The 72,089-nt window shown below is 37.8% G+C and overlaps 5 protein-coding genes, 1 long non-coding RNA gene and 1 pseudogene across 6 annotated transcripts; 4 read left to right on the top strand and 3 right to left on the bottom strand.

Annotated features, from left to right (window-relative positions):
- Positions 1-22,593: 22,593 nt before the first annotated feature.
- Positions 22,594-35,927, bottom strand: LOC119979812 (annotated as a pseudogene).
- Positions 35,928-41,271: 5,344 nt separating this feature from the next.
- LOC120016607 (disease resistance protein RPP13-like) lies at positions 41,272-53,358 on the bottom strand. The gene is given in 5 exon segments (XM_038869454.1): positions 41,272-41,711; positions 48,561-50,475; positions 50,478-51,817; positions 52,246-52,348; positions 52,443-53,358. Coding segments are annotated over 2 exon segments (3,009 nt in total). The 5' UTR covers positions 51,588-51,817; positions 52,246-52,348; positions 52,443-53,358; the 3' UTR covers positions 41,272-41,711; positions 48,561-48,576.
- Positions 42,223-47,669, top strand: LOC120016606. The gene has a single exon (XM_038869453.1). It carries the CDS (start codon positions 42,653-42,655, stop codon positions 47,294-47,296), a length of 4,644 nt encoding a protein of 1,547 aa, XP_038725381.1. The 5' UTR covers positions 42,223-42,652; the 3' UTR covers positions 47,297-47,669.
- A 4,488-nt stretch (positions 53,359-57,846) lies between the features above and the next one.
- Positions 57,847-59,037, bottom strand: LOC119979811. Its single transcript, XM_038822442.1, has 5 exons — positions 58,902-59,037; positions 58,313-58,776; positions 58,176-58,235; positions 58,002-58,016; positions 57,847-57,891 (listed from the first exon to the last, which is right to left on the bottom strand). The coding sequence occupies exons 1-5, from the start codon at positions 59,035-59,037 to the stop codon at positions 57,847-57,849; spliced, it is 720 nt and encodes a 239-aa protein (XP_038678370.1).
- A 611-nt stretch (positions 59,038-59,648) lies between these two features.
- Positions 59,649-61,439, top strand: LOC120015920. Its single transcript, XR_005471853.1, has 4 exons — positions 59,649-59,754; positions 59,868-59,942; positions 60,146-60,206; positions 61,037-61,439. It is a non-coding gene; the product is annotated as an uncharacterized LOC120015920 (long non-coding RNA).
- Positions 61,440-64,186: 2,747 nt separating this feature from the next.
- On the top strand, positions 64,187-65,645 carry LOC119979810. Its single transcript, XM_038822441.1, has 3 exons — positions 64,187-64,577; positions 64,636-65,276; positions 65,436-65,645. Exons 1-3 carry the CDS (start codon positions 64,187-64,189, stop codon positions 65,643-65,645), a joined length of 1,242 nt encoding a protein of 413 aa, XP_038678369.1.
- Positions 65,646-65,999: 354 nt separating this feature from the next.
- LOC119979809 lies at positions 66,000-68,865 on the top strand. The gene is made up of 8 exons (XM_038822439.1): positions 66,000-66,188; positions 66,301-66,354; positions 66,443-66,634; positions 66,703-67,647; positions 67,962-68,042; positions 68,171-68,377; positions 68,419-68,513; positions 68,586-68,865. The coding sequence occupies exons 1-8, from the start codon at positions 66,000-66,002 to the stop codon at positions 68,863-68,865; spliced, it is 2,043 nt and encodes a 680-aa protein (XP_038678367.1).
- The last annotated feature ends 3,224 nt before the right edge of the window (positions 68,866-72,089 follow it).

Below are 72,089 nucleotides of genomic sequence, written 5' to 3'. Positions count from 1 at the left end.
AAGCATATTATATTCAAATTTTATGGCTTATATTAAATGCTTAATAATTACTTGCATGAGAGGGCAGTTATATCTATTTGTCATGCAAGTTGTTGCAGAAGCTATTGAATTGAGTCTTTTCTTTATTCTTAATATATGAGTTTTATTTTCTTGTTATGTTTCTTGAGGTGAATCATCATGTCTGTATCTTGTAACTTGTGATAATTTGTTATACTACAAGCTCTTTTATTCCAAAAAAAATAAAAAAATACCAACCTTACTATGACACAATCTCTACAGAGCATTGCACTACATTAAGAGCTATTTTTTTATCCCTTCATCGCTGCATTCGAAATTTTTTTTGGGTTATTTATATGAATAAATTATTACATCTTTATTTATCACAATTGTAAAATAGGATTCTTGAGGATAATTGCTACTTCAACCACTTTCAATTTTTTTTCTAGGCATTTTCTTTTGAAACCTTCCTTTTATAACTTTGTGACTGTGAGTTGGGCTCTAGGCTGGGCTATAAATTAATAACAAGTCAATGCTATATTAAAGTCTTTGTCGCAAACTTACAAAAAACTAATGAAGTCATCACCAATTGTTTTGGAGGTGCAATTAGTCACCTATTAAAATACGATTTGCCATTTTGAGAGTTGAGCGTAAGGAAGGTATTAGCACCTTACAACACTTGTTTGTGAGGTTCTCAACACTTGAACAAGGGCTAATGAAAGTATTTTTGTGAATTTCAAAAAAATAGATTTTTTGAAAGAGTTCCGTCTACATGGGGACATAATCCCTCGAAGAAAGAGTACGCAAACTTGCGATAAAATATTTTTGATTCTTTGAAAATGAGTGATTTTTATCCTTCTACACGGAGACATAAATCCTCGAAGAAGTAGTACGCATGCTTGCGTAATTTATTGAAAAATGAATCTTTTTTGGGAAAGAATCAAAAATAATATTTACAAAAGAATAAATGAATTAAATGTTCTACTTTTGAATTTAACGATAACCATTTTAAGGTTAAAGTCATTTTTTGTAAGTGGATGGTTAAGACTGTATTTTATCTCAAGACGACAACTATCTCGATTTTAGAAATAAAAAAAAATGTTAAATCAAGTGTTGGGTCAAAAAATGATAAATGAACTGTTGACTCAAAATAAAAGAAAGGCCCAAAAATCAAAAGTGGTGGGAAATTTCATTTTTTGCAAGCCCGACTCTAAATAAAAACTTTTCCTGCATTGGGACAAAATCCCATGAAAGATGAGAACATATGAGCTTGGACACAAGCAGCTTCCACCTACACGAGGACATAATCCCTCGAATGATGAGAACCCCCATGTCTCATAGCGACAGAGTCGGAATCAACCCAACAAGCAAGACATCGAAAAGCAGCCGAGGACCCAAATTTCTCATCCAAACACATATAAAACAAACCAATAGAACAGAGCAAGCAAGAAGCCCAAACTCAACACGTACGTATCCTTGATCAAGGAAGGCTAATGGGACAGGGACAAACTCAATATGTGATAGACCAAGAATAAGGGGTGTGAAGTACAAAAGAATAAAACCAGTGAAAATATAGGCCACACAAACGAAGTGTATAGCAAAATGTTAACTGAGTTTTTATGGTGTGCTCCATAAAAAGTAAGGTTCTCCTTCAGATAAAAAACACCAATATTTTCCACTTGCAATTTTCTCTACTGTGTTGCCGCCTCTCCTCCTCTCTTCTTTTGTCTTACCCGAGCAGCCCCTCCTCTCTCTCTCTTCTTTCCTCTCTGCCAAAACCAGCCTTCACTCTCCCCTTTCCTCTTTTTCTCGCAACAACAGCCCCCTTTTCTCTTCTCCTTCCAACTCACCTCAGAAACCCAACTCTATCTTTCACCTTTCTCTTCCTTTCCCACTCTCCCTTTTCCTCTTCTTTTGTCTCTCACGAAAACCTCTTTTCTCTTCTTTTTCTTCCTGCCAAAACCAAACCACTCTCCCATTTTTGGCTTCTCTTGCCGTGCTCCTCCCCACTTTAGACCAGCCCTCTTTCTTCACTATCCCCTGTTCTTTTTTTCTTTATTCCTAGCTCCCCTTCCTCTCCTCTTTATACGAACAGCCCCCACCTTTGATCCCCTTTTTTCTTCTCTTTCTTTTTTCTTCTTTCTCCCTCTCTCACGTTTTTCTCTCTTCTTTCCTACTGTAGCTGCCACCTCTCCATTTTTTTTCCCCCTTTTAACCAGCCAACCCGCTCTCCTTTTGTATTCAAAATTTTTAGGGTTTATTTGATTTTTGGGACTTAAGTTATGGGCATTGGGTTTTGACTTGAGCTTGTGGGTTTTATTTGTTGATTTGTGATAAGTTTGAGAATTCCAGACCATCAGTACTTAATTATTGACTTTTGGACAACTAGGTCAAGCAAAAAAACAGTTGAACATTTAAATACCTGCAGGATAGTCAATGACTTCCCTCTTGATTTCTTTTTCTTCTTTCCCTCTCTGAAGCGAGAGGAACACAAAACAACCTTTGCACTTTGCAGCCTTTTCTTCTCCAAAACCGCTCTTCGTCGCTGAAACTCTCTCATTAAAATGGTGTTGTGTTGAAACTACTGAAAGGCTCGATCAAGTCACTAGTTCGCTTCGTTGCTGAAACTCTGTCTAATTGGAACGAGGCCGTGTTGAAGCTACGGAATGACTAGATCAAGTCACCAGTTCGGTTTTTGTGTGTTTTCTTTTGGGCTTGAAAGCCTTGGTAGTGTGAAAGAAATCGGAAGGGGAAACCGCTTTTGCAGAAAGAGAAAGAGAGATGGGGAAGGCCAAGATCGAGGGAATATGGAATTTATCTAATCTATCTTTTTTTTTATCTTTTTTTATTTTTTATCTAATTTATTTATTTTTTTGATACAAGGAATTTTATAAGTTTATAATCACTTATAAAATTCTCATCTTGCAAACATGGAGGAGGGAAAAATCGGAAGGGTGTAGTACCTGGTTTTCGTCCGGCCAAACCAAACAAAACAAAAAAGAAGAATAATAATAATACAGAAATTCAAAATTCAAGAACCCGTTTCATAGGCCCACATGCTTATAAAAAATTCAAAACTTGTTTCTTGGACCCATAAGCATACAAAAATCCTAAGGCCCACCTCTTGGACCGTAAGCCCATAAAAATTCAAACCTAAACCCAAAAGAACTAAACCCTATAAAATATCTAAAAAATAGGACAATTAAATAAATAATAAACAAAAGAAAATCCTTAAGAGAGAAAGGTGGTTCCTTTATTAGGGTTTGACAAAAATAAGGAAAAGACAAAAATGTAAGTCTTGAGGGTTTTAGAGAAGGAGAGAAAAATAGGGTTTTTGGGGGCATTTTGGGATTTTTTATGAAATAGAAGATACGTTAAAAAGAGAGGGGAGGAGCCGCACAAGAAAAAAAAATCGTGCAGGATTTTTTGAGAGAAAAAAGGGAGAGCCGCCGGTGAGAGAGAAGAGGGGAAAAAGGGAAAAAGAGAGAAAAGAAGAAGAAAAGGGAGAAGAGAGCAGCGGGCAGAAAAAAAAAAGAGAAGGGGGATCTTCGTTGAGAAAGAAAGAGGAGGAGAGAGCAGAATCGGGAGAAAAATCAGTTTGAGAGAAGAAATCGTCGGCGGAAGGACAAGACAAAGAGAGGAAAGGATTTCGAAAGCAAAACAGAGAAAGCTGAGAGATAGGAACCGAGATAGCTGCACCAGATTCAAAGAAGGTAATATACTGCAGTCAACCTAAATAGATTTGTTTGTTCTGGTTTGAGAATTGTTTTGGATGATGTGTGAGATTCAGCTTGTTTTATGGAGTTATTGATTGTGACATGAAAATGGTTGAGAAAACCTTAGCTGATGATGAACGACAGAATTTCATTTGATGTTTGTTCGGTTCATAATCTATCTGGGTCTGCTTACTCTGTAATGTCCAATTTTGATATCTGATGACTTTTCCTGGTTTGGATACCCGATTGCTTATGCTATCATATTTGAATCTAGATCTGGCTTTGATACTCCTAATCATTCACTGTGTTAAATTACGATGTCGATACTTGGCTTTGATTTTTCTGGTGTGAATCTTGTTCGCTCACGGTGCTGATGTTTAGTTACTAATATCTGGTTAATCTGTGGTATCAATGCACTGTATATACCTGGTCAATATGTTAATGCCTAGTTCCGATGTTCGGCAATGATGTATTGTTTTGATGTTTGGTTCTTGATGCCTGGTGTGGTATTTAGTCTTGAAATTTGGTTTGATTGAAACTACATTGATTATTGAGTTGATTCCCTCGTGGAAGAAATGCTCAAGAGTTGTTGCCGATCCATCGTTTGGGCCTTTGTGTGGGTACAAATCTTGTATTCATTTGGTTTAAATTGGATTTTTCTTATATTTCCAATTGTACATGTATTGATACGGTGTATTTTTTTTAAAAAAAATGGTGTTTTAAGGTGGTTTTTGATTTGATTTAAATGGTATTTTAACCTTTTCTCTTGTTGATTTTTGAATATGGACCGGGCTCGACTTTATTTGGGCCGGACTTGACTTCATTTGGGCCGAAGCACATATTTGGAGATCGGATTGGGCTGGACCGGGCTCCGTGGCCATATTTGTATTTGTATTCTTTATTATTTGTTATTCTGTATATAGTTTTATATTGTTTTTATTTGAATATGTCTATCCTTGTAAATATAAGTCATGTAATAGGGTAGTGGAAATAATGAAAAGTAGTGTAGTGTCGCAGAAATAATGAAAAGTAGATTAGTGTAGTTTTGTTTTATTTATGTTTAACGTAATTAGTATGTATGTTTAGAAGTTTAGTTTTACCAATCCGTCAATTCAATAATCACGTTCTTACCAACTCTTCATAAAAATAAATTAATGGATACTACATTAAAGTCAACTAGGAGGAAGACTTGATGACATTCAGCTCTTGCCTAGACTTTAATTGTGCTATCCTTATTTAAACAAAATGTAAATGGTAATTTAATTTATTAGATACCTAAATTAAAGTTCATTAGGAGGAGGACTTGATGACATTCAGCTCCTGCCTAGGCTTTAATTATGTTATCTTTTCAAATTAAAGTGTCATTTGTATTTCTAAACATAATGATAAATTAATTTACTAGATACCTAAATTAAAGTTCATTAGGAGGAGGACTTGATGACATTCAGCTCCTGCCTAGGCTTTAATTATGTTATCTTTTCCAATTAAAGTGTCATTTGTATTTCTAGACACAACGATAAATTAATTTACTAGATACCTAAATTAAAGTTCATTAGGAGGAGGACTTGCTGACATTCAGCTCTTGCCTAGGCTTTAATTATGTTATCTCTTCAAATTAAGGTATCATTTGTACTTGAAAAAATAATGGTAACTAAATTAAAGTTAATCAGGAGGAGGACTTGATGACATTCAGCTCCTGCTTATGTTTTAATTGTGTTATCTTTTCAAATCAAAATATCATTTATATTGGACAATCAACTTTTCAAGAAAAAGTACATAGATCAATCTAGGTAACCTTTTAGGGAGTTGTGGGGTGCCTAACACCTTTCCCACACTCAATAGACCCCCTTACCTATTCTCTGGTTCGTAGACCATTTTTTAGTGTCCAATTGCACTTAAATCAATTGGTGGCGACTCTAAACATTTTTTCATCCTTTCATCGCCAGTCCGCGTCGTGACCCCGGTTGCGACAACTGGCGACTCTACTGGGGACATTGGTTTTTATACCAAAGGGGTTGAGCCTGTGTGATTGATTTTTGTGCTTTTCTTGTATAGTTTTTATGTTAGTTCCTATTTGAATTTGTATATTAAATTTGAAGAATTTGATGGATTTGTTCAATGTTGTAGATTTCTTCATCAGATATGGGCCTTGTGAGATTTAAATGTTAGGGATATTGGTTTGTATGCTCCCGCACACACATTCACTTATCACTTCAAACACATAACCCTATACCCGGGTTACATAGTGATTAGTGAAGGTTGACCCACCACTTTCATGGGATTCACTTCCCTGTATGGGTGGGGGAAGACACCTTCCTAGATTGACGTCCTCTTATAACATTAAGGGATGGGCTTTTGTGATCCAATGGAGCAAAAGCCACCTGATCCAGAGACCTCGCGATTAGTTAGTTAAACCACCCTGTGTACCATAGATAAACCGTAGCCATGGTTCTAAACCTCCAGACATTTTTAGGCGGTATTACCCATTTTAGGAACAAAGGGGGGCATTCCTATCCCTAACTATTTATTTCACTTGCTTATATTATGTTATGTTGTTGTACATTTATATACCATGTATCTTTATCCCTTATTTACATATTCATATGTACCTTAATGCATTAGTTAGATTACACTTGTATATACACATTTACTGAACCACACATGTTTATACATTTGTCATGTTTACGTTAGCCTAGGTTGTACCCCTGTGTATGTTTATTAATTATCCATACATGTCCATATATGCTTGCACACTTGTTAATCATCCATACATGTACATATATACTTTTCATATACATAACTATTGCACATATAATAGATCAATTTTTTTAAATCATCTTGTTAATTGTAAGGAGTACTTAGGATTTGCACAAATAATAACCACATGCATGCATGTTCTTAAAATAAAATAAATGAGGACTAATGTCATTGTTTTCAAAATGCACAGAAAATCATAAATAATCATAGCGTCCAAGAAGCACCATCGACACCCCTATCAGACTCGCCTACAATCAAGAATTATTGAGAATATGGAGCAGGAAATGGGTGAGCATAGTCAGAATCAAGATATAGCTGAACTGAAAGAGCAGATGGCCTTATTGATGAAGAATATGACGTTGCTAATGAAGGGAAAATGAGTAGTTGGAAATTCTGAAACACCAGAGGTTCCTGAGGATCATTTGCACCAAGAAATACCAGTTTACCCACCCGGGTTCACTCCTGCGCGTAACCAATCTTTGCTTGGTTTGCACCAGCATCAGTATGTTTCTCAACAAGCAACGACTCAGAACCCAACGTACATTCATCAAGTTGATCCTCATGGGCATGAGAATCCCTTCCCAGTCGGTGCTGATATTGCAGGAGCTGTCACTGGTGGAGTAGTGACTGAGGGAGTTCAGTATGAAGAAAATAGTTCAATGGATGCTATCAAGAAGTTGGAGAAGAGATTAAGAGCCATGGAGGGTTTCAATACTGCAGGGATGCTGAACCCAGCCAATTTATGCTTAGTGAAGAATTTGAATGTTCCACACGACTTTGTACTACCAAAATTCAGTTTGTTTGATGGCACTGGAGTTCCTTTGGATCATTTAACGATGTATTGTCGGCGCACGCAGCCATATGCAAGCGATGAGAAAGTGTTGATGCATTATTTCCAAGATAGTCTGACTGGGGCAGCTCAAAGGTGGTTCAATACCCTTAATCCTTCATCAGTAGCCTCGTGGGAGGATTTGGCTTAAATGTTTATGAAGCAGTATAAGCATAATGAAGAGAAGATCCCTACCATTTACGATCTGCAGAACACAACAATGAAGAGTGGGGAAAGCTTTAGGGAATTTGCCCATCGATGGAGGGATTTGGCAGCCTAGATAATTCCACCCCTTTCAGAAAAGGATTTGTTGAACGCTTTCATTGATGCTCTCCAGGAGCCTTATACTTCCAATTTGGCGGGAGGTGGCCATAATAACTTAGCTGATATGATACAGGCAGGAGAACGAGTTGAACGATGCATGAAGAGAGGTACTCTGCATTATCCCACCCTTGATAAATCAGACCCAGCTAAAGCAAGTAAAGGCAAGAAGGCTGAAGTGCATTCTGTGAATTTTGATTCAAATCCAGCTGTTTATGGTGTGCCTTCTTCAGATTATCGCCATAGAAGCAATGCCCCAAGGATGTCAAGCCCAGGAGCCTACTATAATCATACCCACACCCAAAATCCTTATCCACCCCGATTCAATGCACCATCACCCAATCAATACTCGCAAAACCCAAACACTTACCAAAACTTCCAAAACCCAAACACTTACCAAAATTTTCAAAACCCAAACACTTACCAAAACCCTCGTCCAAATTTCCAAAACCAAAGACCCAGAAGGCCTGTTGAGCATTTCGATCCTTTGCCCATAACCTATGTTGAATGCCTCACGAAACTTCAAGCACAAGGAGCAGTGGCTCCTGTTCCGGGACGGGTCCACCAACCTCTATATCCCCATTGGTATGACCCTAACGCTACATGTTTATATCATGGAGGTACACCCGGGCACTCAACTGAATGATGTTTACAATTCAAAAGGATAGTCCAGGGGATGATTGAAGCGAAATGGCTGGATGTTAGTGCAATCAATAAACCAAATGTCAACAACAATCCATTGCCTAATCATGAGAAGGAGGGGGTGAATGCCATTGAAGAATTTTGTGCTACAAAAAGATGGGTATCAGAGATTGCAATGCCGTTGGGCCAGTTGTTTATGGTGTTGAGGAAAGAAGGATTAGTTGAGGAAGTGGCAGTGGATATGCCCATTCAATGTGGACTTTTTGATGACATGAAGACTTGTGAGTTCCATAAAGGACAAAGGGGACATGCTATTGAGAATTGTTGTGGCTTTCAGGAGAAGGTACAAGAGTTGATGGATTTGAAGATAATAAAGTTTGAGGTGAAATTCCAATCAAATGAAGTCAGTGTCATAGGAGGATATTATCATGGGCCTAGGCCGAATCACGCTCCGCAATTTGTCTTGCAGTATTATGTGGAAGATACGCCACCAGTTGGGCCACTCAAACCAAAGATAGATCCTTTGTACAAGAATGACAATGCTGTGCCATGGAATTATGAGGTTGAAGTTAGAGGAAAGCAAGGAGAAATGGTAGATAATATTTCTGGTGTCAGTGGAGTTACCCGAAGTGGGAGATGTTACACAATAAATGAGCCAAAATGGAATCCGGTAGTGGATCTTTAAGCTGAACGTAAAAGAAAAGGGAAAGCAATACCTGAAGTTGAAGGATCAGGTTCTATTCTAGAAGAAGGTCTTTTTGTACGCCCAGAGGAGAAAAAGAAAGTTGTAACTGATGTGGAAGTCCAGGAGTTCTTGAAAATTATTCGGCAGAGTGAGTACATGATAGTGGATCAATTGAAGAAAACCCCTGCAAAGATTTCGATCTTGGAGTTGATAATGAGTTCTGAACCGCATCGACAAGTCTTGATGAGAATGTTAAATCAGGCGTATGTATCAGACAAGATTCCTACAGACTCTTTTAATGGCATTATGGGAAATGTGTTGGCGTCCCATTTGTTGTCCTTTACTGATGATGATATTCCACCTGAAGGGATGGGGCACAACAAAGCTTTGCATATTTCAGCCATGTGTCGTGGAAAGGAATTAGCAAGTATCTTGGTGGATAATGGGTCATCCCTCAATATTTTACCAAAGGAAACTTTTGAAAAGCTGTTGATTGACAGATCTTATTTAAAGCAAGTGTCGATGGTGGTGAGGGCATTCGACGGAACACGTAGAGAGATTATGGAAGAAATTGAAATACCTTTACAGGTTGCAAGCGTAACTTTCAATGTACCATTTGTGGTAATGGATATCTCACCAACCAACAGTTGCCTATTGGGACGACCTTGGATTCACACTGCAGGAGCCGTTCCCTTATCATTGCATTGGATGCTCAAGTTTGTTCATGATGGAAGGGTTTATATAGTAAAGGGCCAGTCAGAATGGATGGTTGCTAGTTTGTCTAATAATTCTCCTATTGATGCTTCAACAGAAGGGATTGAGAGTTCATTCCAATCTTTTGAAATTGCTAGTGCTAGCTATGTGAAGGAAGGATTTTCTCCCCTAATGCTACAAGTATCCAAGGTTACGAAGAATGTGGCAAGATTTATGCTGAAAAAGGGGTTTCGCCCAGGAGAAGTACTTGGTAAGAATCGACAGGGAATTAAGAAGCCAGTAGAAATGGTGAAACATCCAGAACGTTGGGGTTTGGGTTATAAGCCAACTAGAGCTGACAGGAACCATGCACAAGCAGAAAAACAGGCGAAAAGGTTTGCTCGTTTGGAAGGAAAGGAGCTGGAAGTTGAAAAGAAACCGATTCCCTGGCTTTATGACAATTTTGTGTATGGCGGGATGCAGAACAAGATAAGTTTGGCTGATACTGGGGCAGTTTTTGGAAAACTGCTATTTGAAAACTTGATTGATATAACTGGGGCAATGCTCGCTAATATATGTGATCAGTTTGGAGAGTTTCAAGTTGCTATGGTGGAAGAGGAAGAGAGATCAACTACTAGACCTTGCTTTGTCATCTCACGTCCTTCAAATTTCAAATTAGGCAACTGGACCAGTCTGGAGCTCCCAGTACCTCTCAAGAACATGCAAGAGTAATCCCGAGTGCACTACCATCGTGGGCCCAGCTCACGGCCTTCGTTTGGATCTTTTGTAATGAGCATGCTTTACTTTGCTTTCAATTAATCTTATAGTATGGCGATTGCATGTTCAATCTTTGTACATATTCCCTTTTCCATGAAATAAAAGTCTTTTGACAGTCATCCATATTCATGTTTCTCCATTTCCATTTAAGTTTTGTTCTCCATTCTCAAAACCATTTTTATTCATTTCTTTCACAGGATTGAAAATGATGATAACGAAGATGACGAACTTAATGAACCAGATTTTGATGCACCCATTAGCAATGTTGAATCTGACTATGAAATAGAGGAATAAATTGAGATTTTACCTGAAATGTTAAGAAAAGTCAATCAGGAAGAGAAACTAATAAAGCCGCACCAAGAGATAACTGAAGTTGTTAATTTGGGAACTGAAACGGAGAAAAAGTAGGTTAAGGTAGGAGCTGCCTTCGAAGGAGAGAATAAGAAGAAATTGATAGATTTGTTGCATAGTTACCAGGATGTCTTTGCATGGTCTTATAAGGACATGCCCGGTCTTGATACAAGTATTGTTGTTCACAAGTTGCTATTGATTCCAGAATGTACCCCAGTGAAACAAAAGCTAAGGAGATTGAAAGTAGATATGCTTTTGAAGATAAGAGATGAAGTGAAGAAGCAGTTCGATGCTGGTTTTTTAGCAGTGGCTAGATACCCTGAATGGGTGGTAAATATTGTACCTGTTCCCAAAAAGGATGGAAAAGTGCGAATGTGTGTCGATTATAGAGATCTCAATCGTGCAAGCTCGAAGGATAATTTTCCACTTCCCCATATTGATGTTTTAGTGGATAATACAGCTAGACATTCAACTTTCTCTTTCATGGATGGATTTTCGGGTTACAATCAGATCAAGATGGCACCAGAGGATCGTGAGAAAACGACTTTTATTACCTTCTGGGGAACCTTTTGCTATAAAGTCATGCCGTTTGGTCTGAAGAATGCCGGTGCTACTTATCAACAAGCCATGGTCACTTTGTTTCATGACATGATGCGTAGAGAAGTTGAAGTATATGTCGATGATATGATAGCAAAATCCAAAGAAGGTGAAGATCATATTGTGAATCTCCAGAAGTTGTTTGATCGATTAAGGAGGCATCAATTAAAGTTGAATCCAGCTAAGTGCACATTTGGGGCAATCTCGGGGAAGTTGTTAGGTTTCATTGTAAGTAGGAAAGGAATTGAGGTAGATCCTGATAAAGTGAAGGCGATCTTGGAGATGCCACCCCCTCAGACAGAAAAGGAAGTTAGGGGTTTCTTGGGAGGTTAAATTACATTGCCAGATTCATTTCACAGTTGACAGCTACTTGTGAACCTATCTTTAAATTATTGTGTAAGAGTAACTCTACTGAGTGGAACGAAGATTGTCAGATAGCCTTCGAAAAGATCAAGCAATACTTGAAAAGTCCTCCAGTGTTGATGCCTCCTGTGGCTGGCAGACCGTTTATCCTCTATTTGACTGTCTCAGATAGTTCGATGGGATGTGTGCTTGGACAACATGATTCATCGGGAAAAATAGAGCATGCCATTTATTACTTAAGCAAGAAGTTTACTAGTTGTGAAGCAAATTATTCGATGTTGGAGAAAACGTGTTGCTCTTTGGTTTGGGCTGCACATCGGCTTAGACAATATATGCTTTATCATACGACGTGGTTGATTTCCAGGATGGATCCTATCAAATACATTTTTGAGAAACCTTCTCTTTCAGGGAGGATAGCTAAATGGCAGATGTTGTTATCAGAATATGATATTTTGTATGTCACACAGAAGGCAATCAAAGGGAGTGCAATAGTAGATTATTTGGCAGATGGAGCAATTGATGATACTCAGTCTATGGATTTGAAGTTTCTAGATATTGATGTCATGACTGTGTCGATAGAAGAGGGGAATCAGAAGGATTTGGCAAAATGGACTATGTTGTTCGATGGGGCTTCTAATATCATGGGATGTGGAATTGGTGCAGTGTTAATATCACCTAATGAGAATATTATCCCGTTTACAACTAAGTTGTATTTCGAATGTACTAACAATGTGGCTGAGTATGAAGCATGTACGATGGGAATTCAAGCTGCAATCGATATGGGGATTAGGAGGCTACAGGTCTATGGTGACTCACAGTTGGTGATTAGGCAATTGAATGATGAGTGGGAAACCAAAGATGACAAGCTCATTCCATATTACCAACATATCAAAAAGTTAGTCAAGTTTTTTGATTGGGTTGAGTTTGATCATATCCCCAGGGAAGAAAATCAAATAGCAGATGCTTTGACAACTTTGGCGGTAATGTTTGATGTAGACCCAAAAGGGGAAGTGCAGCTAATTAAAATTGAGAAACGAGAAGTTCGAGGTTACTGTTCAAATTTGGAGGGAGAGCCTGATGGTAAACCGTGGTATCATGATATTCAACAGTACATTGAAAAGAAAGCATATCCATTAGGGGCATCAGAGAATGATAAGCGTACCATCAGGAGACTGGCAGGATCTTTCTTCTTTAGTGGAAATGTTCTTTATAAAAGGAATGATGAGATAGTTTTCTTGCGTTGTGTTGATATCGCTGAGGCTAAACAAATAATAGAGGAAATTCATGAAGGAATATGTGGGACTCATTCCAGTGGATATGCAATGTCACGGAAGATTATTCGTGCAGGGTATTATCGGTTAACCATGGAGAGGGACTGTAAGAGTTATGCAAACGGATGCCACAAGTGTCAGATTTATGCAGACAGAACACATGTTCCAGTTAATCCATTGCATATGTTAACATCACCATGGCCTTTCTCAATGTGGGGATTAGATGTCATCGGTCCAATTGAGCCGAAGGCTTTTAACGGGCATCGGTTCATTTTGGTTGCTATTGATTATTTTACTAAATGGGTGGAGGCTGCTTCGTATTCTAATGTGACAAGTGGCGTGGTTGTTCGGTTTTTGAGAAAAGAGATTGTTTCTCGATATGGAGTCCCAGAAAGAATTATCACTGATAATGGCACGAATTTCAATAGCAAAATGATGAAGGATTTTTGTGACCAGTTCAAAATTTATCACCATAATTCGACTCCTTACCGTCTGAAGATGAATGGGGCTATCGAAGCGGCGAATAAGAATATCAAGAAGATCATTGGGAAGATGACAGAGAATTACAAAGATTGGCATGAGAAGATCCCTTTTGCTCTATATGGTTATCGGACCTCAATACAAACATCTACCGGGGAGACGCCTTTCTCCTTGGTGTATGGCATGGAAGCGGTTTTGCCTATTGAAGTGGAGATTCCATCCTTTCGAGTAGTTCTGGAGGCAGGATTGGAAGAATCAGAATGGACTCGAATGCGTTATGAGCAGTTGAATTTGATTGAAGAACGAAGATTACGAGCAATTTGTAAAGGGCAATTGTATCAAAGAAGATTGATGAAAGCACATAATAAGAAAGTTCGACCTCGCAGTTTCAGGGAGGGAGAGTTAGTGTTGAAGATGATTTTGCCACCTCAAAAGGATCACCGAGGGAAGTGGACACCGAATTATGAGGGACCATATGTGGTGGAGAAAGCCTTTGAAGGAGGGGCATTAATTTTGACAAGAATGGATGGAGAAGAATTGCCTAATCCGGTGAATGCAGACGCCATCAAAAAGTATTACCCATAGCAAAAAAAAAAAATTCGCTAGATTGAAAACCCGAAAGGGCGATCTAGGTAAAAACTAGAGTTAAAAAGCTCGTTAGATTGAAAACCCGAAAGGGCGGTCTAGACAAAAATTAGAGCCATAAAAATCCCGCTGGAGTGAAAACCCCTCGTGGGCGCTTCAGGCAAAAATTAGGGAATATAGAAAAGTCTCTACTATAGTGAAAACCCTTCATGGGAGCTTCAAATAATATTGAGATCAGAAAGGTGTGGTGAAAACAACTAAGGGGAATGAGGCAGAGGTCTTTCGAGGATTTGAGATGAATATAAGGAAATACAATGAATGACAGATAGCGAGGTTGTACAAAGGTGAATTGGTTATGTTCAGGGGTATGCATGATGAGGCTGCGAAGGAGACGATTGTTACGGAAGTAGTCAGATTCAATAATTGCAAAATGGGGGCACACAAAACTGGGGCAGTTTTGTGCGGAATCAAAGTTATTTCATTTTATATCCTGTAAAAATTTCTGCTATTTCCTTTATTTCTAACCCTCTTGAATCATATATATACTTGATCAATTTCTCCTGTTATCTATCTATTCTAAATAAAACTCTCTGAGGTCATTCAATTCATTTCTGAATTCCTCATTCATTGTTTGTGTTCTTCACGATTTTTATTGCTTGTATATCTTGCCTTCAGAAATCTCATGTAGTACAAGCATTGCCATACTATTGAATTTATTTGGAAGTTAATTGAAGTAATAAAAGAATCATGACAAGTGTATTACGACATTGTTCTTAGCAGGAACTTGAGAGATTTTGGTGTTCTTGATTGTAAAGGAGTTAAAAGAAATTAAATGACGCTAAAAGGCATGGTGGAGCCGAAGCGATTGTGGTGTTCTTAATTCTAAGAGAGCTAAAAGAAATTAAATGACGTTAAAAGACATAGTGGGGCCCAAGAGATTTTGGAGCCGAAAAGCTTTTGTTTGGCGTTAAAGGTATGTCGGATTTGATGGAAATAAGATGTGAACAATAAATCGATGGAAAGACCAGACAAGACAAAACAAGAATGAAAGATACAAGAATAAGTGTAACATGGTAGATTCAAGATGGGATGGAGGCAAAAGATGCAGTCTTCTCATGATGGATGATTGCAGGACGATAGGGGTGATAGTGCTTACGACAATTAACCAAAATCAAATTTTCAAAATGAGAAAAATAAAAGAAAATATAATTTTCTCCATGTATTCATACACTCATGGATATTTTCTTGCATAAATTCAAACAAACATTTCTGGCCAAGGTGGGAATGGCCGTAGTGATCCCATGCACTTTCTTTTCTTGTCAGCCAAGCCAGGAATGGCATTGTGCACCAACATTTGGCCAAGCTGTGAATGACTGTAGTGATCCCATGCACTTTCTTTTCTTGTCAGCCAAGCCGGGAATGGCCTTGTGATCCCGTGCCCTTTATTTTCTTGCACCAACATTTGGCCAAGCCGGGACTGGCCTTGTGATCCCGTGCCCTTTATTTTTCTGCACCAACATTCGGCCAAGCCGGGAATGGCCTTGTGATCCCGTGTCCTTTATTTTTCTTGCACAAACATTTGGCCAAGCCGGGAATGGCCTTGTGATCCCGTGCCCTTTATTTTTCTGCACCAACATTTGGCCAAGCCGGGAATGGCCTTGTGATCCCGTGCCCTTTATTTTTCTGCACAAACATTTGGCCAAGCCGGGAATGGCCTTGTGATCCCGTGCCCTTTATTTTTCTGTATAAACATTTGGCCAAGCCGGGAATGGCCTTGTGATCCCGTGCCCTTTATTTTCTTGCACAAACATTTGGCCAAGCCGGGAATGGCCACAGTGATCCTGCGCATTTCATTTCCCGTACGAAACTCGGTTGACTACATCTTTGTTTGCCTTTTATTTCATAAAAGACATACAAAGGGGGGCAGCTGTAATACCCGGTTTTCGTCCGGCCAAACCAAACAAAACAAAAAAGAAGAATAATAATAATACAGAAATTCAAAATTCAAGAACCCGTTTCATAGGCCCACATGCTTATAAAAAATTCAAAACTTGTTTCTTGGACCCATAAGCATACAAAAATCCTAAGGCCCACCTCTTGGACCGTAAGCCCATAAAAATTCAAATCTAAACCCAAAAGATCTAAACCCTATAAAATATCTAAAAAATAGGACAATTAAATAAATAATAAACAAAAGAAAATCCTTAAGAGAGAAAGGTGGTTCCTTTATTAGGGTTTCACAAAAATAAGGAAAAGACAAAAATGTAAGTCTTGAGGGTTTTAGAGAAGGAGAGAAAAATAGGGTTTTTGGGGGCATTTTAGGATTTTTTATGAAATAGAAGATACGTTAAAAAGAGAGGGGAGGAGCCGCACAAGAAAAAAAATCGTGCAGGATTTTTTGAGAGAAAAAAGGGAGAGCCGCCGGTGAGAGAGAAGAGGGGAAAAAGGGAAAAAGAGAGAAAAGAAGAAGAAAAGGGAGAAAAGAGCAGCGGGCAGAAAAAAAAAGAGAAGGGGGATCTTCGTTGAGAAAGAAAGAGGAGGAGAGAGTAGAATCGGGAGAAAAATCAGTTTGAGAGAAGAAATCGTCGGCTGAAGGACAAGACAAAGAGAGGAAAGGATTTCGAAAGCAAAACAGAGAAAGCTGAGAGATAGGAACCGAGATAGCTGCACCAGATTCAAAGAAGGTAATATACTGCAGTCAACCTAAATAGCTTTTGTTTGTTCTGGTTTGAGAATTGTTTTGGTTGATGTGTGAGATTCAGCTTGTTTTATGGAGTTATTGATTGTGACATGAAAATGGTTGAGAAAACCTTAGCTGATGATGAATGACAGAATTTCATTTGATGTTTGTTCGGTTCATAATCTATCTGGGTCTGCTTACTCTGTAATGTCCAATTTTGATATCTGGCGAGTTTTCCTGGTTTGGATACCCGATTGCTTATGCTATCATATTTGAATCTAGATCTGGCTTTGATACTCCTAATCATTCACTGTGTTAAATTACGAAGTCGATACTTGGCTTTGATTTTTCTGGTGTGAATCTTGTTCGCTCACGGTGCTGATGTTTAGTTACTAATATCTGGTTAATCTGTGGTATCAATGCACTGTATATACTTGGTCAATATGTTAATGCCTAGTTCCGATGTTCGGCTATGATGTATTGTTTTGATGTTTGGTTCTTGATGCCTGGTGTGGTATTTAGTCTTGAAATTTGGTTTGATTGAAACTACATTGATTATTGAGTTGATTCCCTCGTGGAAGAAATGCTCAAGAGTTGTTGCCGATCCATCGTTTGGGCCTTTGTGTGGGTACAAATCTTGTATTCATTTGGTTTAAATTGGATTTTTCTTATATTTCCAATTGTACATGTATTGATACGGTGTTTTTCTTTAAAAAAAAAATGGTGTTTTGAGGTGGTTTTTGATTTGATTTAAATGGTATTTTAACCTTTTCTCTTGTTGATTTTTGAATATGGACCAGACTCGACTCTACTTGGGCCGGACTTGACTTCATTTGGGCCGAAGCACATATTTGGAGATCGAATTGGGCTTGAGTAATGGACCGGGCTCCGTGGCCATATTTGTATTTGTATTCTTTATTATTTGTTATTCTGTATATAGTTTTATCTTGTTTTTATTTGAATATGTCTATCCTTGTAAATATAAGCCATGTAATAGGGTAGTGGAAATAATGAAAAGTAGTGTAGTGTAGCAGAAATAATGAAAAGTAGATTAGTGTAGTTTAGTTTTATTTATGTTTAACGTAATTAGTATGTATGTTTAGGGGTTTAGTTTTACCAATCCATCAATTCAATAATCACGTTTTTACCAACTATTCATAAAAACAATTTAATGGATACTACATTAAAGTCAACTAGGAGGAGGAATTGATGACATTCCGCTCCTGCCTAGACTTTAATTGTGCTATCCTTATTTAAACAAAATGTAAATGGTAATTTAATTTATTAGATACCTAAATTAAAGTTCATTAGGAGGAGGACTTGATGACATTCAGCTCCTGCCTAGGCTTTAATTATGTTATCTTTTCAAATTAAAGTGTCATTTGTATTTCTAAACATAATGATAAATTAATTTACTAGATACCTAACTTAAAGTTCATTAGGAGGAGGACTTAATGACATTCAGCTCCTGCTTAAGCTTTAATTATGTTATCTTTTCAAATTAAAGTGTCATTTGTATTTCTAAACACAATGATAAATTAATTTACTAGATACCTAAATTAAAGTTCATTAGGAGGAGGACTTGATGACATTCAGCTCTTGCCTAGGCTTTAATTATGTTATTTCTTCAAATTAAGGTATCATTTGTACTCGAAAAAATAATGGTAACTAAATTAAAGTTAATTAGGAGGAGGACTTGATAACATTCAGCTCCTGCCTATGCTTTAATTATGTTATCTTTTCAAATCAAAATATCATTTATATTGGACAATCAACTTTTCAAGAAAAAGCACATAGATCAATCTAGGTAACCTTTTAGGGAGTTGTGGGGTGCCTAACACCTTCTCCACACTCAATAGACCCCCTTACCTATTCTCTGGTTCGTAGACCATTTTTTAGTGTCCAATTGCAGTTACATCAATTGGTGGCGACTCTAAACATTTTTTCATCCTTTCATCGCCGGTCCGCGTCGTGACCCCGGTTGCGACAAAGGGGAAACTGCTTTTGCGGAAAGAGAAAGAGAGATGGGAAGGCCAAGATCGAGGGAATATGGAATTTATCTAATCTATCTTTTTTTATCTTTTTTTTTTATTTTTTATCTAATTTATTTATTTTTTTGAGACAAGGAATTTTATTGTGTGTTTTGTTGACTCTTGAGTGCTATTTTCTGGCAAAGTCGGAACTCTCCACTCTGTAGTGTTTTGATTTTCTATTTTTAGGATTTTTCTTCTTGTTTTCCGATTCATACACACTCTCAAGTGCCCTTAAGTGTAGTAGATTGAATCAATTTTTGGTCTTCCTTTTATTGCCACTCGAGCTTGTGTTTTGGTGTGGAAGCAGTAGTGAGTGGTGGGAGCAGAGAAACAGTAACATTATTGTATTGGTTATAGTATAATGTTTCTGTTTTTAGGAACATTATACTATAATATTCAAAGAGAGAAACAAGTCTCTTCATCTCCTTTCGAGAAAGGGTTTCTTTTCCTCACCCAACCAAAGCTTTGTTTGCTAGCCTGCCGGCTGTATCCGAACCAAGACTAAGATGAACTAGTTTGTGTACCATCGAAAGTAATTCCATGTCTTTAAGAGATTGAAGTTAGCTGGTGGGAAGCTATTTTTAAAACAGCGGAAGCTGTTACCAGAAGAGAAATTGCTATTCGTCTGAATTGGTTTTCCAGGTAATTGCTCTCCTACCTCAGATTAGTATAGTCATCATTCGTGTTTGCACGTTTTTCACTCTTCAAGTAAAGATTGAATCTCTTGGGAGCTTAGGGGCTTTTGATTTGCTGTGCAGAGAATTATTTGGCATATTGTTAACTAAGATATGATTGTAGAGGTGGAGTTGGTGTGTCTAATTCAGTTTATGGTTTGATTTAGATGAACAAGGCTCTATGCCAAAAGTAAGGCTGTATACAGCTTGATTCAAAACTTGCTGTATATTGAGAAAGTGCACATAATCTATTGGGGCAAGGGTTTGGGAAGCTAGGCAGGATTGTATTAGGTAAAGGTGAGTGATACCTAAACTATTATTTTTCACTGAATGAATGTTTCTAATGGACGTTTATGACTATTTTTGGTATTTAAAGATAACTTTCTTGTATGAAAAAGATTTGCTTGAATACATGGTTTGGAAGAGTTTGAAAACTGATATTTTACGTGTTGGTTTATACTTGGTATTTGAGCATTTTATGGAATGGTTTAATATGAAATGTTTTGGGCCTATGTGACACTTATATTCAAGTATGACATTTTATGACGGAGAGAGTATGGGTTACAGAGATCTTTGAGACTACATTTACTGTACATATAGCCTTTGGGGCATGCAATGAGTGTTTATGCTATCTACACGAGTATAACGAGATTTATGAAATTGTACTCGCTCTGGTTTCTAATCCGTCAACCCATATGCATGAGATTGATATGAGTTGTCCATAGTCAAGAGATGGTATTTTGATGTACATTGTATGTTGGGAAACTTGAGATTACAAATAATTCTTTATATAGTGAATATGAAATATTTGATCTCATGGATTTTTCATGGAATATTCAATATCATGGTTTTCCTTGGAATATGCAGTTTCGTGAGTTTTCACTTCGTGTTGCCGATGAATGACTTCTATGTTTGAAAATCAACGTGACAACACTATAAGAGATTTCAGATGATATACTTATATTTATCTCAGATTGCAGATATGTTTTTAATTTGTATCTCTCACTGAGCTAGCGAGCTCACGCTTTTATGTTTTAAAATTTATTTTCAGATGGTTAACAATTTGAGGGTATTCCACACTTTTGGGAGTCAAGGAGCACCGCTTGCCGAGTTGTCCACATAGAGTCAATAGGATATTTGTAGGGTATTTGTAATGTACTTGTACATTTGTAAATTATGATGTAATTAGTAAAGTATGGAAATCCGGAGGTAGGTGTTACAATGTGGCTTGTAGTTTATGGGCTAGGAACTAATTGGATATCTGAACAAAAATTTGGCTTGGGATAAAGTTAATCAGACTTTGGTAAAAAATTCAATTGGGCTCTAAATTTGAGTTTTTTGTAATATATTTAGAAAGAAAATGTTTGAATGAAATAATAGATAAAAGCAAAAAATGACCCGGACAAAATCTGGGTATTGCAGTCTTGAAGAGGGGATCTGGGATGCAAGATTGGCTGGGCCACTCCGCAATTGTCGGGGGCACTGGGTGCCTTTAAATAAAACGTTGGGGTCTGATACATTTTCCCTTAACTAGTTACCAATACCACTAGATGTTCTACATAATTTCATTGGGGGCCCATGCCCACAGTGCCAACATATTGAATCCGCCTATGACAACAACCCATACTAATCTAAGTGTAGGAAACATATTTGTTACTAGTTAAGAAATTTGACCTATCATATTCTGTACTTTACATCTTTCCTTGTGTGATTTGAGATAAGAGACTTAGCCCATTCTCCACTCGGTAGCTCGTCCAGCACCATCAAGCTTGAAACTACAGATGTTTGTGCCCTTGCCAACTCGAGTACAGACTCCCCCTTTAAGGGTTCAAAAAAACTCCCTGCGGCCTACACACCCACATATACCAATGGGTGGTGCCCATACCTTAATCTCTAGGACATCAACTCACTAGTCATAGTACTTTGTCCGCTTTGAGCTATCCTATACTAGTTCACACAGGTTTATCTTTCTAGGCCCAATGCCAGCCTATATTAGTTTGAGCCCGAAAAAATTGCTTGCTACTAGTTAGAAAGTTTGGCTTATTATATTACGTACTTCATGATATACAAGTCTATAGAATATTTCCTCTTTATGTTATTGATATCTCTAGGATCCCTAGTATCTTTGAGTTTCCTTATTTTAGGGTGATTGATACCCGATATATCACTGATTGTGTTATAGTTGTAATCGTATATATATTGCCTCCTTGAGAGAGAATGACATAAGACTTCAATCACACGTTAACACTTCACATCTTCCTTTGCGCGATGTGAATAAGAGACTTAGCTGCTTCGTCACTCGGTAGCTCATCTAGCACCACAATACTTGACACTATAGAGACTCTTGACCTCGCTCACTCAAAACGAGTGCTACATCCTTTAACTTGCTAAGATAAATGGAGACAATATAACTACACAAGCAGTGGCAGATATAGCCATATAGCACTGGGGGACGGGCCCCCAGTCAAATAAATGAGGCACCTAGTAAACTAATTCCCACCCCAACCCACTAACTAACTTTGACCCAACCCAACCATTATAAGTCCTAGGCTCTAACTTTATCTCGTCATTTGTCAAGCTCATCTACCAAGCCCCTCAAACCCTCTCAATCTCTCAATATCATTCTCCCATGTTGGAAGCAAACAAGTCCCAACAGTCAACAAATTTGAGAGCCCTAAGCCTAATAGCCCATTCCAATGTCGTAGTTCCGCATTGTAGAAAATAATTGTGATAATTATAATGTATTTTTCTTATTACTTTGAATTATTATTAATGTGTTTCTATGTTTACGGTCTATATTCGTAAATCGATTACATATAAAACTTCAAAAAAAAAAATTCGGGGACAGTCACTTTTGTGACCCCAATTATCTCAATTCATGGGTCTGCCACTATACATGAGTCAAGTCCATCAAGAAGGGATGACCGGAAACCACCTCAAACGTATCAGTTCAACTAAATTGGAGTTTATATAGAGGACTACCAATTACTCTAATTTAACAAATCACGACCGAGTACAACATCAGTGAGTTACAAGTCAAAGGCAATGAAATCTCATTAGCCTTATTTGAAGGAATTATTCAAATGACATTCATGACCCTAAAAGTCTAAAAACTTCATCACAAAAATTCACTACTGAAGGACTATGAACATGGCGGCATGTATGATGGCGGTGGACGCATGCTTGTACGCTTAGTAGGCCCGTTCTTCACTATAAGGACAGTCTCCATTCCCCAACTCGCATGCCTCTCCAAGTGACAATGCATGAACCATACGCCTACAACAATATTCAAATTAATTATATACTTTTTTCTTGTATATTAATCTAGGTAATGAATTCTATGGAAACAAGGTTGAATTACTACCAGGATTATTGGCGTAAAATCGGACAGCAGTCCATCCATTTTTCGGGACAAAAATTGTGTTAATCTCTGGAGGATCGATTAAATTATACGTACGCGGATCAGTCTTTTTGTTGAAATTTCCTGTACCAGTCCCAACTTGATATAAACTATAACCATGAAGATGCATAGGATGATTCTCCGGAGCCACTAAACTGGTCCCTTGAAAAACTATCTCCACTGCTTCTCCATAATTTATCATCTTCACCTTTGTTCCTCTCTTTGTAAAGGCAGAAACATTTCCACTATCTCCAGTGAAATTGAAGTAATATGGTGGTACGCCCGGGAAATCATCCTTGAACACCAACCCGTTCAATCCCCTATATCAAGAAATTTCACATTATTAAATAGTAATTGCTGGTTAAATTGGTGTTTTAGACAAACAACGATACCTGTAGTAGGCTTGTAATATATCAATTCTTGGAGTCGCAAAACTAACATTGTTCATGCTTGCTGATATTCTCATTCCATTAGGTCCAGCGCAGGAGGCATTAGGGCAAAGCAACTGGTTCAGAGAAACCGTTATGAAGAGGCGTGTAGCTACCTTTAATGGAACTCGAATAGGGTATTTTATGGTGGCCAAACTCCTTACCCGCCGCGAGAAGCTCGTCGCAGCACCAATGTCATTATAGCTCGGAAGCAAAGGGAAAGGGATCGTGTGGGGGCGAGTAGGACTGCTTCTATATTGGAATATTGCAGTAGTTGTAGTGTTATCAAATGCAGCAACTTTGTCATCGAAAAATGGAGTAGAAGCCATATAATAAAAGCTAGGTTTTTGTTCTGCTCTGACCAAAACGTCCATCGTTTGTCCCGGTGTTATCATTATGTAATCGGTTCTTATGGGCTTGATATACGCCCCGTCTTGCCCAACGACTAAAAGCTTGTGTCCCGCAATCCCAAAGAACTGATCTTCGTTCAACACAGCATTGATAATTCGGAGAAGATAGAGGTTGCCATAATCAACTAGCAAACGATAAGTCCATGCTGCAACACCAATATACATGACTAGTCAGCGGACAAACTTATGATGTTGAAATCAATTTAACTAGTTACTTACAAGAGGAGCATGGATACAGATCTCCTGGTTGACCATTGATGGTGAATGCATCAGAAACATTAGGGCTTCCTCCAATTGCAAGAGCATCTTCAATTACTGCCATCACATCTCCCTTATACCATGATCCTGCCATTTCATCAAATAATTAATAATTTGCAATACTTAATTCTTAATTGATCTTATACTTTAAGTTTTGATCACATTAATTTATAGTAAAACCAGACTACCAATTATGATTGTTTCTTCGGCACGAGGATTAGGGAACGGATAAGTGGTTCCAGGAGCAGGTAAAATGATAATAGCACCATGGATGGTTGCTCGTGTCCAATCGCTATGTGCATGCCACCATAACGTCCCTTCTTCTGTCGATAATATGACTTTGTACGTAAATTTTGATCCTGGTTTAATAGAGCATTGTGTGATGTTCTCCGGACCGTCGTACCACGGATTCCTTGGTTGTTTCACTCCATGCCTATTGGAGACACCAACAATTTTACCAATTCAATGTCAAAGAATATGGTTTGTAGATTGACACGTTACGGTTGATCATAGAGAGAAAGAATATGATTACCAATGTATGGTAACACCATAAGCTCCTTGATTATGGACATTAACATAGAAAGTGTCACCTTTGTGAACCTTAATTGTGGGTCCTGGAAATTTTCCATTCACTGTGAGGATGCTCTTTGTGCTACACAGCCTTGTATAATTTTTGCCTTGTAGCTGCAAGCAACCAAAATTAGGTAATGATCACAATAATGTTTGGAAAAAATTCAATCGATGTCGAAACCAAAGTACGGGTAAACTAATTGAGGTTATGAAGAAGAAGAAACTTACCACAAAATCGTAGTGATGAGATTCACATTTAGACAAGAGAAGATTATGAAAAAGCATAATATACCCTATTAAACCTAATATGAAATGCTTCTTTTGTTGTCCCAACAACATTTTCCTTTTAACTTCGTTTCCTTCATATGATTTCACATACATTTGCAACATTTGCATAATAGAGGGGGAGAGAGAGAGAGAGAAGGCTCCTTGCCCCAAGTTTGGCATACATATATGCATATATATGCTTGACTATATAGAAAAACATTTAAATAAGGAAAAATGTAGAAGAAACAAACAATACTAACGATATAGTTTTGTAATCATATATTTTGCTTTATATGGGAAGCAGAGTTTATTGTTATTAAAATTATAGTACAAGTAGTATATATATTTGATAGTGATTTTCTTCTTGGTTTGGTTACTTTGGTATATATTTCTATCTGTATTTTAGAGTGATTTTCTTCTTGCTTTGGTATATATTTCTGTTTATAAATTCATGGCCATAACGAACTTACCAAAAAAAAAAAAAGTCAACGTATTTTCCCATGTTTTTAATTTAATAATTAGTCAATTTCATATCCGAGAATCATAAGCAACGTTTATTGCATATATTGCATATGTCAACCACACACATTAAAACAATAAACGATGATATATTTTTGTTTACGAACACAATGATTTATTTTTTTTTTTTAAATAAAAGTCAAATTAAACATGAAAAGTGAGTGAGATTCTACAATGAGGTCCTAAAAGTTAAAAACATTTTTGTTAAAATTTGAAAAAATATATATATTTATATTTTGATCGGTATTACGAACCTAACGATATATTTTTTGTCCGAACAAAAATCAAATTAAACGTGAAAAAGTGCATGATAATTCTGAATCGTTGGATATAAAACAAAAGACATTTCATATACTTTTCATATTGTATTTGATTTTTGTTTCGAACAAAAAAAATATCGTTGGGTTTGTAACACTGATCAAAATACAAATATTTTTTTTTTCAAATTTTAACAAAAATGTTTTCAACTGTAAAAGTGAATCATAAAAATTAGCATATCATTTTAGTACCTTATAAGAGAATTCTAATATATATGTACACACACACGTACATACTCCACACTTCAATTTGCATATACACATCACAATCATACCCAACATTTTTCCCTCATACAAAATTGGGCCTCAATAATGGCGAAAATGAATGTACGTAGTGAGTTCCCATTAATTTTTTAATAGACGCATGTAGCCAATTTCAAACATTTAGGATAAAAGCTTAGATGATGATGATGAGAAAATTGAGGCCTTATGTGCCTGTAATATCACAAAATGAGTAGTTTCCATATAACGACCCGTCTCGAAGGGGGTCTGCTAAATTACCAAATTGTATGCAAACACATAAATTTCATTCAAAATCATTCAAAGTATTTATTTTAATTTAAAATAAATCCCAACATATCCTAAAATATAATAAATAGGATAAAAGCTTGCGGAAGTTCAAATTAGCAAATCCTGCTCTACCCATAAACCCACAATTGTATCCATGAGGAAACCACTCACACCTTGAGAGACTAATTATCATCTGCCTGCTCACCTAAAAAGGAGTCAAAATAGAGATTGAGCTAAATAGCCTAGTATGGATATAGTACCTGATAAGAACTCGGTTACCCATGAAATGGATACCCAAGTGAACCAACTACAAAATAGTCATGTACAATGAATTGATGCAAAGAAGGGTAAAGACAATATGAAAATAAATCATGCCACAATCACCATCCAATATGCATATATATAAGTATGTAAATATATATGCAATTATACATCTCCTCCCAATGGTCATAGTGCCACAAATCATCCACGTCCAATCAATAGCACACAGCAGTCTAGTTTTCCTCTCGGAGGTCGTGGCACTCAAATACCCTGTACTATCAAATAGATAACAGATAAACAATGCTCACATCTTGTAGTGGTGCATTGTGAACACAACCACCACACAAAATCAAAGCTAGACAACAACAACAAGGCTATCACATCCACCCATACCACTCACAAATAGGTCAAACAACAACAATGCCATCACAATAACCCAGCTCCACAAATTAACCACAATCCAATCCATCCAACACATAATCAAACCATATATCATAATGCATATATATTTCAATGAGGTTTCCATGCATCCAAAATCAATGTCCAAACTAACTTAGAAAATAATTTATAATTCAAATTTCTATGAAGATTCCTAATCAAATCAAAAAAAATTTATCCCAATATCCAAACAGTTCATGCCTAACTACATGTCGAAAGAAATATAATCAACCTCAAAGAACTATGCATCAATGAATAGGCAACAACAACGATTAAATGAAAATCAGGTATAGAGACCAAAGAGATCATAACTCCTATCTCGATAGCAACGTACAAATATTATGCTTCTACCACATCTCCACGATCACCAATCTCTCTTCCCTAGCATTCGGTGGTGGAGTTCAACAATCTGTGATGTTCAAGAGCTGCTAAGTCATGTCCAACTCTACCGAGTTTCATCATTTTTTGACGCAGGCGGAATATACCACAAGGATCAAGCCAACGCTCAATCCCAAGAACACAAGAACCACAATCTGAGAAAACCCTCTCAAGATTTTTTTTTTTAATATTCCAATAATAATCCCACAAGACATCCAACTATTCTTTTAGACCTAACAACAATTACCCTTAAAGACTAAATTGTCCATACATAGGAAAAGAAACTACTTAATAAAACGAAGGAACTCTTAGGCCTAGTTTGGTAAAGCATTTTCAATGTAGCAGAAATGGTGGTAGCAGAAATGCTGGACAATTTTAGTAGCAGATATGTTGCTTGAATGCTTTGATAGTGTTTGGTTGAACTTTTATTGGTAACATTTATTCTATGTAACATATTGTGATAAATTACGTGCAGAGGTATTATTTGTAATAGAGAAATATAGTTGTATCCAACTATAAAAATTAATTTATAAAATTAATATAATAAATTAACATAAAATTAATATAATAATAAATTAATGTGATACAACTATTAATATCACTGCAGATCAAATTGGAATTTCTCCATTTATCTATTAAATAGAATTTCTCACCAACAGTTTGATCCAATAACGGGGTCAAAGAAATGGTGAATAGCCAGTTTCATCCAATAACACATATGAGGGTATAAATGGAATAAGCATAAATTGATGGGGACAAAATAGAGAAAAGCTGATGAAATATTGTAAAATTGTACAAATTTGTAGCATTTGAGAAGTAGTATAAATGCTACTCAAAAATCTATTAGAATATGTGCCCAGAAATTATTGTTTGGATGGCAACCAACATTTATACTAGCAAGTAGTATAAATGCTAGTATAAAATGTGTTCCAAACGGGGTCTTAGTAAATTGCAACTAAGGAAATAAAACAATAAAGACACTAATTTCCAACTCAAGAAATTGCACCAAGTCAAAGACGTCCGCGTCATTTTTGGCTATCCGAAGAGGATCTCTGACACCTGGGTCCCTAGAACAACCTCATCTTGATCCTTCACAACCACCTATGTGGCATGTGACACTTGAAAAAAAGAATCAGATATTATGTTTTTCGGTGTTACAACGAAAGAGAGGTAATATTTGGATTCTAGAGAATGATAAACTGATGTCTTTTATTCAATCTAGAGCTACATGTCTTAGTATTTGTTTTGAGTACAATCTAAGTTACCTCACAAGGCTTCCACAACGCACTTATATATATTTTAATAGAGAAATCTAGAAGCCTAAAAACTTATATCATTAATACATGCCTCTAGAGAATGCTACAATTATTTGGAAATGCAAATTTTAATTTGACACCCACTCTTAATTTTCAATTTTCATATGCTTCAAAAAAATCTCTAGTTTCTCCATCGTTGGTGCCTTCGTAAAAATATCTGCAAATTGCAGATGAGTGTTTAGATCTCCAGACAAATTTCTCCTTTGCTAACCAGGTCCCTGATTAAGTGATAACGAATATCTATATGTTTTGATCTCGGATGAAACATTGGATTCTTTGTCATTTCTATTACAGATATATTGTCACAATATATATATAAATAGTTGGCTCCTTGAAGTCTTCAAGCAAATCTTTGAGAAGTCTTCTAAGCCAAAAAGCTTCACAAGTTGTATCAATTGTTGAAATATACTCCACTTCAGCTTATGATAGTGCTACAATTTTCTGTTTCTTCGAACACCAAGAAATAACTTTGGTACCCAAACAAAATATATAACCTGATGTGCGTTTATGATCATCAAGTGACCCTGCCCATTCACTATCAGTGAAGCCAATCAACTTGTTATTTTCTTCTTTTACATACTTAATGCCAAGCTTTTTAGTTCCTTCTAGATAACGTAGGAACCGTTTTGCTACTGCAAAATACAGTTTGCTTGATTGATTTATATATCTATATATCTTGAAACAACATTCATGGCATGCACAATGTCTGGCCTTGTATTTGTTAAATATATCAGTGAGTCAATAGAACTTCGATAAATTTTTACATATGTTTGCTAAGCTCTATCATGTTGCTATGACTTCTCATTGAGCATCATAGGAGTAGATGCCGACTTAGAATTCACCTTGTGAAAATTTTTCAGCAAATCGTCAATGTATTTTGCTTTAGAAATAACAATTTCTCATTTCTTTTGCTTCACTTGTATGTCAAGAAAATACTTCATAAGCCCCAGATTAGTCATCTCAAAAAATTCACACATCATATCCCGTTTAAATTCTTCATTCAACCTAGGATTATTTCCTATGTATATCAAATCATCCACATAGAGGCAAACAAAAAGAAAATCATTTGTACCTTCAACTCTCACGTAGAGAGACGATTCACTTGGACACCTTTGAAATTTGTCTTTTGAAAGTATTAATCCAGCTATTGCAAGCTCTTAGAGCTTGTTTGAGACTATAGAACGTGTTCTGCAACTTGTATACTTTTCCTTCCTCGCCTTTAAGTGCATAACCAGGACATTGCTCGACATAAATTTCTTCTTCAAATTCTTCATTTAAAAAAAAAATAACTTTACATCGATCTAAAAAGCTTGCAACTTCTTTTGATTTGCCAAAGCTAAAATTGTTCTCATGGGCTCCACACGAGCAACTAGAGCAAATGTTTCATTTATATCTATCCCTATCTGTTGTGAATATCCTTTCGTAAAACCCATGTTAGCCCAAATTGTCTGAGGTTCACAAGCAAGAAGTGCAACTTCACAGGAATCATATACATCATTTAGCGAGCGCAATATCTTTGGTGGTGACTCTGAACTTGGCACTTTATTTGAAATATCTGAAGTTGCACTTGAACTTGTCTGGCCAACATATTCAGGCAAAGAGTCAATAAATTCAAAATAGGATAAAGTTTGAGATGTACCTTCTTCTCAATTCCAATAGGTAGCTTCATAAAAAAATCACTTCTCTAGAGATCACAAGTTGATTTGTTTTGGGATTAAGGAGGTGATATCCTTTGGACTCGTTACTGGAGTCAATGAAAAGCAACTTTTCTCACTTCTGATCAATATTGTCTTTGTTAGGAGATTGCACTAAGGCATATGCAATGCTCCCAAAAACTTTCAAATGATTTACATGTGATTTTCGGCCTATCCATGCTTGAAATGGTGTCTTGTCTCGAACATATTTTGTACGAGAGCGATTCAAAATATAAATTATTGTGTTCATGGCTTCAGTTCATAGCTTATTAGGTAGTCCCTTTCCTTTAAGCATACTTTGCGCCATTTCTACAATGGTATGGTTCTTTCTCTCAGCTACTCCATTCTGTTGACATTTGTACTTCATAGTTACCTTCCTTTGAATACCCTGTTTTTTGCAATATTTCATGGAGTATATATAAGTTCTCCACCATGATCCGTTCTCAGAATTTTCAGCTGGCAGCTACTTTGCCTCTCTGCAAAGGCTTGAAACTGAAGAAAAGTTGAGAAATCATCCGATTTCTTTTCAAGAAAATATAGTCACAACATTCTTGTGAAGTCATCAACAAAAAAGACTGAAAAACCTTTTGTTATTTAAAGATGGGGTTCCTGTTCCCAAATATCTGTAATTCTAGATGAACAAGTTCCAGATGGGCAAAAGCTCTCCAAGACGTTTGTTTTGGAAAGGAAGCCGGTGCATCTTTCCATAGATACAACCTTCACAAGCTCTTTCTTCTTTCTCAATACAGGTGTTTTCTAGAATTAGAAAACATGGGCTACATAATCCCGTTCGTATTCACAGAGAAGCACGTTGTGCTTGGTTTTTTGTGCACAAATTTCTTTTCTTGATTATTTTTGGGTGAATGTATATGGAAATAGTGGGGAATTCATTCATTATTGGGCGGCAACATTTACAATTGAAGAATTAATGAACTTGTGGGACCTACTTCTGCATTTATTTGTTTTTAATTTTGGCTTCTCTTTTGCTTTAGTATATATACATATAAACTTTTTTTAAGCCAGCAATTTAATATATATATGAACTTTTTTTTTAAGCAAGCAATTTAGGCCTTCTGGGTTGTCTCCTTATAAATGGTGCAAGGATGTCGTTCTCATCTGATCTTCCAAATTCAATCCTTGTAAATATTGGAACGGGATGTAAACGTTCTTCATTGTGTACTAACATGAAAATATTATTCCACGATCTCCTTCATAGACAATCGAATCCTACTGATTGTAATAGTTGCATTAGCACAAGGAAACCCATTGAGCTTCTATTTATGACAAGAATATCTTCTCTAATATTAATGGTATCCAAAGGATCTGAAAAAATTTGAAAAATCAAATCAAAAGACATCTTCATATTTCACGTCCTCCTCTTGGCCACATGCGAATTCCACTTTTTGTTATCTTCGACAAATATCCTATTTCACTTTGCTGCTTCTTGCCTCCAATCAGAAAACAAGTTCGTAAGAGCTTTATTCTTATGACATCGATCATACACTTGATGGGTAAGTCTCTAGCATCAATGATCCACACATTGAAAGACTCCATAGTGTTCGACGACCTCTCATAGTAACGACGTCCTCTCCATGCCTTTTTATATGTTATAATAAACCCATAACTCGTAAGCGTAAGATTGACCATTTCAGTTGGTGTCAACTAATGATGCTTTAACCCTAATCTGGGTTGAATCGACTCTACTATATTATTGAAACTCATTCTACTCGAATCACCAATTGATAAAACTAATCGACAACTATACTATTTTACAAATTTTTTCATAAAACAATAGCCATTCACTTTCGAAATCGATGCATATACCAGTTACATCTCTGTTCATATTTCTTTGAATACTTAGTTGCCACCTTATTCTTTTTATTCTTTCACATAATTGAATTTAATCCTTATTTCAACTGAATATCTACAAAGTGCATACCTAAATTACACTAAACTTCCCTCAAGCATCTGCCCAACAAGACATAAAAAGGATGGTGCCCTGATAATTAAGGACATGAAATTAAATAAGAGCTTCATCTTTATATTTAATAAGATATTGTACTACTTACAACAATTTGTCTTGGAGGGCCCATTTTTGTCGGTCTAGTACTTAAATAAAACACATATTTTGACTAAAAATGTTAAGGTAATCACACCAACCGATGGAAAAACTTGTTATATATGATATTAGAACTTGAAATTAATGAAATGAATTAGTGATACCGTACAAGCAGCGGAAACACTTTCAGCACTCCACAACAACAGTACAAAGCAACAGAAACCCAGACCATATGCAATTACCCCCACAAGAACACCACAACAACGCAACAACCCACCTATTACGCAATAGAATCGAATCTGTAGTCCTTCCAAGCAGAATCACGATACGAACCAAAAGATAGAGTTTCCAATACTCACATTCAGATAGGTAGAAATACAGAATCACATTCACCACTCTATAAATAACTGAACTGCAAGACTAGATATGATAGCCGCCACACGAAGCTGCTCTTTTACTTGTAAGTTTATCAAAGTTTAACAGTGCCCCCCAAACACCACAGATTCTAGGTTAAAAGGTTCCTCTCCCCAAGGGAGAGACTATCCGGCCCTTACCTTAGACAAAGTACAAGAACCACATGTCAAAGACACCCTTGGTCGATCAATTAGCAACCATGGGTAGGTTGAGAATTGGATCACTAGCTTTTTATACCCGAAATTTGCCCCAAGTAGAAGGCTCTTGAAGGTGCACAAAAGTCATACATTATTCTGTGGCGTACACTTTGTGGTGTATAATCCAGTGCACAAAAGTAATGGGTTACTTATAAGTTAACGATTACCCATATTGGAAATGGCTAGGAGATTAGCTTAACTTCTTTTTTTTATTCCATGCAGAGAAAAGGAGACATTCTAACAAACGACCAGCCAATCTATCGATCAAACCAAATTACGCAATAATTTTATGCTAACTATACACTTTGATTAAATTGAGAAATTTCCCAATCAAGTACAAATTTTAACGTGTTCAAAAACATATTATATCCTTAGTCGGATAAATTAATTTAATATCTAATTATTATTATTTACCCTGACACAATTTCTACAGAGCATATGCGATAGCATTAGGCAAGATAGTTGTCAAGATAGTTGGAGTGAACAGAAACCACCTCAAACGTAGTAGCTAGTTCAACTAGAAAGGAGTATAGAGGACTTCAGATTACTGTAATTTAACAAATCATGACCCAATTAATACAACATCAGTGAGTTACAAGTCAAGGGCAATGAAACCTTATGTGGCCTTATTTGAAGGAATTATTCAAATGACATTCATGTAGCCTTATTTGAAGGACTATGAACAGGGTGGCATATATGATGGCGGTGGACGAATGCTTGTGAGCTTAGTAGGCCCGTTCTTCACTATAAGGACAGTCTCCATTCCCCAACTCGCATGCCTCTCCAAGTGACAATGCATAAACCATACGCCTACAACACAATTAAGATTAATTATATACTTTTTCTTGCATATTAATTTAGGTAATGATATGTCTGGAAGGAAAAAAAAATTGATGAATTACTACCGGGATTATTGGCGTAAAATCGGACAGCAGTCCATCCATTTTTTGGGACAGAAACTGTGTTAATCTCTGGAGGATCGATCAAATTATACATCCGCGGATCAGTCATTTTGTTGAAGTTGCCTGTACCAGTCCCAATTTTATAGAAACTATAACCATGAAGATGCATAGGATGACTCTCCGGAGCCAATAAATTAGTCCCTTGAAAAACTATCTCCACTGCTTCTCCATAATTCAGCATCTTCACCTTTGTTCCTCTCTTTGTGAAGACAGAAACATTGCCACGATCTCCAGTGAAATTGAAGTAATATGGCGGTATGTCTGGGAAATCATCCTTGAACACCAACCCATTCAATCCCCTATATTAAGAAATTTCATATCAGTAACTGCTGGTAAAATTGGAGTTTGATTGAGGATCAGGTGGTATCAGAGTCTAAGTCAAACAACGATACCTGTAGTAGGCTTGTAATATATCAATTCTTGGAGTCACAAAACTAACATTGTTCAAGCTTGCTGATACCCTCATTCCATTAGGTCCAGCGCAGGAGGCATTAGGGCAAAACAACTCGTTTACAGAAACTGTTATAAAGAGACGTGTAGCTATCTTTAATGGAACTCGAATAGGGTATTTTATGGTGGCCAAACTCCTTACCTGGCGGGTGAAGTTGGTCGCAGCACCAATGTCATTATAGCTAGGAAGTGAAGGGAAAGGGATCGACAGGGGGCGAGTACGACTGCTTCTATATTGGAATATTGCAGTAGTTGTTGTGTTATCAAATGGAACGATATTGTTATCAGAAAATGGAGTAGAAGCCATATAGTAAAAGCTAGGTTTTTGTTCTGCTGTGACCAAAACGTCCATCGTTTGTCCCGGAGTTATCATTATGTAATCGGTTCTTATAGGCTTGATATACGCCCCATCTTGCCCAACGACTAAAAGCTTGTGTCCCGCAATCCCGAAGAATTGATCTTCGTTCAACACAGCGTTTATTATTCGGAGAAGATAGAGTTTGCCAAAATCAACTAACAAACGGTAAGTCAATGCTGCAAACCAATATACATAAATAGTCAGCGGACACACTTATGAAGCGATTAAACGTATTGATGTTGAAATCACTCTAACTAGCAAGTTACTTACAAGAGGAGCATGGATATAGATCTCCTGGTTGACCATTGATGGTGAATGCATCAGAAACATTAGGGCTTCCTCCAGTTGCAAGTGCATCTTCAATTACTGCCATCACATCTCCTTTGTGCCATGATCCTGCCATTTCATCAAATAATAACTTGCAATAGTTAATTAACGACTAACGTCAAATACCTTATTCTTAATTAGTCTTATAATTTAGAATAAAATTATAGTACCAATAATAATTGTTTCTTCTGTACGAGGATTAGGGAATGGATAAGTGGTTCCGAGAGAAGGTAAAATGATAATAGCGCCATGGATGGTTGCTCGTGTCCAATCGCTATGTGCATGCCACCATAACGTCCCTTCTTCTGTCGATAATATGACTTTGTATGTAAAGTTTGATCCTGGTTTAATAGGGCATTGTGTGATGTTCTCCGGGCCGTCATACCACGGATTTCTTGGTTGTTTCACTCCATGCCTATTGGAGACACCACAAATTTTACAATTCAATGTCCAAGAATTTGGTTTGTACCTTGATACGTTCAATATATATATATATAGAGAGAGAGAATATAATTACCAATGTATGGTAACACCATAAGCTCCTTGATTATGGACATTAACATAGAAAGTGTCACCTTTGTGAACCTTAATTGTGGGTCCTGGAAATTTTCCATTCACTGTGAGGATGCTCTTCGTGCTACACAGCCTTGTATAATTAGTCTCTTGTAGCTGTAAGCAACCAAAATTAGATAATCACAATATAATCAAAAAAATAATTCAATCGACGTCGAACCAACATAAATTCAAACTAATTGAGGTTTTTATATAAGAAGAAGAAGAAGAAACTTACGATGAAATCGTATTGATGAGCTTCACATTTAGACAATAGAAGACCATCAAAAAGGATAGCAAACCCTATTAAACCTAATATGAAATACATCTTTTGTTGTCCCCAAAACATTTCCCTTTGGCCTTCGTTTCCTTCATATGATTTCACATACATTTTCGAGGGAGAGAGGGAGAGAGAGAGGGCTAGCTCCTTGCCCAAGTTGTTCCTAGAATTGTTATGTGTAAGTGTAAGTGTATGTACCCAAATTTGGCATGCATATATATATACATATACATATGCGTGACTATATAGCAAAGCATTAAAGTAAGGAGAAAATGTAGAAGAAACAAACAATACTAACGATAGAGTTTTGTAATCATATAATTTGCATTATATGGGAAGTAGAGTTTATTGTTATTACAATTATAGTACAATTTGATAGTGATTTTCTTCTTGGTTAATTTGGTATATATTTCTATTTATCAATTCATGGTCATAAAGGAATTCCGATGTTTCAAATTTAATAATTAGTCAACTTAAGATCCAAGAGCCATAAGCAACCTTTTAGTAACATATATTGCATATGTCAACCACACACATAAACACAACAAACATATCTTTCATTACTTGGAAAAACGAGATACACGACAATATATGAATATATATATATACACACATATATATACACACACGCGTACGTATTCCACACTTCATTTGCATATACACATCACGCGCTTATACATAATTGTTTTTCTCCTCATAAAAAATTGGGTCTCCATAGAATTTAACGGCACAAACAAATACGCATAATGTATTTTCCGTTAATTTTCTCAAAAACTCATATAACCGATCATAAATTTTTTGAAAGACTTGAATGATGACGACCATAAAATTGGGCCTGCATGCACCTGCAGTATCCCAAAAAGATACTAATTTGTGTAAATGAAATTTCAAAACTTCAGCTGAGCTTTCTACAATTTTGACCTTCATTTTTTTTTTTTGTGAAGTAGTTTTCACAGATTGATGATTTGCCACTTGAGCTAAACTACTAGAGGTTATTGAGTGTGTTACAAGTTTAAAATTTTGACCTGCGTTTTTTTTCTTGAAGTGAAGTAGTTGTCACGGTTTGATTTGTCATTTGGGCTGACCGCTTGAGGTTATTGAGTGTGTTATATAGTTTGCTACAAAATTAAAATTCTGACCTGCATTTTTTATTGTGAAGTGGTCGTCACGGTTTGATTTGCCACTTGATTATTTGGAGAAATTTGTGTGTAGGGAAGTAACTTTGAAATAGGTTACTCTGAATGGATCAATTTGAATATGTTTTCACAGATTTTATCAATCTTTTCACGGATTATTTAGATGTTTGATTGGATTGTTATTATCATTTACATTGTTGGAAAATTAGAGAAAAAAGAATTTTCTGGAGAACAGATTGCCCTTCCTAAAGCAAGTGAAGAGCCTCTTGAATTTTATTTAGGGTCTTTTAGGGCTTAAGTCAACTGAAACTCCATGTATAGTATAAAGAGGTTATATGTTGCAAACCCTAAGGAGGAGAGACAAATGTTAAACATATTTTTTCCTTTTGCGGCAACCTTTTGACATCTTTGGAGTTTTGTTGATCCGTTTTTGTGTGTGAAGAGTGTTAGAGAGTTATTTGTTGTTCCAGGTGAGATTTGGGGTAGTTCTTGGCATTGAGAGTTTTTCTCATTGAAATTATATGTAACTTTCGTTCATATTAGTGAAACTTTCATTGTCTTCACTCGAGGAGTAAGCAGTTTGCCGAACCTTGTTAAACTTGTGTCTTCTACGTGATTTTCATTATTCTCTATTTTGTTTCCATATTGTTTGTTACGTTGAATTGAGCCGATATTGTTCACAACAAATTGGTATTGGAGTAAGGCTCAATGGCGTTTGCTAAGGTTGACGTAGTAAAGTTTGATGGAGAGAATGGGTTCAGTCTACAGCGTGTCAAGATGCACACACTTCTGCGACAATAAGGGTGTGTGAAGATTTTGGATGCGGATGAGGCAACCAAATTGCCCTACGAGCAAGTAGTGAAAATGGAGAAAAAAGCTCACAATTTGATCTAGTTATCTATTGCGGATGTGGTGCTTAGAGAGGTTCTAGACAAAGGGACATCCAAAGGGCTATTGGACAAGCTTGTAGAATCCTATATGATGAAGTCTCTCACTAATTGATTGTACACTTTTAAGATGGAGCCATGTATGTCTATATGTCAACATCTTGATAATTTTAATCAAATTGTCTTAGGATTAAAGAATATTGAAGTCTAGGTAAATGAGGAGGACCAAGCCCTTATTTTGTTATGTTCACTCCTGGTATCGTATAGTTCCTTTGTTAATTCCATGCTTTATGGATGGGATTCGATCAAATTGTCTGATGTTAAATCATCTTTGAACTCGATGGAGTTAAGTACCAAGTTGAATGGCGAGGGTAGTAATATGCAGGTTGCAGGTCTGTTTGTTATAGGTGAAAGTAGTTTCAAGAAAGGCCATGGAAAATCTGAAAAAATTGTCGGGTGCTTCTATTGTCATCAGTTTGGACATATGAAATCGGAGTTCCCAAAGCTCAAAAGTTCCAAGCAAGCTACATAAGCCGAAGCGAATATTGATGACGAAGATTTGTGTGATGTTCTTTCTGTTTCAGGTCCATAGGTTTGCTCCAAAAAGGAGTGGATTTCTGATTCAGGAAGTGACGTTCATATATCCCTCATAGGGATTTGTTCACTACCTACGAGTCAATCGAAGGTGGTACAGTTTTGTTAGGCAACAATAAGTCTTGTAAGGATGATGGAAAAGGCTCAGTTCAGATCAGATGGCATGGTGGAGCTCTTAGAACTTTGAATGGTATCTATCATGGTCCAACTTTAAAGAAGAACCTTGTCTCTTTGAGTTGTCTTGATTACAATGGCTGCATATGTTCTCCACTGAAGGCGGAGTTTTGGAGTTAGTAAGGTATTAGTGCATGTGATGACCGAGAAGAAGATTGATGTTCCTTATATTCTTCAAGGTGGTGCGATTGATACCAAAGGTGTTTTAGGTGATGCAGGTAGTGCCATAGCATGTCGTAAGTTTGTGAAGATCTAGAGGAGATGTTCGGATTCTCAGAAGCCAGTGGAGCTTCCAATGAGAGAAACGGTTGGAGTGTCATCGTGTACTTAACTTTGGTTATGAGTGAGAGTTCCCAAAGAATACAGGTTGATGGTACTTTGATGGGAAGCATAGTTTTGGAGTCACTTGATAAGGTGGTGAATGTGGGGGTGCCATATTCTAGGGAAGTCAAGGCAAGTGAGCCTTGTCAGCAAACTTTTATCACTATATGTGAGGTTCTTGTATCGATTGGAAAGTTCACAGATGTCTTGGACATAATCGATTTTCGTCCCTATAGAATGGGAGGTTTTGTGAAGAAAGGTAACTGTTGGAAAGTGTTCACTGATTGAAGGGGTTACTTTGGTACTTGGTATTGGGTTTTAGCTCTCTCACTTTTGTGTTCGTATTTTTATTTTTTGATCTCATGCTCTTTTGAAACAAGTGGAGTTTTTTTTGTTGGTTTAGATTTCTTTGGTTCGTTTATCACTAAGGTGGAGATTGTTAAAAAATTGATAAAAAATAAAATTTTTGGAGAACTGAGCCCTTCCTCGAGGAAGGTCTAGGCCCTTCCTCGAGGAGGTGATGGGCCTTTTGGATTTTATTTATGATTTTATAGTGCTTCAGTCAACTGAACTCCTTGTATATTATAAATAGGCTATATATTGAAAATCCTAAAGAGGAGAGGAAAAAGTTAAGACATTTTTTTTTCTTTGCGGCAAATCTTTGCCATCTTTGGTGTTGTGTTGATCCGTTTTGGTTCGGAAGAGTGTGAGAGAGTTGTTTGTTGTTTTAGGTGAGATTTTGGGTAGTTCTAGGTATAGAAAGTTTTTCTCATTGGAATTATGTGTAACCTTCCTTCTTTCATATTAGTGAAATTTTCGTTGTATTCGCACGAGCATTAGGTAGTTTGCCAAACCTCGTTAAACTTGTGTCTTCTACATGATTGCCATTATTCTCTATTTTTTTCGCATTATTTGTTACGTTGAATTGAGTCGCCATGGTTTACAACATATATGATGTCTAAATTATCATGTTGGATAAAGATTTGGTTTTATCTTAATCATATTGATATGTCATGGATTATCAGTTTATTAAGATAAATATTAAATCTCTTGTTTTATTTCTCCTTAGTGATAAAATTGATATCCTATATATTGTATTTATGAAATGGTAAATCGATAACTGTCAGGAGAATAAATCAACTATTTGATAAAACATAACACATATGATCACTTAAACAAATAATATCACTATTTTATAAGAACAGTGATTTTTTTTCAAGTCAATGAGATCTTCAATTATAATCATTATAAATCATTTTAAGTTGTAAGAATGTTCATATGAAATTTCATAAGAAACGGAGTACATATGATCGATCTAACAACTAATATCATTGTTTATAAGAACAATGAAATTGCTTCAAATCATAGAGATTTTCAACTGTAACAATGAAATTTTTAAAAATTTTAATCATGAAAAATCATATTAAACATGTAATATAATGATGTTCATATAAAATTTCACAACAAAACAGAGTACATATGATTATTCAACTAAGTAATATCAATGTTGTATATAATAAGAATAGTAAAACTTCTTTAAATCAGTGAGATTTTTAAAAATAATAGTGAAATTCTTTTAAATTAAATGAAGCTTAAAGACTCAATCGATCAAGTGATCAAAGTTCAGGGGTTTTCTCGATTCTTCTTCCTTTGAGTAAAGATGGGCTTTCCTCTATGCCAAGTAAACCCATATATGTTATGCCCATGTAATGTGGGCTCACCCCGAGTCCAAATTACTTAACATGGTATCGAAATCCGGTTGCAGGGGTGTGTGTTTGAGGCACCATAAAGTGGCCTATTTTAAAAAAAGATTCAAGGTCTCCCACCTCTGAGTACATGACCATGACAAGTGTATCACCACTTCTGAGCACGCAAAGACATAACAAGTGGATGAGCACCTCTGAGATTGAGTTCGGTGTAACAAATATGATGGAATTTAAGGGATTTGTGTGTGAGGGAGAGTGTTGGAACGCACACAAAGTCCCACTTTGAAAAATAGAAAGAAGTGGTGTAGTTTATAAGACAGGGGAGGTTCAACTCAATGGTTTAAACTTTTTAGTAAAGATAAACTTTCCTCCATGTCAAGTAAACCCATATATTAGGTCCATGTAATGTGAGCTCACCCCCAGTCTAAATTCCTACCACTAGTATCATCCAAGGCTTCAATAAAAGTATCTCTCAAATCAAGATAATTATTCCAAGTTCATACCAGATGACCAAAGCACGAGCTGTCGTATAGCAAAAAGATATCCTAGATCCTAGATTCTTAATCCATCCATTTATCCATTATTACCAAATGCCTTAATCCATCCATTTATCCATTATTACACATGAGACACTAAGTAAGCAGGTGTAAACTCTCACATATTCAAGAAATTTCAAAGAAGCTAACAGAGAGCAACTATAATTGCAGCAACAACAAACATGCCCACAGTGATATACAAAGCCTAATTGCAAGACCAAAGATACCAAAATCCCACATTTGGACACAGAGGACAAAATAATACCAATGAACCATCTGAAAATCAAATTGAACAAGAACAAGCAGCAAAGGTATCCCATAATTAATGAAAACAAACAAAAGGGTCCCTTAAAAAAATTATCAGAGAAAAAAGCTCGTGAAAATACATTCACACAAAGGAAAAACAGACTTTTCGACAATCCCTTCGTGTATCACACCAACTTTCTATCCACAAGAGATCTCAAATACCCTTTAGCGGAAGGAGAAGAGATCAGATTTGTCTGTCAACTTGCCACCGGATGCATACTCAGGAGCCAAGTACCTACATTTGCAATTTTGATTAAAATCTCACACATTATGATATAGAGATAACAACCATGAGTACACTAAATAAAAAATAAAAATAAAAAATTCAATGCTTCAATTAAGTTACAACGTAAACAAATGCTTAACACTTTTTTCAGTACCCAAATGTTCCCATGATGCAAGTTGATATCAACAAACATAGACAGATCCACAAAAACACGAAAATTTTCATCAGATATAGTTACAAATTCATAAATCAATCAATACCAGCTTATACTGCCTAGCTATAAATCAATCTTAGAAAACAAGAAAGCAAACAAATCCAGATCTACCACATATCCCACAATAAATTCTAAATAACAATCTGATCTGAACTTCAGGTAAAGTAGAACGAATGCTTACCGAATGAGACGATCGCTAAGACAAGAAGAGTACCAGTAGCTCTCTCAAAGCCAGCCATCGCATAGCTCTCGCGAGAACTATGATAATTTCAGACGAGGCAGCGGAATGGTTTAGGATTCAGCTGTCAGGAACCTGGGTTCGACAATGTCTAAACTTGTCGTTGGTGTTGTTTTGGGGGCCCATTTGTGCTTTTGTTTATGGGCTGGGTTAGTGTGTTGTGTTGCTTGTTTCGCTGGAGTTTTTGGTGCCGTTGGATCTGCCTTTGAAGAGTCTAGTTTGTGGCTGTTGATTTAAGTAGTTGTTTCTTCCTTAGGGTGGTTTATCAAAGAACGAAAGGGTGTTGTTGTTTTTCCTTTTAATGTTGTTGTACTAAGGACTCTGGTTCTCAAGGGGAACTCTTCCTCTGGTTGAATCGTGTTTCCACTTATCTTGTTGTTAATTATTGGAGTTCAGTTGCAAGAGAGTGTTATTTCTTGCTGGTCATATTTCTCTTTGTGAGTGTGGAGTTCCAGGTTCCTTACAAGTGGTATCAGAGGCCGTTCCTCCTTTACGAGAATGGTTAACAACGCACAGTTAGAGCAACAACTGCTGGCCCTTCAAGCCAAGTATGATGACCAGGCTGCGCAGCTACAAGTCCAGTTGCAGGAGAGAGATTTGCGGCACCAACAAACTTTAGCGGAGATCATGAATCGATTGGATGTACGTGATTCCTCAGGTGCCTCATCTGTTGCCCAGAGTTCAGCGCAGGGCCGACAACCCTACATGGAAGACAGACCGCGAGCGCCGCGAATTGATTTTCCCCGATTTTCCGGTGAGGATCCAGAGACTTGGATCTATAAATCCCAGCAATATTTTGATTACTATCAAGTACCCATTACCAAGCAAGTCACTACGGCCAAGTTCTACCTTGAGGGTAAGGCTTTGGTTTGGTTTCGAGAGGTGGAGCAAACGGGTCAGATCACTTCTTTTGAAAGTTTGGTCACAGCAGTGAAATCCAGGTTTGGGACCACTCCTCTAGTAAGTCCAATGGTGGATCTAATGCGCCTGAGACAGGAGCATACAGTGGAGGTGTATAAGGAGAAGTTTGAGGAGATCATTTTGAAGGTACAAGATCTTTCTGAGCGTCATAAGCTCAGTTGTTTCATCGGAGGTCTTAAGGAAGAGATTAGACTTTCAGTGCAAATGCTCAAGCCCCAATCCTCGAATGAAGCTTATGAACTTGCAAGGATGCAGCAGGAAATTTTGGCTGTGAGGAAGTCAAATAAGTCGAATGCTCCCGGGGCTACTCCAGCGAAACTGGATCCGGGTGGGGGGCAGCAAGATAAAACGGAGTCAAGCCCAGGAGGAAATATGCGAAGGAGTGGAGGTAACAACATTAACTCACTGCCTGTCCAGAAAATCACTCCTCAACAAATGAAGGAGAAAAGGGAAAAGGGTCTCTGCTTCCATTGTGACCAGAAATGGGTACCAGGGCATAAATGTTCCAGTCCGAAGTTGTTCTTTATTGAAATGGAGGAGCCAACAAATAGGGAGTCAATTGAAGTTCAAGAAGATGTAGTGGGAGAGTTGGTAGGGGAAACCATTGAACCTAAACTCATGAAGATTCAGTTCGAGCCAACCGTGACTTTACAAGCTATTAGAGGAGATACCAGCCCAGAGACGATGAGGGTGGTAGGTTATGTGGGTAGCATGCCGTTGACAATATTGGTGGATAGTGGAGCCACCCACAATTTTGTGGATGCAACCATTGCGACTCAATTGGAATTACCAGTGAAGTCAATAGGACCCACACCGGTAAAGGTGGCAAATGGTGAGAAGCTACAGTGTTGCGGGTTGATTGAAAGACTAGTGGTGAGGTGTCAAGGCACCAATTTTCCAGTTTCATGTTACATTGTTCCTCTGGGTGGCTGTGACTTAGTTTTGGGAATAGAGTGGCTACAAGAGTTGGGGAATATTTGCTGGAATTTCCAAGAACTGACGATGGCTTTCATTTGGCAAGGGAAGCAGTGTGATTTGAGGGGTTTGCACAGCCAAAAAGAAGCTGTTAGCTCTATGCAGCTTATGGAAAAATGGAGGCCAAGGGGGAAACACGGGATCTGGTTGCAGATGCTTGACTCTAAGATGGCCATTCAACAGGTTGGTCAACAGACCATGCCCATGACAATCAAGGGGGTTATAGATGATTTTTCTGGGGTATTTAGTGAGCACAAGGGGCTGCCACCGTCCAGGTTTCATGTGCATCGTATTTTGCTCAAGGAGGGGACACTTCCTGTTAACCTCAGACCTTATCGGTATCCCCATTTCCAGAAGTCTGAAATAGAAAAGATTGTGAAAGAGTTATTGTTGGCAGGGGTTATTAGACCGAGTGTTAGTCCTTTTTCTAGTCCGGTTCTTTTGGTTCGGAAGGCGGATGAGTCATGGCGGATGTGTATTGATTACAGAGCACTAAACAAGGCTACGGTCAAGGATAAATTTCCAATTCCCATTATTGAGGAACTTTTGGATGAACTTTATGGGGCAGCCATCTTCTCCAAGTTAGACTTACGGTCCGGTTATCATCAGATTCTTATGGCTGAGGAGGACATTGAAAAAACAGCGTTCCGAACTCATCATGGACACTATGAATTTTTGGTCATGCCTTTCGGGTTGACCAATGCTCCTTCTACTTTTCAGAGTCTGATGAATAAGGTTTTTGAGCCTTATTTACGACGATTCATCCTAGTTTTCTTTGATGATATACTCGTTTATAGCAAAAATATGGGTGAGCATGTGGAGCATTTGAAGTTAGCTTTGGAAGTTTTGAAGGATCATCAATTATACGCCAAATTTTCAAAGTGCAGTTTTGCAGCTCCGGAAGTAGTCTATTTGGGGCATGTAGTCACAGCCGAGGGTGTCAAGGCTGATCCAAAGAAATTGGAGGCGATGCTTGATTGGCCGAGGCCTACCACCGTGAAAGGTTTGAGGGGTTTCCTCGGCCTTACCGGGTATTACCGTAAATTTATAAAAAATTATGCTCAATCAGCAGCCCCTCTCCATAGTTTGCTGCAGAAAGATGGTTTTTTATGGGATGAAAAAACCGACCTTGCATTTCAGAAAATGAAGGCAGTGGTAACTAACCCACCTGTTCTGTCTCTACCCGATTTCAATTCTCCTTTCGTCATTGAGTGTGATGCATCCGGAGTGGGGGTTGGTGCTGTATTACTACAAGCTGGTCATCCGATATCCTTCTTTAGTGCGGCTTTGAAGGGAAAGGCACTACACTTATCGGCATATGAAAAAGAATTTTTAGCACTGGTCCAGGCAGTCCAGAAGTGGAGACCATACCTCCTTGGCCATCATTTTACTGTCCGAACTGACCATTTTAGTCTCAAATATTTATTGGAACAGTCCATTGGCACACCCTTCCAACAAAAGTGGATGGTGAAATTATTGGGCTATGATTTCTCTATCGATTATAAGAGGGGATCAACAAACGCTGTGGCTGATGCTTTGTCTCGGAAATATGAGGAGTTGGGTGGCAAGGGTGCAACAACGGCGGTGCTGAGTGATGAGGATTTAGGGGCAGCAACTATTCCTGGTACAGAAAATTCGGGCATAGTTGGTGAGTGTGGAGCTGTTGTTGGTGCTGATGGCCGAGCTGGGGCTAGGAAATTATGTGCTGAAAGTGATACTGGCAGCAATCTGGAAATTGTTAATAGTCATGGAAATTCGTCAGTTACCACTGCTATGGCTTTCATGGCTCTCTCAATTCCTACTACAGATTTTTTGGATAAAGTTAAGGCGTCTTATACTCATGATGGGGAGATTGGGAAGATTATGGGGGAGTTTGCAGCGGGAGTTTCACGGTATAAAAATTTTTCCTTGCGGGAGGGACTAGTGTATTACAAAACAAGGAGAATATGTCTGGGTCACGACCAGGAAGTGATCAAATTATTGCTCTACCATGTCCATGATTCACCCACTGCGGGACATAAGGGTTTCTCTAAGACTTATCATCGAATTAAGAGGGATTTTTTTTGGAAGGGGATGAAGACAACTATCAAGAATTATGTGAAAGAGTGTGAGATTTGTCAACAGACTAAGTACTTGAATACACACCCTCCAGGGTTTTTACAACCGCTACCTATCCCTCAAGTTATATGGGAAGAGGTTAGTATGGATTTTATTGAGGGTTTACCTCACTCCTTTGGTCGGTCCGTCATTATGGTGGTTGTGGACCGGTTGTCCAAGTATGGTCATTTCATGGCTCTCAGTCATCCTTTTACAGCGACGGGGGTGGCTCAAGTTTATTTTGATCATGTGTTTAAACTTCATGGTCTACCAAAGAAGATTGTGTCGGACAGGGATCCTATTTTTACAAGTACATTTTGGAAGACACTTTGGAAGTTACAGGGAACGGAGTTATGTATGTCTACGGCATATCACCCGGAATCAGATGGTCAAACTGAGTCTGTCAACAAAAGTGTAGAGCAATACCTTAGGTGTTATGCGGGTGGGGATCCTAAAAGTTGGTATAAGTGGTTGACCTTGGCAGAGTTTTGTTATAATACTAGTAATCACTCTAGTACTCAATTGTCTCCTTTTGAAGTGGTGTACGGCATCTCACCACCCACTCTTCTAAGTTATGTTCCTGGAACTACTCTGGTGGACAGTGTAGACAACCATTTGAAGGCTCGGGAGGAGGTGTTGTTGACCCTTAAGCATCAATTGAAGAAGAGTCAAAACTCACAAAAGAGATTTGCTGACAGGAAGAGGAAGCATATGGAGTTTGAGGTGGGGGACCTTGTTTATTTGAAACTACAACCATATCGCCAAATATCGGTTGTCCAGAGGAGGAATCTCAAGTTAGCTCCCAGGTATTATGGGCCTTATAGAATTTTGGAGAAAATTGGGAGTGTAGCTTACAAGTTGCAGCTGCCACCTACGTCTAAGATACACCCGGTTTTCCATGTGTCACAGCTGAAGAAACACTTAGGTGCAGCTGTCTCAGCAACTACCCATTTACCGGTTGTTTCTACAGATGGGGAAATGTTGCCTATGCCAGCAGTAGTGCTAGACAGGAGATTGATCAAAAAGGGACATCATGCAGCGGCTGAGTTGTTAATTCAGTGGGAGGGGCAGACGTATATGGATGCTACTTGGATACCCTATCCAGAGCTGCTGTCTAAATATCCTGACCTTGTGGGCAAGGTCTTTTGATGGGGAGGGACTTGTCAGGAACCTGGGTTCGACAATGTCTAAACTTGTCGTTGGTGTTGTTTTGGGGGCCCATTTGTGCTTTTGTTTATGGGCTGGGTTAGTGTGTTGTGTTGCTTGTTTCGCTGAAGTTTTTGGTGCCGTTGGATCTGCCTTTGAAGAGTCCAGTTTGTGGTTGTTGATATAAGTAGTTGTTTCTTCCTTAGGGTGGTTTATCAAAGAACGAAAGGGTGTTGTTGTTTTTCCTTTTAATGTTGTTGTACTAAGGACTCTGGTTCTCAAGGGGAACTCTTCCTCTGGTTGAATCGTGTTTCCACTTATCTTGTTGTTAATTATTGGAGTTCAGTTGCAAGAGAGTGTTATTTCTTGCTGGTCATATTTCTCTTTGTGAGTGTGGAGTTCCAGGTTCCTTACATCAGCACCACAAGAGACAGGGAGAAAGAGGAAGATGTCACCAGCTAGAATCAGAATAGGCAGCAGAATGGTTTAGGATTCAGCAGAGCCATTTATGGTATGCCGTTTGGAGACCTAGGCATGTAAAAACAGTGGGGCAGGGATCACACTTGACAGGAGATAAACACAAATAGAGTAGCATGCGGTTTTGAGGAGCAGTCAAAATCTAGGGTTTGGAATGAGACAGTTGATGCAATTGGAGGAGGGAACTGAAAGCTAGGTTTTGAATTGAGAGAGGAAAGGATTGCTATTTTGAGGCAGCTATTGGCAAAATGACACTGTGTTGTGATATTTTGTTCCTGTGGCCGCAGCAATATAAAATATTATTCCTCCAGTCTTTAAAACCCGCAGGTATAACTAAGAAAAATACCAACGATTTTATAAATCGCAAGTAAAACGCTTTTATACATTCATTCATCAAAAACCACAGGTATAGTTTCGCACGTACAAGGCCAATTTCTTGTAGTGCAATTATGTTTAGCTATTATTTCAAGCACATGTAATTCAGTTGTTACAACTGACCCCAGTCCTTTAGGCATATAAAACACGGGGAAAAAAAAACACGATTCTAGCAACTTATCTGCTTCTATAGAAGACTCATCAAAACTTCATAGTAGTCAGAAACAACACAGGAAACAAATATTATAATGCATTTTCATCAAGAATCGAATAATTCTGGGAAACGTACACAGAAGGCAAGGCTAAAACTATTGTCACATCGGAATAATATAAATAACAAGTAGCTGAAAAGACATGGAAATTGAAAGGGCAAAAAAGTTATACGTACTAAGAAAAAGAGTTATTCAGAACTAACCACGCCACAAAAGCAGCTAATCCTTGATGAAGACATTGCGTATATGTGCAATTTTCGCATGCTCAATGCCTTGATCGTCCTTAATCTTGTCTATAAGCTCTCTTGGCATTTTAGATAATTTGAACAAGTAGAGAGTGCTCATATATTGGAGACCATTGGGAAGATTCCTCAAATTCTTACAAGACCTGATCTCTAAATCTTTAAGACGAGGCATGGCTCCTTCTTGCATATTCCAGTCCTCTAGTGACTCTAGCTCCCAGAGCTTAAGGACGCGAAGCTCAGGAAATCCTTTTGCAGAGCAAAGCATAGTCTCTCTTGTGTAAGATTTGGATAACAATCTCAGAAATTTAAGGTTAGGAAGCTTGTCCAACATTTGCATTGGGTCTTCTGTGAGTCCTGATGCTGACAAGGTAATCTCAATAATTTTCTGTGGGAATTCAGACACAATACTTTGATATTTTAGCTTTCCAACCAAGTATATACTAGTGAGACATGAATGACCTGATAAAGACTTCAAGGGCAGCTCCCATGGTTGATTTGATTGATCATATGATTTCAACCTCAAACGTTGAAGATGCTCCAGCTTTTGAACCCAATTTGCTACTGCTTCTAGTTGTGAAAACATTGCCTCTTGTCGAGACGACATAAGCCGACAAGCCAATCCCAATTTCCTGATATTCATTATTGTATCAAGACCATCTTTTACTGGACTCTCCTCATCTACAAATAAGCCCCATAATGTCCAGAGATCCATGAAGGACCTGCCATTCGGTCGACAAACGAATCTACAGCTATTGCGCTTGTCCAAATACAGATGACGCAATTTTTCCATCAACCATATTGAACTAGGAAGGGTGTCAATAGAAGTACGCTTCAAGTCCAAAGTTTGAAGGTTAAGCAATTTGCAGATAAATGAAGGAAGCTTCTTTAAGCAAGTCCATCTCAAGCCCAGGTACTTCAATCGAGTGAGCTTAGCTGTTGTCTCCGGTAACTTTGGCTGGAATACATGTTCGAGATCTAACACCTGTAGATCAAATAAGCACTTGCGAGAAATGCACAGTTCCAAGAAGTCCCCTATTTCTTGTCCTGGTTTGCTACCATCTCGAGTGTCAAAAGACAGGAAAGAAATGACTTCTCTAGAACAAGAATACATAGAAGAAGAGGGTTTATTTTCACGATGGATGACATCAAATGTGCCATCTCTGCTATCAAGATGATCGGCAACACGACGTACTATAGAAGTTCTGGGAGAGGAGTGACCTTGGAGAAAGTTGGCTTCCTTTGTCACTTGAACCACATTCTGGCTTACAAGCTCTTCTAAGCAACTCTCTGAAACCTGTTCTGGAGGTTCATCGATGTTCTCTTTCCAGCCCAAGCCCTCAGCAACCCACAAGACAATCAATCTTCTTGCTGGAATGTTGAAGTCCTTGGGGAATAATCCGAAGTAGAAGAGACACCGCCTCAAGTACAAGGGCATATTTTTATAAATCTCATGCAAGGGTTCTGACCAAGGCTCCTCGTCTTGATTGAGCTGTTCAAGTACTGTCGACCACTCCTCCATAGTCGTGTGTGAAAGTATTCCTGCCAACTCCACAATCACTTTTGGCAAGCCCCCACAAGTTCTCAAAATCTTGCTTTTCAGTTTAAGCAGCTCTGCTGGAATGCTCACTTTTAAGGTATGAGTAAACAATGCCCAGGTCTCATCGTCACTTCGAAGATGCAATTTGTAGATAAAACTTCTCTCATCAACTTGTTGATTTACACATGCGTGGGGGACAATGAAAATTATTCTCATTCTATTTGATGTGCTGTTTAACAAGCTTCTCAGTGCATCCCGAACATAGTTTGTGGTTATGCAGTCAAAAATAAAGAGAGATCTTCTATCCATCAAGAAAATATTGAGTATCTGCCTTAACTTGCACAAATGAGTAGGCCAGTCACATATACGCGGATCCCATGAACTTGGATCCCAGTAATTTCTTGCACGAAGTAATCTGCAGCTCGTGGACAATACTGATGATGTAGAGACACCCAAGCGCGGTAAGGAAAATGATTTAGAATAACCTGATTATCATAGATTAACTTAGAAAGGCATGTTTTACCAAGGCCTTTCATACCAACAATGGAGATGGAAAGACAATTTGGATCATCTTTCAGCAACATCGTCATACTTTCATCTGCATCGTCATTGAAGCTGGTGATATCAAGTTTCTCGGCAAAGCAAGAAGATGCTGATGGTCCAAGACTTGTGGGGCTTGACGGGGGTGTTGGGCAAATGACACCGAGTCGTCTCTTCAAGATATCTTGAACCTTAGCCAATATCTGATCCAACTCCTTGACAAGCTTCTGTTGGAATTCTAAACTGAGGCAGGCTAAAGATAATTTCACCAACTGGCATCTTCGACTCCTGCTATGCTGTTCGATTTTAGACTCGAAGAGCTTAATAGAACCCTCTACTGAGCGAGAGACATCACAAACGTTTTCCATCCAAGCCATTCCATTTTCGCTTATTTCTTTTGTCTCCGACTCTCTTATAAAAGTGTGCAGTATTCTAAATTCATCCCTTAACCATCTAGCCTTCTTTCTCAAAGCAGAACTAGATTGATCCATAGCAACCAGATCATCTAATTTACTGATAACAGGGGAAACAACTGTGTTCCCCAGGTTTAGGTCATATAAGTTAAAGGAGCTCCACCATGATCCAGCATAGTTACGTGGTCCCGAATAGACACCAACTATACGATGGCTGATTTTGTCCAACTGATCACGAATTTCATTCTTGGTCGGATAGGAAATTCCGTCTTCCAGTGCTGACTGTGTTATTAAGGAATCAATTACATCTTCTAAGTCATAAATAATTTCCCTTCCGCGATATGCAAAGCCAAACTCTGCATCATCAGCATGTTTCTTCAATTGGGCTTCAATCCGTTCGAGGTCATCGTCAACTTCAAGAAATGAGACAGATTCTTGAATAAGTAGACTAGAGATTCTCCCTAACAATGCCAGTACAATCACTCTGATAGACATTGATGATAGGAGATGCTTCTTCAACTTGAAAGGCAAAAGAAGTGTTTGCTATGCGCAGCACGGCTTGCAGGTTTGCACTATCACCAAAATGATTGATGATCAGGAAGGATTTCAAAATTGCACAATTCCTTGCCACATGGGTAATGAGAGTAACTATGAGCGTTTCATGGTCATAAATGGAAATCCAGATGCTTGAAGTTCTTCTCTCAGATGTGGCTTGCTCTGGTCTTCTGGTAATGCCATCAAAAAAGAAAACAGGAAATACGCTCGAAATCAACAATTAAAGAAGTGAAAATAGGCCAAAGTAAGAAGCAGCAAATTAACTCCAATACTTACTTCTACATGTAGTTCACTTAGAGACAGATGAGAGGGAAGGAAGGAAATGAAGGTAAGAGGAAGTTATCTCTCATTTTAGTCTGATTTGAGAGAAGGTAGTAAGAGACAGAGTTGGGTTAACAACATCATCATTTATTACTATGAGGCTTCCTTTTATCATATGAAATTCCAATGTCCCATATCTCTTGTATTACATGAAGATAACCTTGTGTTGATAAGAAAAACAGAAACTAGCAAAGAATCAAGAATCAATTATGGGATATTCAAATCTAGTTGCCGGATTTAATGTGTTATTTAAACTCAAGGCAGTATTTTAAATTACCTGTTGTCTGTACATTTGTGCAATATATGCCATTCTTTGCAGAAGGTACCAATGCTTCAGATAGCTTTCCTTCTCCGGCAATAAGACAATGCTTCTTCATGGCCTGCTGACAAAATTAAAAAAAAAAGGTTTAAAAACTTACTTCAAGATATTTAAATCATTCAAAAAGTGATAATGAATGGATACTACTAGTTCACCAATTTCCAGCCATGAGAGAAAAATGACTCCTCGAGATGAGTCCTCTACTTTCCTTGGCAACTGATGCTACTTCTTGCTAATTCATGCTTACTTCCTTTACGTGGAATGTCGATGACTTTACTCCACCTCAAATCTATCTTTTTACAGCTTAACATTGCCACATCATCTGCATTTCCAAGAGTTGAACCTTTCACAGGTAACTGTAGAAAAGGCTTGAACTGTCCATCCGCCTCCATAGTCCTCTCAATTATTTTCCCTGAAAATACTGTTAAAAGAGTGCAATATCTCTTCCTGCCATTATTCCTTTGAGTGATGATTCAAAAGGAAATATAAGAGTGAATACCACTTCATAGAACAGACCCTGCATTTTGATTTCTAGACTCTCAATCGATGCAATGCACCCTGCAAATTAAACCAATTGCAATTCCTTGACATAATCCTCACAAATAAGCTAAATTGAATAATGAAATTTCAAAATAAATAAATGCTACCGTTTGAGAACAAAAGCAAATTTAGAAAAAAGCAAAATTAAAAACCAAGATTCTACTAGGCAATTGATCGAACACAACACAAGCTTCGGTAGAAAGCATTGAAACATCAGATTACATGGATTGTTTCAGCAATACCCGCCATATCCAGAATTTGACATGAAAAAGTACACCCATCTCAATGAACAAAATCATTATTAAAAAAATAAGAAACTTTAACAGATGTTCAGGTTCAACAGTTTTAATTTTGTGGAGAAGTCGAAATAACGCTGTGCTTCAAACTTCGAAGATTCTATGATCTCAATCCGAACCAGCATCGATGTGAACCTGAGACGCCTCGACCCGAACTCTTCAAATTGACAAGACTAAAAGCACCCAATAGCAAATTAGCAATGAGAGTGCGCTGAATGAGTCAGAGTGACGTTGCATCCCCAGCCAACTCACCTGGCCATGCCAATTTATAACCCAACCGATGCAACAAAACAAAACTTAAAAATTCTGAAAAAATTATAAATGTCTAGCCTTTAGCATGTCAAATCCAACCACATTTTTTTATTATAAACAAAAATCTAATTCATCGGAATAAAAAATTGAATGTATTGAATTTATATCTAATGTTTGATCATTGTTTTGAAAAAAATATATCATTATATTCATCATGAAATACTACTTATTTATAAATTTTCTAAACTTTTTCAAAAACATTTGGTGCACTCGTTGACCTCAACCGGGTCCTTTATGAGGGTAACATTCCTTGAAAATTGAAGAATAAATTCATTGATAATATATATGGATTGGTTACTTAGTTATTATATAATAAACTAGATTGTACTACTTCATCATTCCTTATTTGGCATGTTACTAGTAAATTAGTTACACTGTGCTCGTTTTCAATTCTTACCATTGATGTGTGTTGTTATCAATTAGGGTTTTTTTGAAAAATAACCCTCATTAATAAACGATTTTTAAATCTAACTCTTCTTTTCAAAACACTTAAATATAACCTCTTTATCATGGGAAAAGACCTTCATATCCTTTCATGTCTTTTCATGCATCACCTCTCTCTTGAAACCCTAAAAATGGTTTTCCCTCCCAAAAGTACTCCTCTCCCTCTATGAAACCACTCTCTCTCTCCTTCAAACCCAGTAAAACCGCCCATATATACCTCTTTCATTCAAAATTTGTCACAGATCTAGTGAAATCCATATGTCAAAGCTCAAATCTTCAAGGTTGAAGTATCGGGATGTCTAAGCTCCGTAAGCTGCCATAGCGACGTCGTCGAAGAGGCAAACAAGCCTAAAGTCGACAACGCAAGCTCCGTATTCGTTCCCGTAGAACATATAAGTGCTCACCGTCGTCGCTAAGTGTCCAACCCTTCGTCTCCTACTTCACCGAGTCTGCATTTTATCGTACAACATTTTGTGCTCAAAAATCTTGTCATTTAAGTCGAGAAGGAAGATAGCACTAAACTAAGGTTAGTGTAGTGCATTTTATGAGTTACTATACCAGTACAAATATTTCGTTGATAAATGCCTTTTCGTTGATGTGAGACAAATTTTTCGTTGGTTACTTCATTTGTTTTCGTTTAACTCAGGCAATTTTTTCGTTGATAAAACATTTATAGGGTTGATAATATCACTATTTCAATGAAGGGGGTTTCTCACCCAACAACTTTAACCATGGCTAGATGCATAGCGCAGAAGATGGTACGACCAGTCAAAAAATATAAGGTTGAAGACATAATGAATAGGATGGTTAGACCAGTCGTAAATGGCAGAAAGTTTACACTTACACTTCACCATTCTGGGATTCTTCAATTCTTTTAGGAATATCAATACGTTGGAGGATTCATAGACGAATTTAATTGTGACCCTTCTTCGATGTCCATGTTTGACATTGAATTGTATCTTGAGGGTTTAGGGTATGAAACATATGATGAGTGCTACTACTAGGTACCAGGTATCAAAGATCTAGAACATGGACTTCGGATATTGAAGAACAACTACGATATAAGAGATATGATTGCAGCGGTTAATGGATACGAATGTATCAACGTCTGTGTTTCACACAAATATTCAAATGATGAGGAGCCCACCAAGGTAGATATGGCAGAGGATGTCATATAAGCTGTTCAAAAGGCAGTAAATCTCGATGAATAATAACAACTTTATGGTTATCATATTAGTTCGTTGCTGGGTTTGTAGTTTCGGTATTGGATTCTGTTAGTGTAATAAAAACACCAGTAAATATATTTCGTTGCTAAATTTGTGTATTTTCGTTGATAACTGTTTTACTTTTGGTTGCTAAACATGTGTATTTTGGTTGCTAAACGGGTGTATTGTCGTTGCTAAATGGTTGTATTATCGTTGATATCAGACAGCTTTTTTAGTTGATAACTATTTTACTTTTCTTAAATCATACCAATTGCAGGTATTTCGTTGATAACTGTTTTACTTTTCGTTGCTAAACGTGTATAATTTGTGCATGTTTCGTTGATAAATTGTATGTTTTTGGTTTTTAATTTTTCACATGCAAGTTTTGGTTGATAACCCTGTTACTTTTCGTTGAATTTTTTGGTTGAATACTCACTTATTTTGTGATTCAGAAATGGAAGAGGTTAGCATATTGATTCGTTATTGTAAGTCTTGGGAAAAGGTTGGTCTCAGTTATGCATATAAAGGTGGGAAGAGTAAGGACATGATCATTCCAAATGACATTTCCTACAACCAATTATTGGATATGGTGTACGAATTGACCAATATCGATCATCGGACACATAACATCCAATTGAAGTATATTTTCAATGTCCATGGTCCAACTGAACCTGTTGACAGGGATGTTCGTTTTTTTGTACGATGCAACAGCGACAAGAACATACCTAGGACATCTCTATGGATTTCAAACACTGATAGAGAGGTATATGATGATGATACTGAGGTAAATTTTGAGTTAAATGATGATCGATATGATATTGAAATTGTCAACGAAAAAATATTTAGTTTATAAACGAAAGAGTGTATCTTATAAACGAAAAGTGTAATATAAATGTCAACCTAAACATACATAAAATCAACGAGAATTAAAACACTTACATGGAAAGGTATATCCATAATCCCACATTTTTGTCTGAAAATATTAGTATTCTCAGACATTCTTTTACGAATGAACTCGAATGCGACGTCAAGATGCTGCAGAACATATTTATATCATTATAAGAAATAAAATAAGTTTATCAACCATAAACACCAAAACCAATACAGTTATCAACCAAATCTATATGCATATATCAACCTGTAATTAATTCACGTATAACGACAACCATTGGATATCAACCTAAATAGAAGCAGTACTCAACGTAAAAGTAATTCAGTTATAAAAAAAATTTAAAAACTTTCATTAACATAATAACTAATGTATAAATTTCTATATCATTAACAGAAAAAGAAATGTACAAATTAAGAGTTATAAGTGCGTACCGTATCTAATAGGCACTTGCTTTGGTTTATGATTGTATCAAACCAATCCTTTTTTACATCAATTATCTTATCCTGATTGATGGGATTCTTATATAATTCATCCATTTCAACTTCCCATTAGTTCGGATACTCTGAAATAGGATTGAACTCTGGTAGGATCTTTCTCCTCTTTTTGGAAGGGTCCGTATATGGTGACACTTGGTACGGACCCCTCTTCTTTAATCTTTTGCTCTGATACTGTTGACCTTCGGTTGCCAGCTTTGCCAACAAACGTAATTTATTCACATCAGTATCATCCTCCTCATTAGCAATAGAACTAATCCCATCAACCATTTCTTCATTCTTAGTTTCTTCAACTAGGGCATCAACAGTTTCTTCAACTGAGGCATCAACTTTATCCACATTCAAATCAACCAGTCCATCAGGTTGATCAACCTTAACTTCAGTACTACCAACCATAAGCTCATTGGTATCAACCTTATTTGAAGTAGTTTCAACCGTGTTGTCAACCATAAACATAAGATTATCAACCTTAAGTTCACTGTTTTCAACTTCAAACTGGTCATTATCAACTTTATCATCAACCTTGATATCATCACTGTAAACCTTCTCATTGGCTACAGAAGGATTATCAACATGACGATCATCATCATCAACAATCTCATCGACATGGGGGGCAACATAAAATCGATTTGCATCATCATCATTATCGATTGATTCAATTGGCAAATGATCCACCTTCTCAATAATCTCGTTAATAACTTTATCCAAATCTTCATTGGATTCATTTGGCAAGTGATCTTCCCCCTTGATGGATGTTATATCACCTTTCTCCAGGTGCCCAATTTCCACCTGCTAAACTCCAACTCCATCTATGTCATCATTTATTTCTGGCTTCTTCTTCATTGAAGCCTTCTTTCTGCTGGAAATGAGCATTTCCAAACCCACTTTTTTCTTCTTCTCCAACTCTTGTAACTCTGATATTTATTTGTCTGCCTTAGGCATTAAACGTGTGCTCCTTCTCAGAGTATTTTTCTTTACCGCTTCCCCTTTTTTATCGCCCTCATCTTCACAATCTTCTTCTTAATCCCCACATTTTCTTCCTTTTCCTCAACTTTATCATGTACAATTTTCTTTTCTTCTTCTTTTTTGCTCAACTTCTGAGTAGATTTTAGGCCCACAATTTCGTTCTTAATAGAACTGAGCCTCACAGAGATATCATTTATCTTTCCATCCAGTTTATTTTCTAATTCAGCAAGAGTATCCTTGACCAATCCCCTGATCAACGAACTCACAAGCAATCCCATCTCAAATGTATCATCTGATTTTTTAACTGAACTGACATCAGAGTCAGCTCCAGGGTTCTGCATGGGTTGCTTAGCTTTCTTTGCCTTCTTTAATACAACTCCTGCATTCCCTTCACAATTAGATGTGTACTCCTACTCACTTTCTGAGTGTGTGTTGACCATTTCAAAGATTGTAACCTGAAGATGAAAAAATCATATAAATTAAAACATCTACATTATATTATCAACGTAAATATATACGATACCAACGTAAATATATAAAATACCCACGTAAATATACACAATACCAACGTAAAAATATACTATACCAACGTAAAAATATAAAATACCAACGTAAATATATACAATACCAACGTAAAAATATACAATACCAACTTAAAATTCTCATTAACAACTAAAACATCTAAATTATAAATTATCAACCGAAACATTTTCATTATAAACCAGAAAAATATAATTACCTCATCCGCCTCCAGTATATCATTGACAATCTTCGACTTTGGTGCCTTAGTTGATGACCACTTCAACATTCTATGCAGCAAATTCAGATCAACATAGTTGCAAAATGTTCTGCAATACTGGGAATAACCTCATATACCCATAGTTGGAAAGTCCAAGGAAAACCCAGTGGATTATACCATTCATAATCATTCTGCTTAGTCTTAAATTTGTCGGACCTTCCAACAAGACAATTAGTCAGAGACTGTATTATCTTCTTGTATGACAAAGTTCCCCATGGGAACTTGTTGAACATATCAAGATAATCGATCAGATTCAACAAATCAACATCAATCAACAACTTAACATCTCTACCTAAGATCACAGACTCAGCAAAATATACAAGTGTCAACTTAAAGACATCTTTTGGATCTTGGTACTGCATAAAAGTCCTTTGTAACTCTTGGCATGAAATATGATAGCTTCCATTGAAATACTTATACTGCAAACCCACCCTAGGTTCACCAGAATTCTCCATCTCTTTCAAATATAATGAGATGTCTGGTAGGGAGTGACACCTCAGTCCAGTTATGAGATTAAATTCCCTTATTGAAAATCTAGATTCTTTTCCACCAATCAAAAACACCAACTTCCCTTTTTTTCATCCTCTTTTGATTGTATTTGCCTAAGGAGGAATTGGTGTACAATCTATGGAGCCCATTTAATGTTTTTCAGTTGTAAGAACGCACCAAAACAAGATCCCTCAAACAAAGTCAGCTGATCTTCGCTCAGTTTACTTTTGATATCACTTATTGTTTCATATAACTTTGAAAACGAAAGAACCTTGGCACCAAATCTCTCATTGATGGGAATCTTGTACGCCATTTTATGTCAATTCTGCATGTATATGAAAAGTATAACATAAGTTTATCAAACATAAACACAAAATCAAAACAGTTATCAACTAAATATATATGTATTTATCAACGAAAAAGTAATATACAAAACCAAAACAGTTATCAACTAAATATATATGTATTTATCAACGAAAAAGTAATACCGTTATCAATGAAAAAGTAATACAGTTATCAACCTAAATGAAAGCCGTTAGAAACGTAAAAGTAATACAGTTATCAACAACAAACTTTCATGAACAGTGCAACACCTTTCTACATGTACTGGAAAACTGATAACAACCAACATGCATGTAATATCCCGTCCCAAAATAAAAATGAATAAAATATACAATAATAAAAATAAAATGAATAAATTGGATTTAGTTATAAAAAGAATAAATTGTAGGGTAAAAAGAATTATTGGGAGGATTAAAAGAATATTAGAGTTAAAGTTAGGGTGAATGAGTAAAATAATAAAAGGAAATGATTTAAAATATATATGAACAACTAAAAGTAATATTAAAAAAAAATATTTAAAGGGGGTGAAGGTCCCCGTAATTTTTTTTTAAAAAAAACAAAACAGAGAGGAAGGGCGGCCCCTTTTCCTCACTTCACCACCTCCGGCGGCCTTCCGGCGAATTTTCCAGCCAGTAAAGGTGCCCCAACTTTGAAACCTACAACCACGCTAAGAAAGAGAAGGATTAAGGTAATTTTGAACCCAGGGTTTGTGGGTTAAAAGAGTTTTGGGAATTTTGATTCTTTGAGTGTTTGCTTTGTTCAATAACTCAAGTTTAGGCTCTAATCTTCTTATATTATCAGGTACAAGTGTGGTTCTTGAATCAATTCAAGAGAAAGCTTGAAATTCTTGAGTTAGTGGAACTAACAAAGTTCAAGGTAAGGGTTAGTGACTCAAATTCCTTTAATTAAGGTTGGGGTAAGATGGAAATAATATTGTGATATGAATTTAATTGTTTAACCTTAGAGAATTAAGGTAGGAAATGAATTTAGTGAAATTGGGGATATTGTGTAGTATGGAATGTGAGACTTGAAAGGATTGGTGAATATGGAAAATTAATGGAGCTTACCTTAATGAATAGGTCAGCGAATTGGCGTGAAGTATACGTTACTTCTTGGTGAGGATTGCGTGTTTACTTCGAGGTAGGGATTTCTTACTATTTTTATTTCAAAACACTTATAAGCCACCAAATTGCTTGAATGGTAGGTTTGGTTTCCGTCTCGATCTTTCCCGAGGGGAAACAAGCCCTTGCATGCTTACCATTGTTCCTTTGCATTATTGTCAATTTATTGGTGATTCAATTTGATGGATATATAACCTTGGAATTCTTGGTCATAAATCGGGCATTATGTAAATCTTCATGCATCACGATGAATGAATGTTTTTATCTATATGTGTTGCATGAATGACATAAATTATAGGAATTTACATTAAATGCATGGTGGGTTCCGAGGGTGGTCCCGAGCTCACGTTAGGTGTTGGATGTTATTTGGGCATGTGCGTGGATGATGGATAGGAGCCTTGTTATGGTCCTAGTCCATAGGATTCCCGCAGCGGTATTTATTACTGCACGCTGGCTAGTTATTTGATGCTAGACCAGGCGTGGCAGGTTGAAATATCACCGTGGGGCCAGCGGTGAGTGATTGCGACCACATGCGTGCCAACCTTCTCTTTAGCGGTTTGAGATTGATGAATATGCGATTGTGTTATTGATTGGATGCTAGAGAGAGAGGTAGTGCGGTGGATTCTCGTCGGCCTATCGTCGCAGGGCGGGAATCTGATTTGCCGACTTTGGTGTCATTGGTGGAGGATATGGAGGTTCGGTTGGGTTGATCGGGTGCATTAGTTTGCATTGCATTTTGTTGCATTAATTAAACAATGTTTCTTCTCCAACCTTATTATTCTTTACTTGTCTTCTAGTATTTATCCCTACTGAGCTTTCTGCTCACCCTATCTACTTTCCTCCCCACAGGTGAGCCAGGATCTAGTGCATAGGCTGCGGATCAGCAGGAGGACGCGTGACGGAGGTGGCTTGGATTTTTGTGGTTGTGTGACACGTGTGTGTGGATTGTTATATATGTATGGTGTGATGTTGGTACGTTTTAGTAGTTTAAGTACATGGATGTAGTACGGTTATAGTTGGATTGATGTATGGTGTTGTTTTGTTGGTTGGGAGTGGTGGCAGTGACTAGTGTGTGTTTGATGATGATGATGGGGTATGTGTGTGATGGTGGACCTACGGGTCGGTTGATGTTGATGATATTAGAAGTGTTTTTTTTTTTCTTGTATGTGATCTGATTACAGGTGGGTTTCCTCAATTTATGGGGAGATGCTGCCGAAATTTTTGATAAAGTTTATATTGGGTTGGGACGTAACACGTGTGATGCACGTGATTGTGTTTGGTGTCAGAGTTTTTGCGTATTTGTCGTATTCTTCACGCTCCGCGGATCGGGGCGTGACAATGCATGTCTTTACCAACGAAACCCAACACCCTATAACATATATGTTACACGCATGACTGTTTCACTAACATCTTCCAAAAATATCATACATATGAACGAATATTCAAACAAAAATAACGTAAACCAGCACCGTCAATCCATGAAATGAGACTAACCTTAGTCACGTTCGTTGTTGTTGTTCGTTGGTAAAAAACCAGAAGAAATTCCAACAAAGTGGTAGTCTCGGAAGAACGAAGAAGATGAAGATGTGAGAGAAAATTTTTTATCTTGCTCGTGTGTGAAGACGAAGAAGATGAAAGGACGAGTATAACGCAAATCGAGACGATTACTGTTGATTTGTAGAGTTTTGAATCGTGCAAGGGTAATTTTGTCTTTTCACGCGTCAAATGAGTTATATTTAAGTGTTTTGAAAAGAAAGGTTATATTTCAAAATTGTTTATTACCGGGGGTCATTTTTAAATAAAACCCTATCAATTATTGAGGATAGACATCAGGCCAAATCAGTTGCTAAGGTTGGTAAATCTCGGATGTCAAAAACCCACCAAACGCTAGCTACCTAAGTCCCCTCTATCCATGTATAATCACCTAATTTCATGCCTATATATATATATATATATATATATATATATATATATATATATATATATATATATATATATAAGAATTCTCCTATAAGTACTCAAAGTAAGGACTTAAAATAAGTACAAATTTTTAACTATTGATTTAAGTGAAATGACTAGTGGAATCCACCGTTTTGGATCCCAAATGTTTTAAATCAAAGGTCAAAAAATTATACATATTTTAAGTCCTTGCTTTGAGTACTTATAAGAGAATTCATATATATATATATATATATATATATATAAACACATATTGACCGTTACTTTTTTTGGGAATGGGGAGGGGGGATTCGAACCCTGATTTTCAGGGTGATACGTACCACTCCAATTAGTCACTCATTGTATATTGATCGTTACTGAACAAACAATAACACCCATATTGTAGTTACCAAAAGTCGTGTGACCCCACTGGGTCATGTAACGATAAAAACCAAGCTGGACTACCTAAGTCCACAGGCCTAACTGGTGCATTTGGGCCCACTCCAAGGCCCATTCTGAGGCCCACATGTGACCTTTGAGTCATTGTTAAGTAATGTAACAGTCATACAAAGCACGTCTGATACCATGTCTGACACTAGTGACTAATATCTTTTTTAGTTACTTACTTTATTATGTTCATAGTAACTCTTCTGTAGGCAGAAACTGTGTTTCAAAGTATCTTTATTGTATTGGCGCCTGCATAATGGCACCACCATAGCAAGGGCGCTGGCACGCCCGGGCGCCAACTCATTGCATGATCACCCTATAAAGGAGCATCGTCCAATCCTGTTTACAACCGACATTAGTAGTTGTGACAGGCACAGATCCTTAGGTATGACCTTCTGCCAGGTAGATATCCATTCATTAATTGTCGCCCACAATACTACTCATACTCCAATCGACACATGTCACAGTCACTTTGTATGTGTCCATATCCTTATCCTACTTTTTGTATGTCAACCCTGGCACAACCGAGATACTTGACTTTCGTACTCTTACACTATGTTATCCTATCTAATACAACCCAAGTGGGCAACATAATTCCCCAGGCCAATCATGATTCTCATATAAATACTCTTCTATTACCTTGGAGAGGAGGATCGATGCCCAAAAATACTACGAGCTAGAAACCAAAACTCTACAAACCATCACTACATATACTTAGACAAAACACACAGACTATCGTCGGTCTTCCACCTTTGATCGGTACTAAATTGATCGTCGGAGTCTCTACGACAGGCACCCCCTAACCGATCAAAGAGCTCTCATGGGTATTCTTGTTGTGACGTTTGCAGGATCTAAAGGTGTCGACGGACCCCACAAAGATAAAAGTTGACCTTTCAACGATTGTAATAATTTGTCCCCATAATTTGGCGTACCAGATAGGGGGACTTTTGAAGTCATTTAGTAGAGAAAATTTCACGACAAGTTATAGATATGGCCGATACCAATGAGCCACTAACAAAGAACTACTGGACCTCATGCAAGCAATGAGGGAAGACATCTCAAAGAACAAAGAACAGATGGATACGCATTTAGAGTTGATGGCCAATGATAACGTAACTCTACGCGAAGAGGTGTTGCAGCTAAAAGCCAAAACGGCTCTCAAGTTCGGGACCCGGCTTCAGTCCATATTCCACCTTCCCCCACTTTGAACAAACACCACCCAGGAACCCTCTGAACTACCCATTAAATACCCAATTCATTCCTAGGACTACCTCTGGAGGATATGACGCTTCTACCTCGAGAGTTAAAGGGTCTACTACAGAGGATATCCAGCAAAATGTCAGGAGAGATTCTCCTGTAGAATTAACAGGTTCTTCGAGAAGCAGACCTCTACAGCAACCACGTTTTCTCACCTTACCTTTTACGGGACCCACTATAGCTTTTGTTGCCCATGCAACCATGGCCAAACAGATTGTCGAGTTAAGGGGAGATTTAGACAAGTTAACTAACGCATCTCCTTCCTTGGTCAAGATCAATGCTAACTGTTACACGGGGTCGCCATTCGTTGATAGTATATATTAGACAGATCTACCATATAGGTTCAGCGTTCTATGTATGAAGTTGTATAATGGCACAGACGACCCCGAAGACCATATGGCCCATTACAAACTGAAGATGGGTGTAATAGCCATACCATATGGGATGCATGAGACATGCATATGCAAGGGATTTGGATCAACTCTCACTGGTCCTGCTTTGCGTTGGTACATCAACCTGCCCAATGGCAGTATCACTTCTTTCGAGAAGCTAAGCGAGACATTCATGATACAATTCTCAAGCAGTCAGAAGATCCATAAATGTTCAGACGACTTATACCACTATCATAGAGAGTGGGAGAATCTCTCTGGGAGAAGGTATCCATACCTCATTGTGATCCAGGGACTGCTATTAAAGCATTCAAGAGTTGTCTGCTCCCGGATGGGGAGTTTTACGAGGAACTCACAAGGTGCGATGTAAGGAGCCATGAGAAAACTCTTATTAAAGCAACCATGTTTGTTCGTTAGGAGGAGGATGCGAGGAGAAAATCGTCCAATCCCCTAGAGAAGAAAAGCGCAAAGACAAGCGTCAGAAGAAAGAGCAATCTGTCGTCGGTGAGCCAAGCAACAATTGGCGCCCCCGCAAGTCTGGATCATCAGATTATGCGAAGAACTGCCCGGAGTATCCCCTTCGGATACACCAAGTTGAGGCTGTGCTGGTCTTGAAGAAAATGGGTAGTGAGGTGAAGTGGCCGCCTAAGAAGGAAACTGAAGGATGGAAATACCCTAAGAAGTGGTGTGACTTCCACCAAGATATCGGGCACACCACTTCCGATTGCAGAGGCCTTAAATATGAGGTGGATTACCTATTGAAGAAAGGTCATCTAAGGGATTTACTATCTAAACGTGGCAGGGCCATCTTGGAGAAGAGAAAAATTGATGACCTATATGCGCTACCACTACCACCGTTGGCCATACAAACCTACTGCGTGATTTCTGGAGGATCAGAGATTAGTGGACTTTCTCACACTTCTACTAAGAAGCACGAGAAAGAAGCAGCGAACCCTGTTGCTAACATGGCGCAAACCATAGGGACCTTCACTAACCAAGTGATGGTCTTTGCTGACGACGAGGCCACCCAGCTTCTACACCCACACCATAATGCTCTGGTGCTCACACTTCAGATTGCCAATATTAATTTGAAGTGAATCTTGATTGATAATGGGAGTTCAGCCAATGTATTATTTCTAGTTACATACAAGGGGATGGGTCTAGACGACACTTTGATATTGTGAAAGTCAACGACACTGATTGGTTTCAATGGCTAGGTGAGCCATTCATCAGGTGAAGTCACTTTGCCCATCTATGCCCCATGGTTGAATAAGCAGATCAGGTTTTCAATTCTGGATTCACTATCTGATTATAATGCTATTCTGGGACACCATTGGTTGCATGCCATAAGGGTCGTGCCCTCCACTTATCACCAAATCCTACGTTACCCTACCAATGGTGGCATTAAGGAAATCATGGGAGATTAGCACTCTTCCAGGAGTTGCTATAAAACTACCATGAGGAGCATGAATGAATCCTCGTAGTAGCTACAGAACTAGGTGCTCGATCTGGAGCCAGATGAGCCAGGGATGGAGAAGATTGATGAGATACAAATCCTCCTTGACTTCCCAAAGCACAAAGTCTTGATTGGAGAGCAGTTGTCTACTCAGATGCGAGAAAGAATGATCCAGTTCCTATCTCAACATTACAATTGTTTTGCATGGAGCCATGCAGATATGATCAGGATAGACCCCGAGGTCGTGATGGATCAACTCAAAGTTAACCCTGAGTATCCTGTCGTTAAGTAGAATGGATGGAAATTCACTCCCGAGCGAAATACAATGATTAACGAGGAAGTTCAAAAGCTAATGGGCAATGGATCCGGGAAGGAAGTACAGTACCCTGACTGGCTGGCTAATGCCGTCGTTGTGAGAAAGAAGAACGACAAGTGGAGAGTCTACATCGACTCCATAGATTTAAACAAAGCCTGCCCGAAAGATCCATTCACGCTGCCTCACATTGACATGATGGTGGATGCGATCGCTGGGCATGAATTATTGAGCTTCATGGACGTTTTTTGGGATATAACCATATTTTGATGCATTCGGAGGGGAATCTACTACTACAAAGTGACGCCCTCAGGTTGGAAAATACCTGAGCCACATACCAGCGGTTGGTGAACAAAATGTTCTTAAGGTATCTGGGGGACACTATGGAGGTGTATATCGATGACATGTTGGTAAAGTCCTTAGTTGCAAAGTAGCATCTCGAGCATCTCCAACAGGCATTCGATCTCTTGATCAAATACAATATGAAGCTGAACCCCACCAAGTGTTCTTTCGGGGTGGCATCCAGAAAGTTCCTGGGTTATATGGTTACACAGCGAGACATTGAGGCCAATCCAGATCAGATTCGGTCCACTCTCAATATCTCTTCTCTAACATGTATTAAGGATATTCAGAGACTTAACGAGAGGGTAGCGGCACTCAGTCGTTTATCTCCAAATCATCTGATAAATGCCATAACTGTTTCTCCACTTTGAAGAAGTTTGTTAATTACGAGTGGACACCCGAGTGTGAAGACGCCCTGAACCAGTTGAAGGGTAACCTCACCTCCCCACCTTTATTGTCTAAACTGAAGATTGGGGAGCAGTTATACGTTTACTTGGTTGTTTCAGAAGTGGCAATCAATGCAGTCTTGGTCAGGGAAGAAGAAAAGAAGCAATTACCAGTGTATTACGTGAGTAAGAGCTTATTGGACACAGAGACCCAGTGTAGCTTACTGGAGAAGTTGGCTTTAGCATTGGTGATCACAACCAGGAAATTGAGGCTGTACTTTTTGCGTCATTTAGTTGCAGTGGTGACCAATTTGCCTCTAAGAAGTATTCTGCACAAGCCTGAGCTTTCTGGAAGGATAATCAAGTGGGTAGTGGAGCTTAGTGAACATGACATTTCGTATCAGCCTAGAACAACGATAAAATCACAGGTCTTGACAGATTTCGTAGCTAACTTCGCTCCATCAGAGCAACTGAAAGCAGACAAAGAGCTACTTTACATGATAGAACAAGCGCCCAAAGCTTGGACTCTATATGTTGATGGTTCTAGCAATGTAAGAGGTAGCAGTATGGGAATCGTGTTGATTTCCCTAGAAGGAAGCGTAATTCAGAAAGTAATCAGATGTGGCTTCCATACAACCAATAACAAAGCAGAGTATGAAGATTTGGTCATCGGGATGATGCTCGCTAAAGAGCTCGGAGTGACGAATTTGAAGGTTCACTCAGATTCACAGTTGATAGTGAATCAGTCTCTAGGTTCTTATCAAGCCAAAAATCCTACGATGATCTGCTACTTGGAGCTAGTAAAGGAGTTGCAGTTGGCATTCATAGAGTTTTTTATAACTCAAATTCCACGTGCGGAGAATTCATATGCAGACGCACTAGCCAACCTTGGGTCGTCAATCCAGACTACCCAATGGCAAACAATTCCTTTGGTACATTTGAAATGACCTTCAATCAAAGTCCAGGAAGATTCGGAGGAACAGAGCAACAATGAAGTCCTCCCAGTTAGTTAAGACCAAACATGGATAACTCCATTCATCCAGTATCTTATTGATGGTGTTCTGCCAGTAGAAAAGAATGAGTCAAGATGCTTGGTAGACAAAGCAGCATAGTGCACAGTGTATGATGGGCAATTATACAGAAGATCTTCTTCAGGTTCTCTATTACGATGTATAGATCCAGCATAAGCTGAGTATATACTAGCATAACTGCATGAAGGAGAATGCTGCAATCACTTCGGTGGTAGGAGTTTGACTCATCGCGCATTGGCAACCGGGTATTATTGGCCTACGATGGGGGGATGGATATAGTTGGCCCCTTACCTAAGGTGTTAGGGCAGCGATAGTATTTTTTGGCTATGACAAACTGCTTCACCAAATGGATAGAAGCTGAGGTTTATTCATTGATTAAAGATGTTGATGTGAAGAAATTTGTCTAGAAAAATATCATACGCAGATTTGGTGCAGATTTGGGGTGCCCAAGGAGATTGTGACAGACAATGGGCCACAATTTGTTAGTCATAAATTTCAGGAGTTTTGTGCCAATTGGGGAATAAGGTTGGATTTCACCACCCCAAGGCATCCACAATGCAATGGCCAAGTGGAAGCATCCAACAAAACCTTGATCAAAACCCTGGAGAAGTGCCTAGAGAAGGCTAAAGGAGTTTGGGCTAATGAGCTACCTAGGGTGTTGTGGTCTTACAGGACCACTTTATAGACTCCTATTGGGGAAACTCCTTTTCTATTGCTTATGGATCAGAGGCAGTTATACCAGTTGAAGCTGGACTTCCTTCTGTGAGGTTTTAGTAGAGAAATGAACAGCAAAACTAGCAGGAATTGAATGATCAGCTGGATACCATTGATGAACTTAGAGACCGGACGCTTACAAGAACGGCAGCTTACCACGACAAAGTAGCTAGATACTTCAACAAGAATGTTCGTACTAGGGCATTTGAAGAAGGGGATAGAGTGCTCATTAAGGTCTTTGAGAATACTAAAGAGCTGAACGCTGGGAAGTTAGGTCCAAATTGGGAAGGACCATACTTGATTGACAGAGTGTTAGGTAATGGCTCCTATAACTTATGTAGGGAAAGTGGTGAAGTCATCTTGCATCCTTGGAACGCCATTCATTTAAAGTTGTACCATTCTTAACACTCTTACTTTTTGTCTTTACGTTATTATAACTTATGTATGCTTTAAATTAAATGTCTTTCATATTCCAAGTGTAAAGTCTATTGTAAATATATGTTTCAATGACTTATGAACTAACTTAAGCATCGGAGTGTCGATGGGACTCCCATCGACTACCTCTTATTGTTATTTTGGAGTGCAAGACTTGAACAATTTAAATGCCACAAGTCAACAAAGCATCCGGGCACCAGACTTTTGAAGCGCCACCATTACGGATGAGTTTTTTTTTTTAGATTTACAATATTTGTTAATTATTTATTGCAGTCTATCAATTATTTATTGCAGTCTATCATTGTTTGTTCATTATTTTTTTTCTCCTTATTACTTTATTTATAAGTAGAAGCAAATAAAAGAGAAATATATTAGTCAAGTTCTAATTTTATTAAAAATAAGAAGTTCATTACATAGGTGAAAAGCGAAACGCTCAAGACCACATATTTAAACTTTTGTTTATTTTTTCTAAAGTCTCCTTTATCAAAACAGAGAGATTAAGGAGAGAATCCTAGAGTTTCTGGGTATCTCGCTCCATGCCCCGTGCTTCAGCAAACTCGTGGAGTTGAGATAAGGAACTTCCAGCGGATTGTAGAGCTTTTGTAAGCTCTACAACCTTGTCTTCATGGTCCTCAAGGTCTTTACAAACATCGTTCAGCTCCACCTTCAAATCAGGGATATATTGATTTGGATTCCAGTATTCTTGGGGAAGGTAAGAGTTCCCCACTCCATTATCATCATAGTCCGACGGGGAATTGATAGAGCTGAGAGAATTCGCCATAATACAAGCACAGAAGGAAGTTTTGGGTGGATTAATCTTTTTCTGATTCCAGTTTAGGCTTTATATAGGAAAATCTCACTCTCTCATCTTCTTGACAATACAAAGTATTAATTCTGCTGGATTTAATTCTCTACAGTTATCAAAAAGTCAGAATTAAGTCCAAATCGATAAAATCTCTATAGAATAATTAATGCAGAGAGAGAACTCTAAATACGTGTTGAAAACGTAAATTACTGATTCAATTAACTTGGAGAATCGTAATAGGTCTTTCGAAAATAGAGATAAAAATTTAGTTTAACCTATAATAAAGATAGTGTTAAATCACCAGAAGCATGCAATGAACATATTTAAAACTTACAAAGGTTCATCCAGTATTAAATGCTTAAAATATGTTTAAAATAAATTAATGAAGATCTATAAGACATAAATGGTTAAATGGATGACCGCCAAAACGTGCGACCACAATTGATCTTGATCGTTGCAATGTTCCTCAATGTTTACTCTTGCATCATAGAAGCATAGTTGGACTACTTCATCCCCAGTAGTGGGCCACCAACATGGGGTATATCAGGACTGGTAATGAAGCCAGGCCAACAATGCTAATGTGATGATCCTTCCATATATTTCAGCTGTAAACTCAGATTTCTTTTGCAACGTTATATGGGCACCGATGTTCAAGCTCATTGTCAGTGTTAGGTAACCAACATAGGGTATGCCAAGATTGACAATGCAACTTGACTATCAGTACCAATATCATAGGCTCTTATTTTTTGATTTCTTGGCAATCCTTGTGGTCCATGCGGCGATTACTTCTCTTATATAGAGCAATCTTGTGTTACTGTAGTTATAAAAATCTTGCGAATTTATCAACCTTTTAAATTCGTCCCATAGTCCTAGGAGGCACTTGGCATTACTACCAGGTTTCACAGTGCCACCTGGCACTGTAATTCAACTCGTAAAGTACCATCAATCAAATCTTATAGCTAAAGTGTGAGGTAAACATCCCATCCTTGCAGAACCCGTGTACCTAAACTGTGAAACTATTAAAAGTTTAAGTTCGACTTTTAGGATTGTGTCCTAAAATCCCAACTAAAATTGGGAGACAAGAATGGGGTGTTCTAAAGAAATATGCATAGACATCCAAATTGTAGCTACGAACAGTTCTAATAGGCATAAAAAATAAAATATATACAGCACTTAATTCATACACAAAATCTAAGATTGTTTGGTCCAAAGCATAAATCAAATTAAGGGCTCAATGGTCTTTTGGCCCATGACTTCGTGCTAAAGAGCTGGGGCTTCGATCCTGAGGACTAGGGGTCTAGCTGGAGATTCCTCTCTTATGGCATCAGAGGCAGTTGGAGCATCAGTGCTTCCTAGTGTTGGCAACTCAGCTACATCTACAGGCGGTTGCTCGGCAAGAGGAGTTATAGTGCTTTCTGGAGGCATACTCTCTGAAGGCGCCAATTTTTCTCCACCATCAGGCTCTTCAAGTTCTTCCTCATCAATAACCCATTTCTTGTTAGGCTGGTAGTTTTCTAAAACTAGTGCAGTCTTCTTGATCAGCAAATCCACATCCCAATTATGGTGCTCATTATTTTTGTATTGGGTCAGTAGTTTGAACCTTTCCATAGCCTGTCCAACACCTCCCATGGCCCCCATCTTGATGATGTAGTTTTCCTACATCTTTCTGGCCATTTCAACCTTCTGGACCGTTTTCAGAGCCTATGCCACCAAAGAGTCTCTAAGGAGGTCCCTTTCCTTAGTGACATCACCAAGTTTGGAAGACTATTTGTGCATGTGGGATTCCATCATTTTCATTATGCTCTTAGCCTCCTCCAGTTGCTTGGTAACCCCTTTCCAGCATTCTTTGAGGTGCTGCGCCTCTCTAGTCGCCTATGCAATCCTTGACTCAAATTGATTGGCTTTGTAAGCATCGTCGTTGATTTTCTTTTCCAAAGCACTCAACATTTCAGTTGAGCGCACCAGCTGCTCATCTACTCCTTTCAATTTCCCTTCCAAATGCTTGACTTGAGCAAACATTTATGAGTTTTTGTTTTTCTCACCAACCAATTGGAGCCTCATTTCCTCAACTGAGGCATCTACATTAGAGAGTTTGTCTTCTAGGGATTTTGCCATACCCTCTAGCCTTTCTCTCTCAGCTCTTTCCCTGGCTAAATCATCAATTGCATTCTCTCTAGACCACAATACTCCCTACAGAGCTTGCCAGAACATGAGGAGTGCAAACACAATTATAAACGATAACAGTTGATAAAATTTTCCGTAAAATGGCTACTACATTGAATATGCCAGAAACACTTACAGTAAAGCAATGGGTCACCGTATAGTTGAATTGACTAGGTAAGGGCATAACATCCAGCTTTCTAGCATCTTCTAGGAATACGAACTTCCT

The sequence above is a fragment of the Tripterygium wilfordii genome, chromosome 15 (genome assembly GCF_013401445.1).
Source record: "Tripterygium wilfordii isolate XIE 37 chromosome 15, ASM1340144v1, whole genome shotgun sequence".
NCBI lineage: Eukaryota > Viridiplantae > Streptophyta > Magnoliopsida > Celastrales > Celastraceae > Tripterygium > Tripterygium wilfordii.
The sequence above is the reverse complement of the archived record's forward strand: the minus strand, read 5'-3'. Positions and strand labels throughout refer to the sequence as shown.

Excerpts from the sequence above, each read along its gene's own strand:
- LOC120016606 (XM_038869453.1), top strand. The coding sequence starts at position 42,653 with ATGGTTAACAACGCACAGTTAGAGCAACAACTGCTGGCCCTTCAAGCC.
- LOC119979811 (XM_038822442.1), bottom strand. The coding sequence starts at position 59,037 with ATGGCGTACAAGATTCCCATCAATGAGAGATTTGGTGCCAAGGTTCTT. Across the intron at positions 58,777-58,901 it reads GTTTGAGGGATCTTGTTTTG|AATCTAGATTTTCAATAAGG; the intron begins GTGCGTTCTTAC and ends TTGGTGGAAAAG. Across the intron at positions 58,236-58,312 it reads CTTGGACTTTCCAACTATGG|TGGTCATCAACTAAGGCACC; the intron begins GTATATGAGGTT and ends AGAATGTTGAAG.
- LOC119979810 (XM_038822441.1), top strand. The coding sequence starts at position 64,187 with ATGAAGTTGTATAATGGCACAGACGACCCCGAAGACCATATGGCCCAT. Across the intron at positions 64,578-64,635 it reads TTTTACGAGGAACTCACAAG|GAGGAGGATGCGAGGAGAAA; the intron begins GTGCGATGTAAG and ends TTTGTTCGTTAG. Across the intron at positions 65,277-65,435 it reads ACCCACACCATAATGCTCTG|GTGAGCCATTCATCAGGTGA; the intron begins GTGCTCACACTT and ends TTCAATGGCTAG.
- LOC119979809 (XM_038822439.1), top strand. The coding sequence starts at position 66,000 with ATGATTAACGAGGAAGTTCAAAAGCTAATGGGCAATGGATCCGGGAAG. Across the intron at positions 66,635-66,702 it reads TTCAGAGACTTAACGAGAGG|AAGTTTGTTAATTACGAGTG; the intron begins GTAGCGGCACTC and ends TCCACTTTGAAG. Across the intron at positions 68,378-68,418 it reads GCCTAGAGAAGGCTAAAGGA|GACCACTTTATAGACTCCTA; the intron begins GTTTGGGCTAAT and ends GTGGTCTTACAG.